The sequence below is a fragment of the Anomalospiza imberbis genome, chromosome 2 (assembly GCF_031753505.1).
Source record: "Anomalospiza imberbis isolate Cuckoo-Finch-1a 21T00152 chromosome 2, ASM3175350v1, whole genome shotgun sequence".
NCBI lineage: Eukaryota > Metazoa > Chordata > Aves > Passeriformes > Viduidae > Anomalospiza > Anomalospiza imberbis.
In genome coordinates, this window is record NC_089682.1 from 63483940 (window position 1) to 63542528 (window position 58589).

General features: G+C 41.3%; 2 protein-coding genes across 2 annotated transcripts; one reads left to right on the plus strand and one right to left on the minus strand.

The window, feature by feature from the left end:
• Positions 1–8946: 8946 nt before the first annotated feature.
• TMEM123 (transmembrane protein 123) lies at positions 8947–25535 on the plus strand. Its single transcript, XM_068181427.1, has 6 exons — positions 8947–9028; positions 13793–13861; positions 15912–15974; positions 20425–20616; positions 22036–22189; positions 23294–25535. The coding sequence occupies exons 1-6, from the start codon at positions 8962–8964 to the stop codon at positions 23316–23318; spliced, it is 570 nt and encodes a 189-aa protein (XP_068037528.1). The 5' UTR covers positions 8947–8961; the 3' UTR covers positions 23319–25535.
• Positions 25536–28477: 2942 nt separating this feature from the next.
• Positions 28478–38361, minus strand: LOC137469067 (inhibitor of apoptosis protein-like). The gene is made up of 9 exons (XM_068181426.1): positions 38173–38361; positions 34759–36813; positions 34545–34644; positions 33238–33316; positions 32629–32677; positions 31439–31681; positions 30041–30295; positions 29844–29885; positions 28478–29247 (listed from the first exon to the last, which is right to left on the minus strand). Exons 2-9 carry the CDS (start codon positions 35630–35632, stop codon positions 29054–29056), a joined length of 1836 nt encoding a protein of 611 aa, XP_068037527.1. The 5' UTR covers positions 35633–36813; positions 38173–38361; the 3' UTR covers positions 28478–29053.
• Positions 38362–58589: the final 20228 nt, after the last annotated feature.

Sequence of the window (58589 nt, forward strand, 5' to 3'; positions counted from 1 at the left end):
AAGTGTGCCTTAACTTTGCAAATAAAACTAAACCACTAAGAATTACCCTCAAGATAATTTTCCAAACCATTTTCCAGGATCATTCAGTCCTGATTCAAAAAGATACAATTTTAATTTGGCAGTGAATAGAATATGATAATAAGAAATATGATCAAGGAAGAAATCACTTCTTTTACTCATGTTTGCTGTGGCTATGAAGCAGAGTGTTTGTATCATATCACTATCAGGCTACTACCATAGTTCCAACAGCTCAGAGATCATACACATTGCAAATCATCATCAAAAGAGAATGGATAATTAATGGTCAGTACTTTCCACTGAGCTACTTGCTCCCACAAGATGATGTCTACAGTGCAGAAATGTGGATGTGGGACGCTCTGTACACATTCCCTTGTAGGTAAAACCAGGAATGAGACCACCTATTTGGAAGCATCTGCCAGCTGTGCAGATCTAAGCTGCTTACCAGGTCAGCTCAATCATTTCTCCATGTTTTCTCATACAACCTTTAGAAAAGCCCACACAAATTCCACCCCCATTACACTGCCCATCTTCATATTTTGGTTTAACACTGGGTTTCAACAAAAATGTGCTCAGGAATCCAGCATACCTATCACTTAAAGCACTAATCCTAACCTTTGCACACTGTCATCCCGAAATTTTTATTACCCTGCTATCTCTTAGCTCTAATTTCTGTTGTAAATCTTTCAGTTGTTACCTGTGCTTTCATCATGCTTATATGGTACCTAAAATGATTTGCCCTCAGCTCTGTTTGTTTGGCCTCCTTGTTATTACAGAAGAGGAAGCAGTAAAAAATCATATGCACCCCTTTCCCACAAATTAATTACATGCTAGAAGTAGTACTTCAGCACTAGTTTATTTACAATGTAAAAAATCACCTAGCAAGAACTTCAGTGTGAATACTCTGGAAGTGCCTGATCAGACCAACCACATTGTTTTAAAAGGATCCTGTAACCAGAGTATTTTTGTCAACCTAACTGACATTCCTCCAGGCACCTGTAGCTTCTGCTCTTCGCATGTAAAATGTTGCCACTGTATGTATTTGAATCAAAAATATATTGCAGTGCAATCTACTCATCCATTCTGAGAATACCACATTTTTTTCACATCTTCGATCCCATTTATCATTCATGAGATCAAAGTTTTATTTTACCAAGCAAACAATGCAAAGAACCAGCATAAAAGTAACCAGAAGTTTTATAAACCAAACCTTAAGTGCCTAAATGCATTTTTTATTCAAGCAGTAATTTAAAGAGTTGAAGAAGAAACATCACCTGGTAATTTGTGCTATCAGAGAGGTACAAACTGTGAAAGTTACTATCCCTGTTGGCACTTCATTTTTAGGTTATATCTATAAAGCACAGGAAAAAGTACCATCTTTGTAATTACTTCAAATTTAATTTCAGGTATCAGATTATATAAACCATGCATTCCCAAGCTGATGTGCATCATCCACAGCCACAGATGCTTTAAAGCATACCTGCTTCAGCATGGGCCGCCATCACTTCCATAATCACAGCCATAGATGCTTTGAGATATGTTCTGCTGGGGACTTGGCCACAGGTGTTTCGGGGTGTCCTGCTCTTGAATGGATTCATCCACAGTTCACAGTCCCTTCAATTCAAGTTCCCACTGGAGTTCCAGCCTGTCCAGCACAGCCATACAGACAGAAGCAATGCCTGGGCCATCTGCCAGCCCAGACACGTTTCCATTGCTGTTATCAAACTGTTCCCAGGCACAGCAGAGTCAGATGATAACCAGCAAAACACTACAGCAAGCAGAAAAAAGTAAAATTCAGCCATTAATGAGCACTGGGCTCTAATATACTGACCGGCAAGCAAGAACAGGGGCCTGTCAATCAATAGCTAAATAGCAAGAAGAGCTGTTAATTCAATCTCGCACATTCCACTGAAATCAGTCGCTACCTCAAACCCTTTGAGCCCCCCATTAGGTGACAAAAAGGACTGTTGTCATTTAACCTCAGAGGATTCCCAGGAATTTGTGTCGGCAGAAGACTTAAATGAAAAAAAGTGAGATTAAGAGAAGATGGATGTACAGGCAACCACAGTGAGAAGTTCAGATATTTGGAAAAGCTGTCTCAAAGTACTAAAATTTACTGACGGAAAACAGTTTTTTGTGATACTGTTTTTTGCCTTCTTGAGTCCTGCAGCACATTTTTTTGATTCAGGACCAAAGTCTGATATTTCACCCTGGCTGGTTGAGGAGAATGTGTTTCCAGCTACTTTGAGTCATTGCTACAGTATTGGCCCATGTGTGCCAATATCATGGTGCTCACAATGAGCACTGTATCAAAACGAGTTTGCAGCTCACAAACTGTCAATTCCCCTAAAGGTGACCCAATCTGCCAAAAAAAAAAAAAATTATGGCCTGACCAGACTAATTCCAGTATAAATATTTTGTCTTACTATTATGGTAGATATGAGCAGAAACAGAAGTAAATCCTCTGGAAACTAAAACATTTACAAAATGAAGACTCACATTGCAGCATAGTGCAGCAGTGACCTAGTTTGCTTGCATTTTCATAGCAACAACAGACATATCTGCATTCTTTGCTTAAAAGACATCAGTCATAATTATTATCTGGAAAAAAGGATCAGTTGAAGTGGATGAAAGCATTTTAAGACCATCAATACTGAAAGCAAAGAACTTGCTTTTAAAAAGGATCCTGTGTCTAGAGTATTTTTGTCAACTTGACTGACATTCCTCCAGGCTCCTGTAGCTTCTGCACTTCACATGTGAAATGTTGCCCCTGTATGTATTTGAATAAAATATATTGCAGTGCAATCTATTCATCCATTCTGAGAATACTATAGTTGCCATTACAAAAGCAAGGAACTCTATGACAGACATAATTTACAGATTTTTCAGCTGCCAGTTCACAAACAGTATTTCTTGCTTTCAGAAAGAGTTTGGTCTGTGCTTTACACACCAGGATTGATTCATTTTTTCGACTGTTTTTCCTCAACAGAAGTAAGAATAAACAAGAATATATATGAAACCTACTAGAAATTCCATCTTATTTCAGGATACTCAATAACATTAAAAATAAAAAATCAGGAAAAAAAGGAAAAACTTGGCAGCCCTGTGGTTGAAGTAGACTGCTCAATGCTGCCTTCCTTGCAATGCACTGTCACAGAGTGCTAGGCTCTGAATTAATACAGTCTAAAATTAAGAATTCTTTGCAGCTGATCTAGAAAGCTTGGCTATTTAAAAATAAAAACAATTACATCTTTTACTAATCAGCAAACACTTTTAAAGGAAGCAAAAGGACTGCAAAGCAAACTTATTAGATAAGACTGTGAACAATGTATTGGTCATACAAAAATTATATAATGATTTTTTTTCAAATAGAAAAAGAGAAGTCTGAATGTTAGAGACTGGGATGGTAGTGAAGATCAGATAGAATAAGCCAGGCTTGGCAGAGAAAACCTCCTCTTGGGAATTTTTGAGTGCTTTAACTGTGGAGTTTTAATGTAGCTGTTTTTTAAAATAAATTTTGTATTTTTCTGGGCCTTCCATCAGCCCTGGCTCCCCCAGTGCTGAGGTGGCTGGGTCGCAGAGGGCAGAACGTTGGTAGTGGCTGTGGCAAGGGCCATGAGCCATGTCTTTGATCAGTGGGATGAGGCAGGAGGCAGAGCTCAACCTGTGGCATGTGGGCTCCATGCAGACCTCAGGACAGGGTCATTTCATTTCAAGTCCACAGCTGGGATGTTTACTTCTCTGTCTCTGCAGGTTTCCACCTAAGGCTGTTAAAGGAAAACATTTCACTGTCTGACATTTTTTCTCCTAGAAAACATCCACCGGGCATGAAATGCCCTATAGATTCATCTGAAGATGCATATGGCTGCTGTTCTGGATTTATTAATTGCAATATATACATACAGTGCATGAAATCCAGGGCAGACTTTATTAAACAGTTAAATCGTTTTCCTCCAATATTTCATTATATCAACTTTAACCCTCTTTGAATTCTCAGAAACTCATAAATCTAAGTCAGTGACAACAAGACAATGCTGGTATTTTATAAAATATATTGACAACTTCCCAAAGTCAACCTAAGTTTTGACATGGCATGTAAGACAATTTTTTATGATTCAGGTGTCTCTGCAGTAGATTATGTCATGAGAGCTGGCACAGCATTCTTTTAATTCCTGCTTAGTTGAATCTTATTTGCCATCTTTCTATGATTATTTTATTTTTTATTTGAATAAAAATAATAGCAGAAATGTTTGAATAAAAGAGACTGCTAATCAGATAATACAATGCAACTAACACAAAGAAAGAGAACACTGTCTAAAGGAGACTCACAGACTTACACTGGGAATGAAACCATCTGTTGTTTTCTTTCCTTGCCCTCTGCTATGATTTTTCAAGGCACACCTCTCCCAGAAATGTCACTGCATAGAAAAAAAAGTGCATAAAAATCATGTTCTTCAAAGTCAAGTGTGACACCCTCATGTCACTCAAAATGTTGAGAAAAGAGATAAAACATAGAAGACTGATGCAAAAAGATCTGCCAGATAAATATTAGTCATGTTTCCAAACCACACTCTGAAATAGCTTTTTACCTTTTTAGTTGCAAGGGCATGCCAGCCTGTGAGATGACACATACTACAGCTCCTAGTAAGCTTAACAATTTCACCAGACTTAATCAGACTGAGTTCAGGATTTTTGTTATCAGGATCAGTGCAAATAGAGGCCACAAGCAGTAGCAGCAAGACTTCATCATATTCCACTAAAAGCATCCATCCCAAAGCAAAGAGTTTACCTGGCCACCCTGTCAGTGCAGTGTACCCATTGGCTTTATCCAGCTCCTCTGGACTCCGACAAGATCAGCAAAAGCTGCTTGCCCCACTGATTTTTAAATTACATAATCATAATTTAATATTACTTTGTTATTAGTTCTTATAATAATAATTAATACATTTTCTTATGGTATCTACTGTTTCCTCAATATGTTTTCTTATTGTATCTACCGTTTCCTCAATCTGTGTGTTTGCTCAAGAAATGAAAAGTAGGAATCCTCCCCAAAATCAACACAATGTTCAGCTGGGGAAAAAAGTATTATTTTCCAGAATATACTAGAAACAGAAATATAAAGGAAGCACAATTTTAATTGAATTGTCTTCTGCAGACTCTTCTAGTCCCTATTTGAAACCACATTATGTCTAATTTTTCATTTTTTTTCTCAGTAAATGGTCTTGATGTCATTAATTTTCTAGTAAGTTTGCAATAAGGTCAGATTAGTGTCTCATTTTTTTTCACAAAAATTAACACAGCAATATGTTCATAACAGGCATGGATGAATGAATAATGGAGAGCACTAGGATCCTCCTCCTTCCCAAACACAAGAGAAGAAACCAAAAATTAAAAAAAAACCTCAGTAAGCACAAGCCAGCCTCAACTTCAGTACAAGAGAGCTAAATACTCCTTGCAACAGCAGCAGTCATGCAGGTCAGTCATGACCTGCAAAGGCCAGAATTAGGGCTCAGGCTCTTTTGAGCTGATGAAATTGTAATAATGCAAAGGCAAACCAACAGATTGGTAAGAAAATCAGGATAGTTTCAGCAATGGACACTGTAAGGTGCTGATGCTTTATGTGGCCACTGCTTCTTAAAAAATATGGCTAATCCTGCTTATGTCAATATAATTTAGAACTTAATTCCTTACTTTAAAAAAAAACATTGCATGAAGAAACCCAGATTTGCTAAAGGTCTGGATTAAGGAGATTGAAACTTTGATAACCTGTGTTCTTATCTCTCCTTCTACAAAGCTCAAGTGTTAACTTTGTGTTGCCAAGAAGCAAGGATTAAAGCTGCCCTTGCTAGTATTTCTGCAAAACCTGTTGCATGTTCCTATCTTTTCCTGATTGAAATACTTTCCTCTAAGCTAGCAGTGTTGCTCTAACTCCAGCATCTAAGAATATAAAAATTACAGAGGACGTGAAGCAAGGTGCCATCTATTATGTTTGGAATAAGGCATTTTGGGGTGGAGAATAAAAACTAATTTAAAAGTGAGAACTGTACAGAGCAGAATCAAGCCAAGTACAGCCTGGGAGTGACTGCTCTGTTGTAACTTAAATTAACATTCCTTAAGAGAGTAAGACAGCTCATCAAGAATGTCAGCTAGGAGAGATGACAGATGACAGTGAACTTCCATGGCACAACAATGGTTTACTAGCTGATGGGATGTACAGAAAACTACAGTGCTCATAAAACTTTTACTGATCAAATACTGAGTCCACAGTTTTGAATACTAACTGGAGTTGGTATTTTGGGTTCCCAGGTTTGTCTTTGTAAGTCTTTTCTGATGACCAGGTTTCACATGTGAATAAAAATAGTTTTCCTTCTTCAAGCTGGGCGTTTCTGGTTTTTCACTGATCATCCTTGTGAGTTAACCCTATGCTGGACCTATTTTGTTTCACCTTCACCATCTCCCCAAAGCCATTTTATCATCTCATGGATAAAACAGACCTGAGATGTTTATGTTTAGGTTGTTGACAATTCTGTTGTGAGGCTTTTATAATTTATAATCCTTGTGTGAATGTCCTAGCAGTTACACACCTACCTCAACAACACAAGAACAACTCTTACCAATCAAGGACATTCCTCTAAGAGGTCAGATTGTAGCTCTGAAAGAACTGCCTTCAGGCAGTTCCTGTCAAGGCTCTGAGTGCTCTGGCAAGCCTAAACTGGTAATAACAAGCCCTGATCAACCTCACCTGTGACCTCCATGTACATGTCTATGCTCATTCACCCAGCAGCTCTATTTCAGCTCTTGCCTGAGGCTTCAGTCCCTGCCTGAGCTGCAGTACAGCTGTGCCTATCCCCAGCTGTCCTGATTTAGAGACCGGTTTTGCTAAAGGGACTCCAGACTGACAAAGATGGTAGCCTTATATCATGTCCCCTGGAGTGACATTAGACTTATGACATAGCCTTGTTTCTAAGCCCTCTCCTGCTGTTCTTTCCCAACTGGACTCCCAGGATCAGGCTCATCACCTTGACTGGGGCTGCTATTGGACCCTGTCACTATCACCATCCTGCCCTGCTCAGCTTCTGTGGAACTGCACCAGGTGAGCTCCTGTGGTTACCCTCAGTCCCCATTTTCACTGCTCCCTGCCACTGGATATCACACAAAATTGGGGGGGGGGGAGGGGAGAAGAGTCCTCTCACCAATCTTTATGTGGGAACCTATCTAGGAAATCATTATTTACACCCCCAGAATGTTTCCTTCTCAGTGTAGGAACAACTTCCAGCTACCACAACACTTTGCCAGAAATACACCTCCCACAGAACAACAAGCACCAAAATGAAACAAGACCACACAATCAACACAAGAGCTTCCAGCACCTCTGCCTTTACACAGCAAAGATCCTGTGCAATTGTGCAACTGTGCCTCAGTGCCTGCTAACTCATCACTTCTAGGTTAGCTACACTCCTATCTCCCACAATCCCATGTCTGCTCTTTGTTCCATCTATCTTAACTACTCTTTTCCTGCAGATACACAAGTTAAGCAATGTTAATTAGGATGTTCCCAAATAAATTGTTTCCACTCCAGTTAAGCCTGATGATCACTGGGGTTGTGCAAGAGCTGAAAGACCTAGATATGTTAAAGATACAGATATATAGATAAATATCCTCTAAATGTATGTTAGTTTAATAAATTACCATCGTTTTTCTCACTATAAGTTTTGCCTCTGTAACCAGAGACTCTTATACTTAGTAACATATGGATTACTAGTATTTCTAAGCTTTTCTGGAATTAGGCTAGCTGGAGATACTAGTCCTACAGCCATCATAAAGAAAAGCTTTGGAGGATGATCTCAGAAAATTCACAGTAAAAAGGCGCATACTGATCCTTGGGTACCTTAGCCATGACAACCACACAGGAAGCTCTGCAGAACAAAGGCATAAGAGAATGCTGGAAGTACAAAGCATGCAGCTATTTTCACTGAATGCAGGCTGAAGGGCCTAATTAGGCTAGAATTAAAAAAGAATAAAATATCTATCCACCATTTTAATTCACCACTTACTTGCTGAGACTTACAGAGTAAATGCATGTCTGCCTGCGGGGAAGTGAGCTACCTGAGTACAGTTTCACAACCTGCCTGTGAGCTCTCAGGTGAGGCACTTCACCTGCTCTGGCTTGGATATGTGGTTTAACATGGGAACATCGTTGTGCTGCAGTGAACATAAATGTAGTAGTACCTGCAAAATATTCTACTGTGGACTTGCTACTGATCCTTAATTATCTACATTAAAAATAGTTTTTTCCTCTGATAAATAGTTTTCAAGTTGTTTTCACTCTTAAGAACATAGTAACAAATCCCCTTTGAAAAATAAATTCCCGACACCACTTTTATGTTAAAAATTCTCAGGAAAAATTTGAAAGAACTGAACACGGTTATTCCCTTTCACTTTTCCCTATCGCCTTTGTAGTAATTTCACAATTTTCCAAGTATATCGGGAAATTTCAGGCACCTCGGGAGGGCGCAGTGAACCCAGGTGTTGGTTACGTGGATATTATTAACAAGGAAGATAAATCCACGCAGTTGAGGCTCTGCTGGCAGATGTTGAATGGTATTTGGAAAACAGCCTGACATCACCAGCCATGAGCGCTGCTCGCAGGCGGCGCGCCTGGAGCTCGGCCCTGTTTCCACAGGTGCTCACAGACCGCCAGAACGCCACTCGGGTGTCCCCTCTGTAGCACCTGGTGCAGCACACACATCTCTCCGCTTGCTAGTCTCCCTTTACAGGCACCGCAGCTCTTCGCCGCCCAGCCCGCCGGAAAACGCTGGGAGAAGGGAGAGAGAGGATCCCACCTCGCCGCGCCCATGCCGCCCCGCAGCCCCGCCCCGGCCCGCCCCTCGCCCGGCAGCGCGCAGACCGCGCCCGGGGAGCTCCGGCGGCCCCTCCGCGGCCATGCGGGTCCTCGGCGGCGCGTCCTGCGCTCTCTGGGCGCTGCTGCTGCTGCTCGCCCGCGGCTCCTGTGAGTAGCGCCCGCGGGGGGACGGGACGGGCTGGGCCGAGCCGAGCCAGGCGGGCGGAGGCGCTGGCCCTGCGCCCCTCGCAGCCGCTCTGCCAGGCGGCTGTCGCCACAGCTCCGCTGGCCCGACCCAGGCCTCGTCCCGGAGCGGGGCCGGGGCTGCGCCCTGGCTGTCCCCGAGCGCCCCGGGGCGCAGCAGCGGGACGGGACGGCGGTCGCTGGCGTTCTGCTCCCGAGCGGGAGCCGAGGTGGCACGGCCGGCGTGTTCGGGAGCTGTGACAAAAAGGGGAGAAGGGGTAAACGTTCGGGATGTTTGTTAGTAGACGCAACAACGACAGAAGAAAGCCCCGAGGAGCGTTTGGGTTGGGGACGCGCGCTGCCGGAGGGATGCGCGGGCGCGGCTCAGCCGCGGCTCCGCCCCCGGGAGCCGGAGCGTCCCGGGAGCCCCCGGCAGGGCCAGACTGGGAAGGGCCAGTCCCTGCCCCCTCTGGGGCTGTACTTGGGGCGAGGGGCTTCGGGCTCATGGTGGCGGTGCGGATGGGACAGTCGCTGTGCTTTGTCGCGCTTTTGGCAGGCGCTCGCAGCAGTGCCCCTTTGTAGTGGCCGGTTCTAGCAAATGCACAGCCTTTTGCTCAGAATACCACGGTCAGGGGATCAGTGTTGACAGGCACTGAAATAAACCGAGAAACATACAGGTCTGAGCTGCCAGGGTTGCCTTTTCGGAAGACTGAAGTCTCCCATAGGGTGCCACACAATTTTCCAAAGTAAAGGAGCTAAAAGATGGTGGGTACTGGAATTAAGCTGCTGTAAATACAGCCGAGGAATGTGAGTCCAGCAGTGTTAATATGCTGTTGTTTAATCTGGTGAAGTTGTAATATAAATTGATTTAAAAAAAATAGAATGAGGAACATAAACCGCTTTATAATTACCCTTCCAAAAAGAAGGGCAAGTTCTTTTAAAAGGAGTTAACAAGTAACCTGTTTATTGCTTTGCTAAGATCTTATGGCCTCTATATAATATCAATAGCCTATCATTTCATGTGATATGAGATTGCACTGATCTGTCTTTTATCATGCTGCTTCCTGAGTGCATATGGTGATCTAACTCAAAATACAGTCACTGCTGTCTCCTGGGGCAGGGGTGATCTCTTGCAACTCCTGAAACTCAATTGTAGTCCTCCCTCTGTATGCGAATTGGTTGTCCGGAGCTCGGTTATGATTTGTTGAAAGAAGTTGTGACCTTTTAAAGCTCATTTTAATGTAGCTATTGAAATAGCTTTTTTATTTTCCCCTCTGTCTACTTAGAAACTTCCTGAAAGTACTGCTGAGATTTGTGTTGATTTCAGCAGACGTTTTTGATTATCTAATCAACACTACAGGAGGAAGTGTGAACCGATATGCAAAAAGTGAAAGTGGCAGTACATGGGTCCTCACTCCAGTTAATATTTTTGTGCAGACTGGTTATTTTAATATAATGCTGCTCTTTTACTCTGCTGGACAGTTTATTTCTATGTGTCAGTCACATCAGTGGAAGAAATGTTATTTAACCAAAATAATACGGTTTAGAAAAAATCCATCTGGCTTCCTGGTACCTGAGTAAGGAGAATCCCCTCTCCCTGTCAGGAAGTGGCCCCCACACCTTTCCTGTTGTGTTGAGAAAAGATTGCTGGTGACATCTTCCAAGAGCTTACTTGTATGCAAAACTTCTCACAGTAAAAAAAGTCGTCATCATCAGCAGCCTCCAGGCCTGAAAACAGGCATGATGTTTTGATTTTAGTGTATCATGTGCTCTTAGAAGAGGTTATATTCATATTGCTCTAAGATCTCTGCTTTAACTGTTTCAACACCTCAACTCTTCCTCATCTGGATTTCTTAGACATTACTTAGCAAGTGGGTGATCTTTCTGTTGGACTGCACATTGTCAGTGCTTCTGTACTTTTGGTGTTTTAAACCAACAACAGCAGAATGACTTGGGTATAAAACTCCCCTCTGTGCCTTCTATGCCTTAAGCTTGAAAAGCATGCTGCTTATGAGAGAATTTTATATGTTACTTTTGCCATGTCCCCAAAATGAATATGTAAAGCTGTGCTTAGTAAAAATGACAGTTTATATATCAACATTTTCAGCAGTATAAAGTTTAGCTACACTAGACATAAAGTGTGTGAGTCCTTAGAAATGAGTTTATCCTTTAAGTGATGGTTGGAGTGAACAAATTGACCTTTGTCACATGCAGGTAGTTGACTGACTATTGCCATTCATGTGTGTAGGTTCCTTCTACCAGGGTTCAGCTGTGGAGAATAGTAATTTGGTATGTGTCTAAGCTGGAGACTACAGATTCCAAATGACTATTTTCCACTGGGCTGATTTTTGCAGGACCTGGCAAAATCAAGTCCATGTAACATCCTGATCTTTTAATTTTTAGCACATATTACTGACTCTGTATGTATTTATTTAACACATAAGCACAAATCTCAATTCCAGCTATGAAACTGGACTGATTTTGCTCTTTTGAAAGTTTGTGTATCAAAGCTATCTCCAGTTCGTGACTTTTGACGCACTAGAGCAACAAAACCACAAGAGGCCCTGAAATCACTCGAAATGCCAAACTCTGATGGGCTTTCACAGGAAGCACGCTTGCCTTCAGATACATCCCAGCCAGTGGTTTTTTAGTGCATCTGTGGTTTTTTAGCTGCATCTGTGCCTGACCTTAAACAGAGCAAAACAGGGTTGGACAGAAATCATATTGATTCTGCCATCTCTGTCTTTTTCCAGTTTGTGCTGCTCTGGTCCAGTTTTAAGTTGGGTACATCCTTGTGTTGGTTCTTTTTAATCATGAAAAATTAAAACAAGAGATCCTTTCTTTCTGTCCGCTCTCTTCTGGGTCACAGGGAGAGTAGACCTCAGCACAGAGTTTCTTAATCTCTGTTTAAGATTCATAGGCCTGATGTTGCAGCTGATGCTGTGGCCCCAAGAGCTCTGCTTCTGCTCGTGCACAGGATGCTGCAGCTGGCTGCTGGCTCTCTCCCCCCTTCCTTCCTGTGCTAGCCCATGTGTGTCTACACCTGGGTCAGTGTGGATTTCTAACCTTTGCACTTCTGCTTCCTGGAGAAGGCCAGAACCCCTCCCTATTTTGCTTTGGGACAGTTGAACTGTGAAGCCTGTGGTCTGGGATGAGAGGTTCTACTTCTCAGAGCGATCACTGCATAAAAGCTGTGGTGCTTTTTGCTTTGCTTAACCCAGGAGTCCTTACTGCCTCTGTTTGAAGTTTCCTGAGTGCCACTGCAGTGATACATGCAGCTTCATATTCAAAGGCACAGTCTCAGGATAGAGAACACTTTGGGAATAGTATCATTTTAAGATGGTTTTTTATCTCCTTTGTCCCATTCACTGCCATGTGTTCCAATGTGGAATATGCTTATGCAAAGCTCCATTTAAGGAGTATTTGTATTCTGGAGCCAATGCATGTTATTCGAACTAAGAAACTTACCAATGTTTGGGTTTATTTAAGAAGGGGAAAAAAAAAAGGCATCTTTTAAGCTGGATACGGTCCTGATCTTTCAAGGTGTGCAGTCCAAGCTGATCTGAACTAAACTAATACAGTCCTGCCTTTACTTCCACCTCTATTTCCTGCCCCTCTCTTTGAGCCAATTACCTACCGAGTCCTTTCTGCTGGTTAAAAATTTTCTCTGCAGAAAAAAACATTATGTGCTGTTGAAAAGGGACATAATGTCAGTTTTGTGGTGGCTTAGCTTTCCCAATCAGATCATTGTTTAATGTGGGGGAACTTGCTGTGATATAGAACAGTTTTTGCAGGATTGGGTCCTCTCTGGGGAAGCTTAGTTTAGCAGTGTCCTATCCTTTGTTTATTTGTTTTCCTTAATCTCCCTAATTAAACAGTGTAATGTACTTTGCAGTGCTGCCCTCAGTCTTGATATTGTAGGGATGAGATACAAGTTATTTTGTCATTTGTATTTGCACACTTTGCCATTTTGAGACTTTGACTAAGGTTTTGTAAGCTTGAAGAAAATACCCTATTTCTGTGATACTCAGTTCAGGTTATTTGGTTGTCTTTTACACGATATTAGGTGATCAGAACTAAACTGTTTGTCAAAGGAAGAATCCACAACTGATCCTCTTGTATGTGTGTGAATGTCAGTCTATTCATTCTCTGTGGTTTGTCTTTAAATTTTATCACTTCTTTGGAGGTATGATCCTTCTCAGTCCCATTCTCCACCTTCCACGTGCTCAGTGGATGCATTAACGTGCCCTTAGTCCTAAACTGAATAATGCAACTTCTTAGTGGAGCTAATTGTGGTATCATGTTGTCCATTTAGGGCCAGAGAAGCACTATCTGCCTGAAAAGGCCTGGCAAACTTCACAGGAAGAGAAAGACGTGAGAAGTTCTTTCTCTTCTGCTGTAGATGATGTAGGTCAGATGTTATTACTGAAGGAAAGTGCCTGATTTTTTGCCACTTTTGGTCTCATTTCATCTCAAGGAAGATGAAAACTTGGGATGGGAATGATGGAAGAGATAAAACAAGGATGGGAGGAGTTTCAGTTCATTTGGTGATTGGGTAGTAGAAGTGATGTCACATTTAATGTGCTCAGAGCAGGCTGTAGTGCTAACATTCTTTTATATCATCATCATGATTGACTTCTGTCCATGGTAAATTAATCATTTATATGCCCAAAGCAAGTGGCAGATTCTATACCTTTTTTTCTTCTTCCACCTAAAACGATCTTATTATTCCTGCGGTTTTTAATGTAGGTAATGAAGTCACGAACGACACTAACAACGTGAACGGCACTACTCCGATTCCAGGCAGTAGGTTGCCAGGTAATACTTTTGACATTTCTGTTACTCTGGTCCTCAGTAGCATCAAGAAAGGCGATATGTATTGTTGTGTGCTTTAAACTGTCTTGTAATAATTTGCCCTTTATTTTATTTTATTGAATTGTGAGCAGCTGTAGGGCAGAAGGGAGGTACTCTGACTGCCACATCTATTCTGAGACAACTAAAGATATTTAAGGGGAACAGTAAAACATGGTTGAATTCTCATATCCTTGGGTACTGCAGAGCATCAGAGAGAGGAGAAATAAAATGGGAAAATACTGTGTATAGAACTAGAAACACCTGGCAATGTCAATTTACAGTTAAAAGGAGAACCAGGAAGTCTGCTAGATTAGAATTCAGTGATCTTCAGATAAAGGCAAGGCATTTTTTCATTTGAGCCATTTTTGCCCTGTACTACTTCAGTCATCTCATTTGCTGTTGGCCAACAATACTCTGTTCATTACCTCACTCTGTCTTTTGTTAATTGCAATACTGACTCACTCCCAAATTCCAGGCAGTAGATGTGGCTCTTTTTTACCTGTATGAACATGCAGTCCACATCCAGAGCTGTCCCAGGGCTGCCGAAGTAAGCACTTAAAACCTGCGGAAAACTCAAAGATGTGTTCTGGTTACAGTATTGGGCCTGTGTGGAAAAGATTTAACCCCAGGCATATCCATGGCTTATACTGGGCTAAAAGCCAACATATGCAAGAAAGAATGTGTTGGTAATTGTACAATCATAGACCCTTTCTCAAAGGCAATTAAATCTGCAACTTAATGTCCCAGTTATGTCAGTCTAAGAGTTGATTGTGCAGTACACAGTGTGGGGGGCTACTTGGCTGTGATTATACTAAACAAAAAGCAAAGTAATGCCCTCTGTAATTTCCACCCCCCCACCATTTTTTGGTATGAAGAGGTAAATTTGGTGCATTTGTTCTTAACCTGACCTTGTTCATAATGTATGCAATTGCAAAAAGTTTTAGACTAGACTTTTCCAGTGATAAGAACAGCAGATCCATTCAGAGGAAGTAAGTGTTGGTCTGCTTCTTGATTGCAGTAGCTCTGTTGCTCTCCTCTTAATCTCTGAGGTTATATGGTTTATTCTTCAGCCACGCTGAAAAGCAGCAGAGGTGCTGCAAGGCACATAACCCTGCCAGTGTGGGAGGGTGCTGTAAAAGATTACTTACTTCAGAGAAAGGAATGATCATAGAATGGGCTTTCACAACAGTGCAGAATGAAGGGAGGAAGACATGGGCAGTGACACTCCCAGGAACAGCCCAGTAGATCTTTGCCAGGAGGAAGGGACATGTAATCTGTGAGAAATACAGAAGAGGCATGCAGCAATGTGGAGAGAAGCGAGTGGGAGCGTGCCTGAGAAGCCTAGAAGGAAGGAGGACCGTAAGGAGGAAGGAGGGACAAGAAAAAGAGAACTGGAAAAGGAGAAGTGAAACAAAGGAGAGAAAGGCAAAGCCACTAAGACTGGGTTACATTTTATGTCTGGAAACAGGTACATTCTTGGGACTTTTTTGTGTAGAGAAATTAAGTATGCAGTAAGATGTTTCTCAGAGTATCTGTCTGCCCCTACTTGACTGCAGTATATCCCCAGTATCATTCCAGTTTGCAACAGAGATGCAACAAAATGAAAGAAGAGATCAAGGGACAGAAAATAGAACTGAAATAGAGGAATAAAAATACAAAGCTGCCTTGCCTCATAGTGCATAAGTAGGTTAAGAAGGTTAGTGACAGCATGGCTATTTTACAGCAAACGGAATAAAACATGACATAGAAGTGGAAGACGACAAACAGAGGATGTGTAAAGAATCAGATGCAAGCTATTTGGGCACTGCTGTGCATACAGTGTTAACTATGTTCTTGCTGCACTGAGATCTAGAAGCATTTTGCACAGGGATAAAAACCATCTGCTTTGGGATGGGCCACTCTTTGCTGTATTCCCAACTGAGGACAGTATTGTGTTGTGGGTAACTTAATTATAGTATGTTAAAATTAAAATGAATAATACTGATTTTCTTGTTGCCTTTTTTTTTCCTTAAAGACAATAGCAGTTCACCCATTGTCACTGCATCATCCACACAATCTACAGCAACATCTACAGGAGGTATGTATCTGTTCATTGCTGTGAACCTAGAAGTTAGTTCCAAACCTATCCCTGATCATAACAAGTTCTAAAGAACAGGCCATCAAAAGTGGGTATGTGAGACAGGTGTTAACCATTTTAAGGCTGGGAAGCAACATGTCAAACAACTCTGAAAAGAAGCTATGTTATTTTTCAAATTTAGGTACCATACTTCATTAGTAATTACATTTGTGATGTCGTTTAAACACAGGAATCAAAATTTAACTTCAAGGAAGAATTGAAAGAAGTTGGGTTTTTTTAATGTTTATTCTTCATCTTTAAGCAAGCTTCTTCCATTTTCATGCAGTAAAGATGAATAGGTTGTTAAGCAAACAGTGCATATCTGTTTATGTTATTTCACAATAAACAGATTTAGGGTATAATGAAATCCTGGGAGCTTGAGTTTCAAGAATAGGACTCCATTCCCTTGTATATACGACTCATAGAATCACAGGACCATCAAGGTTGGAGGAGAACTTCAAGATCATCTGTCCAGGCTTCTCTTGGACTTCCAGAGATGGTGACTCCACCAGTTCCCTGGGCAACTTATTCCAATGCCTAACCACTCTTTCAGTGAAATTTCTTTTTCTATTACCCCCTGGCACAACTTATGGTCATTTCCTGTACCATAGAAAATAATCCTTAGCGAGCTCCTAGCACAAAATAGTGCCATTTAAGCCAGTACAGTCAAGTGGAACAATTTGTCACGAGTGTGTTTTCATTGTTCTTGCACTACTGTATTTCCTTCACAACCTGCCAAAACAACTGTAAGTAGGTTAAAAAAGGGAGTTAAAACATTCATCTTCTGGAAAAACTTCCACAGGCAGATTTCACTGCATTAGTAAGGGCTGGATAAGAGTTAATGTCATGCAGTTGTTCAGGCTGTGATGCACAGACAGAATATTGCATCTGAGAGAAGCTAGAAACTGGGGCTCCTTTGTGCTAAGAGCCATGTGAAAGCAGGGCAGAAATGTTGTGTCTTCTCAAGATGCTTTGTGTATTTGTGGAGTTTTATGCTGATCATAAAGTCCCAGCTATGTAATTTCATTTCTAATGCAACTCTTATATTTTGTCTCTGTAATTTCCAGATAAGCTCTGTGCTAACACACTCAGAAGTTGCTTGTTTTTTTAATTTAAGTATAAAATACTCACTGGAAATAAAAAAAAACCACCTTTGCAAAGACTTTCCTTTTGATAGCAAGCAAGTGGTGCAGTGTCTCATTCCATTTCCTGCAGTGTAGCAGTTCAAGCATGTCTAACTTGGAAAGTCCAGAGATTTCTGTAATCTCCTTGTTGCCTTATGGCCATTCCCTAAGTGTGTGAAGCCAGTGTTTCACTGAGCCTGTGCTCTTTCTGATTTCTGCTCCAGCCCTTGCAGGTTTCATGGAGAGGCCTGAGTTTTACTAGTTTTGGATAATAGCACTAAAAAGAGGCCTGAGCTCTTTACTGCTAGGCATAGGATAAATAACAGACAGCTGTGCCTTGCTTTGCAAGGTTTGGTGATTCCTTCTGCTGTTTATTTTTTTTCCCCATTAGAAATGTCATCTATTTTAATACAGTGTTCATGTATTTTGATTATCTGTCTCAACCTCTTCAGAATAAAGACTAATGGGTAGATGTACTTACTTAATTTTGCTTAAAGTCTTTGCCATTATTTTTTGGGGGGAGGGAAGAGGGACGGGGAAGAAGGAAGCAAGAGTCTGTTTCATTCAATCATCTTCCATGCAAGAGAAAGTATTTACTAGAAAGTATTGTTTTTAGGAAGGGCATTCCATAATAGTCTTGCATGTTAGCACAGTGCTTACACAATTTGAGTTTTGTGCTCATTCTTTTTGAGTTAGCAGTACATGCTACTACTCCTTTAGTGCTCTAGGATTCTTGTCTATATGCTGTATATATTTTTTTTAATTGATGATTATAGCATAGCTATTTAATACTTAAACACAGGTAGCAAACTATGTAAAATACTTGTCTCTTTTAAAAACAAAGCATCATAAACCTGAACTATATTATTGGCATGCATCCTTTTTAAATAATAAAAAGTAACTCAGGCAGTCAGGGTTTATTTAGTGTAGTGTTTGATGAAGCCCATCTGATCTTTGGGGGGAAAATAATTAAGGAAATAAAAGGACAGATGTTGCTAGCAAATATTCTTTCATCTTCACTCTGTTTGTAAAATAGTATGGGTAAGATTTTTTGAAGTTGGAGAAGAACAGATTAATGCCTGATTCATGTCAGTTTCCCAAATTCTCCAGCTGCTTCAAATAGCCTCCCAATGATGTTTTGAAATGCCTGATGCTAAATACATCATGAAAGATAGGTCTAGAGATTAGACAGATTTTAATGACGGTAATCTTGATTAAGTTAAAAAAAAAAAGGATTGCTATTAGAAAAGAGAGGGGGAAAAAGTTAGGTGCAAATGTGCTGGAATTCCTCATAGATTTGGATTTTTTTCATCATGACTCAGGTGTTCCGTAGGGTAATTTAATACCCATGGAATGAATAGCAATGTAACTTTGTGTAACATCATTTTATAGTGTTACACATCTAACAGTTAGCTATTGTATTGCTCAGAAACAGAAGGCTCTTTGACACTCAGAAATCAGCTCAGAAACAATTCATCCACAGAAAACTGCTTGACACTTACATCCAGATTTGTCCTTCTTTGGTATCACCTATGTTAGGAATGTACTTCCCAGGTGTGGTTTCATGTCATGTAACTGTAGATGGTTTCCATGTAGACGTTTCCTTGCTTACTTCCTACAATGAGGAACCATTTGATATTTATGGATCATTGTGCCTTTGGGGAGTTTTACCTGTCAGTATTAAAATGTGCCCTGAATTTTATCTGATGTATTTTACGCATGCTTCATAGAGGAACTGAATTTTCATAATTGCAACAAGGTAAGCAAATGAATATAGTGTTTCAGTTGTTCCACCTCAATGAATGCTCATTTCAAAGGGTTTTCTGGGTTTATGGCACAATACAGTTATAACATGAAAGAACAGGAAAACAAATAACATTTATAAAGGAGTCTGTATTTTGGTATTTCAGTAGTTTTAATGCTAAATGTCTCAGAAGTGCTGTGTAGGCTAGTTCCTTTCTGCATTGTTATATTGTTGAGGTTTTTTAAGATTTTGATGCTCATAACAGCACTGGAAGCTGTAATACTTAAATCTTAGCAAAGATGCAGTTTTGTATGTAGTTCTTCATGTTTTACACAACACAAATTTTATTCTACAGAAGGATTTTAAGTGCTGTATAAAAAAGGGCAGAAATTGAGTATCACGGTTGCTCTAGAATTGAAATGAAACTATCCTTCAATTTTTCTAATTTTAGACAATTTCAAGAAAACATGGGTAAATTAGATATTTTAAATTCCATGTTGAAAAGCTTTTGAGGTGTGTAAAATGAGCCCAGCTTGTGTGAAAATATAGAAACAATACAGAAGTAGACAGCTGCAAAGGAGCTGTTTCCCTCTAGAATTCTTTCATACGTAAAAGCTATTTGCATCCTACTGTCTGCTTAGAGAAATGTTAGTTGCATAACAGACTCATGTTTCTTGTTAGTTCCTTCTTAGAAAAATAAATAATTGTTTTACAGTAATTCTGTCTGGCTGCCTTTCATGAAAGTTCTAAGGATTTTGCTATAAATAGCAATTTCTATTATTCTTGAGTTTTGTATAATGGTATTTTTATTCTGAACAGTTCATTAGTGTTTTCTGAGGAGGGAAGGGGAAGTGTTAAGTAAAAGTAAAGTAAAAGACACTACATCAATGAAACTTGAGAAAAAGCATTCCAGCCTTTGTTTTAACCTTGGCAAGACTAAATAAATTACTTAAGCAGTACATTTACTTTATTTGAAATTTTGTCATGCTTTATCCTTACCATATAAATACAGAATTCTCTGTGGTAAGTTTTAATGTATAGGGAGCCTTAGTAATGCTAGTGTTTCATTCAAAAGCAAATGAAAGATCAAATCATTACTAAAATTGGGGGGTGGTGCTTTCATACAAACCCTGTTCTTATAAGAAAAGCTTTGTTGTCTGAAAATGTAGGCACTTCAAATAGAAAGTAACTCTTGATCCAGAATTTTATTGCACTTTAACATATTGTAAGTTAGGCATCATTCTATGGAACTGAGTTTTTACAAAAAAAAAAAAAAAAAAAGCTGACTCACCTAAAAGTCATCATATATTATCCAGGTTTTCTTTATAGCTTTTCCTTTAAAGAATTCTTGACCTTGAGGCCTAGAAATCAGAAGTTAGGTCTTCCCAAAGGAAAGTCTGTATGCAAGCCTGGATACCATGCAGTGGCATTTTTATTGTTACTCTTTTGTTCTGTTTGCGCATGATAAATGTGGTCTTACTCAGTGAGTGTACAGTTGTTTATTTTGATGAATTTTTCTACATGGTATCACAAAAATTCCCAGGTGTGTCCAGCAGTACCACTCCTCTGACCAGTACCAGTCAGCCCACCACCACCACCATGACTGTGATCCTGACAAGTCAGCCCACCAAAACCAGCCAGACAGTAACGCCCACCACAGCTTCACCAGGCACATCGCCACAAGGCAACATTACAGCGGTGACCACTTCTAGGACTTCCTCCACTTCTGTAACAGGTGAGTTCACAGTTCAGGAAGCTCATAAGGGCTTAGATGCACATTCACCTGGGTTGTAGAACAGTTAGTTTTACAGCAGTGTAAAAAGAAAGAAGTTATTTGCATGCTAAAAAACAAGACTAAAGTGGGAATTCATTACTAAGCTGGATACAATAATGTTGCTCTGAGCACTCCGCTTACTGAGAGACCTGACAGATTTAGGGAAAAGAAAAGAAAGTGCAAGTGGTCTTATCCAGCAGCCACCAGCAAGGAGATTAGCAATGTAAAGGAGAAAGCCTCGATTTTGAATACAACTTCTTTGTTTGTTCAGCTCTCCTTTCTGCAGTTTATTTGAATTCATCTCTAATACTTCCTTTTTCACAGCTGACCTGTATCTTAAAATATGTCTACTGGCTTGGTAAAAAGACTGAGTTCTGTTAGCAATGTAATGAATGTTACCCTAACAGAGAATAGAGCTTGACTGTGCACGGGTCACCCCTTATGTAAAAGTTGTCAAATACAGTTTAACTGTACCTGGTAATACAAAAACAGTGAGTGCAGAATTCAGTATTTCCTTGCACTTGGCTGGCTGTGTTCCCATCACTTCATGCTTGCACTTCATGCTTGCACTTCTGAACACATCGGGAGTGCTCACATACCAGTGAAGCATCATTGGGTAGGTGAAGGTGTCACCAGAAGAACTTGATCATGTAACACTCTGTATGTAGCTAGTACAAATAGAACTGAGCACAGACTGGTCTTTAGGTGGGAGTTTGTAGCAGATGTAACCAGTTCTAGCAGCAAAACAGCTATGGCTTTATCCGAGGTCATGTTGTCTGTGCCAATGTTTGTGTCAGGCTGCAGAGCTGATCTCACTTGGGACTGTGAGGGTACAATTCCATGAGACAAGGTAAAGCAATCCCAACAGCTCATTGCCACCAAGTGTTGTGCTCCCACTACACTGATGGACTTGGAGGCTGTTGGACCCCTCTTGCAGGATGACTCAGTATGCTCATCTGAATGAAAGCAGCTTCCTTTTATGCTTGGGTTCATTTCAGGACACCTTTGTGAGTTAAATTCGTTCATGGAGAGAATGAAAGACACTAGAACTGGCCTAAGAAGGGCAGGAGCTCCATGTATAGAAGGAGGGGAGAGCAGGGGAGAGAAAAGGCAGGGGGGAAAAGGGGGGTGGAGAGAAGGAACAATTGGTCTTGCAGAAACAGCAAGCAGTTGGATCAGCTGTGCCCATGTCACCAGAATATGGCACTTAAAACCAGAGCCCTATGTCTGTGTGCTTGGCTTGTGTCTTGTCAGTTGATCTTGGTTGTCTAAGTGGGTCTTTAGGTGATAAATCAATGGTGAGGGCAGGATGTAGAGTAGTCTCTCAAAACACAATTTTGCAAGCTCTGTAAAATGTGCCTTTTGTTTTCTTCTTTTCAGCCACATCAAAATCAGAGGCTGTCATAGTCAAAACCTCCAGGTTTGATGTGGGCAGTTTTGTAGGTGGCATTGTGCTGACTCTTGGAGTCCTAGTCATTCTCTACATTGGATGCAAAACGTACCACTCTAGAAGAGGCATTCAGTACAGAACCATGTAAGTTCCCAAGGGGTCGTCCCTTGACCATTTATTACTTTCTTGAGGGGGAAAAGGAAAACCAAATGGGTAGAATGAACTCCGATACATTTCTTTAATGTACATTATTTTCATATAATTAAGAGATTTAACTCTGATGTTTTGTCTTTCACCACTTCTGCCATTCCTCATTAGTATTATGCCTCTCTTCTGTGTGTTTTCTTTTCTCTGATCTATTATATAAAATAATTCTATTCTTTTTAAAAGGATCCTTGTCTTTTAGCTTGTCCATGAATAGTTAACATTTCATTAAAAGTTTCTGCAGTTTGCAATATTTCTTCTTTTTCCTCGACTCTGTCTATTCATTCTTTGGTGTTTTCCTCTCCCTTGCCTTTAATGTATAGTGAATTCTAATCAAAGGTTCTTATCCTTACCAATTTCTTATCTTACCATCTCATTTGCTTTTATGCTCAGCTCTACTCCAGGCTTCAGGACCTACCCACATTTAGTTTAGGAACTAGCTTGCTTTTCTTTTCCTCTCAGTGTCATCCATCTCAGTCAAGAAGATTGTTTTAAGTGAGGTGATGTTATTAGACCTGTTGGAATACTGGTGTTCAGGCCTTTTTTTCTCTCTGTCTTGACTCTTCCTTACTGGTCATGGAATGAAGCCAGTCCCTACTCCACCTTTACCTGAAGTGGTGTTTGTGATGCAGTCTAGAACAATGGGTATTGTAAAATTCACATCAACAGCATCTTCAAAGCAAAGGGAACCTGCTGCTGAGCTTGTGGAGTGGCTTTGGTTAATTTACCACTGGTTATAGGTAAGACAGATAGGATAAACAGGCCTGAGCAACAGCTGATGTAAGAATACATGAATGACATGTGAAAGACAAGGTGTTAATGAGACCAGTGAAGCTGGAGGAGTGTTGACAAAACAAAACTGTTCAGCTAACTTCAGACATGGCTCAGAGAGGACTGTAACTCCCAGATCAATGTGTCCTTATTCCTTCCTAGCAAGGCATCCTCTGCTCACAAAATAACCTTCTCAGCAGAATCTGGGTGGTTCTTTCTCATGTTGACTGTTGCTTGTAGTGCAAAACATTAATTCCTGTGTTTCTGTTGCAGTGATGAACACGATGCCATCATTTAAAGGAGACTTCAGAGAAGACAGTGCTGGAAGCCCACCTTGTCACAGCTGTTAAAACTTGTGAAAGAGTTTCTTTCATAAAGATTATCACAGTCTCTACACCTGTCATGGGTGTTATCCTGCAAAATGTTGAGAAGCTTTTAAACACCCTGATTTTTTACATTGGCTCTTGTAAGAAGAACTCAGCACTTTGTAGAGACAGTATTTTCTTTTTCCAGCACTTGTAACCAGATTTAGAGAAAATCACATACTGAGTCATTTTAAGATACACACACAGCTCTCTGAAATAGCTAATTACTAGTACAGGCAATTGCATTGGTGCAATTCTAAGTTCAGGGTTTTTTTTCCTAAAATTGTATTAAATTGTATTTATTTTGAAGTTTGATGTGAACTTCAGTTTAGAAATTTCAGGTTTTGAACAACTCAGTTAATTTTTAATAGGCTTCAAAGGAGTTGTGGTTAGATAACTGTACAGAAGTGAATAGAATGAGTATACTAAATGTCAGTCATTAGCTCACCATGAGCTGCAGATGCTTTCCTTAATAGGCTGTATAAGGAGAGTTACTGCAGGAAACATGGACAGAATGGAAGTATCCATCCATAACCTTTTTCTCTAAAAGCTTCTTTTTTTCTAGCATGTCGTAATGAAGCTTGTGCAATTGAAGATTTAATGAAAATAGAGAAAAGTAATTTTGCCATTACAAATACAAAAAAAAAAATTAATTTGGCTTTTAAGTTGAAGTTAGCAATAATTTGGCTCTTGGTTTTTATTATTACGAACCTGTCTGCAGTGTTTTAGCAGCATTTGATAATCATTCAAGGTTATATAAAGAAGGGAAAAACTATAAGACAGCAACTTAGCAGACTATAAACTGCACTTTTACAGCTATTTTCAGAACTTGATCCTGCTGCACAGATGTACAAAGGCCTGGTCAAAAGCCCAGCTGAAGGCACTGGGGCATCTCTGAGATAACTTTAGCTGAAGGCTCAAATGCTCTGAGGGTCCTGTGCAGGATGGCTGGTCCTGTTGCCATGTCACTTCTGCAGGTCCACTCAGTTAAATTTGCTGACTTCAGTAGATGGGCTCCTGACTTACACTGCTGTGAGGAAAACTAGAACAAGGATCAGGAAACACAGGCCTGCATCTCTTTAAGTCACTGAATGATTGTTCAGTCTTGCTCAGGCTTCACTTGTAGACCCATCCCCATTGAAGAGGGTTGATGTGTGGGGTTTGACTGTCTTGGTTACTGCTGGCACCAGTGCCTCATGCTGTGCACAGGGGAGATGGTGACAGGTAAGGAAAGTCACAGTGGGAACTGCACATTGGTCTGTTGGGGGCTGGGGAACAATTCATCAGGGAAAGTGTTAACTGCTCTGGAACAGATTATTTTCTTAAGCAATAGTTTATTCTGACATGCAATGTAAAAGTGGCTATAAGGTTTTTTTTTTCCTTTTTCACATAGTAAAACTGTTTCCAAGATATAGGCAACTCCAGGAAACCATGGCTAATGAGTCATCTTACTAGCAACTCACCTGAAAAGATGGTAACAGGGCTGTTTCATTTTTTTTACTGTGTTTGAGGGTCAGGGGAGAGTGATTTGAAGTAACATTTGTATTTTTTCCTAATTGTAATGTTTGGTGGAATATTACTGGATTTGACTTGAAGAGTTACGGAAACAATTCTTTCATAGAACTGTAATTACTTACTTTGTAGAAATTAAGGTAGTTAAGTGCAACTGGGATTGTCTCCCCTCTGCTGTACAAACAAATAAATCTTTGGAGTTACTACATTAATTTCAGTTGAATTTTTAATTTATTATCTGGTTTTGTAATTCCCTCAGTCCTTTCCACAGTCATAACCATTTGATAAGAAGCATTCCCTATATATACTTTTAAATGCTAGAATACCAGACCTAGCTCATTTTTGCCTAGTTGAATAATTTCTAATTTATTCTGTAATCTAATTACTACAGTAAAGCAAAAGTATGTGCTTAAGACTTCAGAAGTGTCAGTGCAAACATAAAACCAGACCTCCTTTCAGGTGTTTGGAATCTAGACATAGGGCAGTGCAATTGATAAATTTTACCTTATCTTTGCTTTCTAACTGGAAGTGAAACCCCAGCTTTGTTACTAATTTATAAAGGGAGCTGATGCTATGGTCATTCAGCCTTTCCTTAACTGAGTTTACTAATACTTGTAAAGATGTTTCAATTGTTTCTAGTCCGTCCACTGTGTGTGTGTTTTCTTTCAGTGCTGGTGGCCGAGCAACGCAGTTCCTAATTCCAACTGCCTTAGGAGCCCCTCTGCTGACACATCAAGGAACTGCATTTGCAGGGTCACGTTTTAAGCCCATCACCAGCATTCGATTCATTATTGCAGCTCTTTCACACAGCCCCTATGCAAACATTTTACCCTTCATATTCATGGGTTTGTGCTTCATGTTAAAAGTGTTTTTATTTAATACTACAGGCTGGGGGAGTCAGTCACTGACTACAGAACATGGGCAGCTTAGGTTGGCTTTCATAAATGTTACTTTTGCCCTTCAAACACATCAAGATCAACCTTATATTCAGATCTCAGGGTTGCAGCATTCTGCTGTCATCCCATGGGTCTTTCCTTTTTATGTAGCTCTCCTTTAGCCTGTATTCCAGTACCAAATCATAGCACTTCCAGCTTAATTGGTTTGATGGGGCTCTGCATCAAAGGCTTCAAAGCAGTCTGGAAATGCTGCAGTGCTATACTTGTGTTTTTATTAAAAAAAAAAAAAGTCCATACTGTTAAAGCAAGATCATGTTGATGTGACTTGAACTTTATCCTTTTGTAAGTGTTTCATACCTTTCTTCTTTGTTCAGAGCTCTTATGTACTCATGCCACTCTATTTTTGCCCTGAAACATTACATACATTCTTAACATGCTTTGTTGAAAAAGATGTAAGCAGTACTGTGACATTATTACTAAAAGCTAAGTGGAAGGGCATCAGAGACTGGAAATTGCCTAAAGAACTCAATAGGTTAAGAATTTAGCTGTGATATGGAAACAGAGGGAATGAGATCGGACATGTGGAGAAAGTAAACACATTTTCTAGACAGCACTGAAGACCCAATCAGTGGTTCTCACAGCTGCTGTGTTACTTCCAAAAATGTGTTCCAGACACAGGATGTATGCAATACCCCTTGTTTCTACATCCCACAGCAAGACTGACCACTAAACTCCAATGATCCTGAAGTTCACATCCTCCGCCCCCTCTAAGAGCCTTGCAAACAATCTCGCCATGACAAGCCATGGTGCTGAAACACTAATGTCCAAGAAGTTGAGCTGCTCAGTCAGCAGACTGCACAGGGTGGTGGGGGTAGAGTCCTGTTTATTGTTTAACCCAGTCAGAGCTCTGGAAAATGAAGAGCATCAACAAAGAAGGAAGTTAATGCAGAATGAAGTGTGAGCATGGTCAGCTGGTTCACAAGTGACAGAAGTCACTTGACCCTCTCCCAGTGAAACAGACTGTTACCCATGGTTTAACCTTTTGCTAGGGTTATTTGCAATGTCCTGCAGACAAGCCTTGGAATAGTCATAAGGAGAGCGTAAGTGCTCACACACACAGCATTATTAATCAGGGCACCCAGTTATTATAGTGGGGCGTAGCAGAGAGTCATAACCTACATCAGCCTTCCTGCCAAAACTAGGTCACAGAGTTTCTAGATCAAGTTCTTCCACTTCCCAAAGCAATTCAGGTGCCTAGTGCAGAGAGCCAGTGCTGTTTGAAGCTGCTCTTTGAAGGGATATTCAAAACATTCAGTGATGGGCTGACTGGTATGTTGCAGGACCTGAGGGAGATAACACAGGCAACACAAATGACACTGAACACTTTTTAAAGCCCTGAATATCCTCTCATCTGATTTATATGTAGTTAATTGCAGTGTCTGAAAAACTCTCACCCCACACAGTTCTAAAGAACAATGCATTGCTTAAAAAGTCTGCCTGCTAGTAAGTTTTTTCCTATCCTTTTCTCTGCTCAGAAACAAGGTGTACCTGCTAGCACCTCCACTCTTCAGGTAAGCCTGACCTCCCCAGCTCCCCCTGCAGGTTCATCTTAATCTGTAGAAAGTAGACTTGGTTCTAATACCACTAATTTCACACCTGGAATAAATTAATGAAATTTCAAGTCCTGAGCTTGCTTTCTTAAAAAGTTGTCAAAGGTTGTGAAAACTTCTTAAGTTGTTACACAAGACAAAAGAGCTTTTTAGAGGCATTTCAAAACCAGGAAAGGAAAAGCACATGAATCAAAGGTGTTTAAAAATACATGCTAGGTTTGAAACATTTACATTTTTAGTAGTAAAAATAAATGGATGATACGTACACGTAATAAAGTTGAACAAAAGTCTGCATTTGAAAGAATTACAGCAAGCCAACCTGTAAAGGTAAAGAAGCCTACAGGTAAAGAATCCAGGTCTGGACTGAAGACACTGTTATTCACACTCGGGCTCTAAGTGTGGGCAACTGTGGACTGAAGATGACTGACTTTAAATGAGAGCCAGGCAAACTGACTCCACCACTGCAGGACCTGTTGCCATTAACCTGGCAGTATTCTTCCAGTGACTGACATGAAATCCTTGCAACCTACCTATGAACACCTCTATTTGGAGGTATCTACCATGCAAGTCTAGGGATACAAAGCTGAAAAAGGTAATTAGTCAACCAGTAAGGGAATAGGAGCTCCCAAAATACCTGCTTACAAAACAGAATCCAAGACTTCAGAGGTGCCTGGGAAATCCTATTATTTAACTGCACAATCCCTATAAAGTTCCAACACAGAAAAGTAGCTTTTACATTTAATTCCTAGCACAGACTGTATAGCTACCCTCTGTCTCCTCTTTAGGGTCACAAGGACCAGGATTTCTGTCATTTGAAAAATCAATTCAGAAGGAAGTATCAGATGCTGTTGGGGTTTTGGGGGGCTACTGTTTGTTTTTAAATAAAGAGGAAATCACCAAACAGCAGAGAAGTTCACTTCCCTGTTCAAAAATGAAAGGAAGATAAATGCAATGAAGTTTTATTGTACTTTTGCAGGCAAACAACCCCAAACTTTTGTCAGGAAAAGACAGCATTCTAGTCACTGCAGTCTACAGAGAAAAGCCAACAATGGCAACAAAGTAAACAAGCCCAAGTTTGAGAAGTAGAAATATTTTAATTCAGTCTTCATAAAAACTATTAGCAATATACATTATACAAGTATAAAGACATGAAAAAAGCTTTAGAAGTCCTGCTGTTCCAGCAACAGTTAGCCTCTTTTCTCCTTAAGTCAAGAAGAAAGCTAAACCAGAAGTAGCTGAAGTTAATTAACATTAACTATTAATAACAGCAATTTTAGTACATTTCCTCACATCCACATGGAGGAAACTCATTAGAAGAATTATGCCAAGCTCCATTTTAGGAACTTAACCAAAAACTTCTCTGAATAAAAGTGATACTAGTGAAACTACTTTCCCTACTCCGAAAGGAATGCCACAAAAACCTGACCCTAATATTGAGTTAGTTTTATGAACAGAAAATCTTTGGCACCAAAGGCCTTCTATACATAATCATACACGCATCATAATGAGGATACACTTCACTATCATAGAACTTTGTTAGGTAGATGATTAATCCTCTTCCTGTACCACAGTTTTCCATTATTAAGATACTGCTGTGTTAAGCTTCAGCAGCTGGAGGATGGCAGAACAAAGACATTTTGCAAATCTTCTTTACGAAAGAAATGTCCGGACTGTACCTTTTATTGTCCCCCTACAAATAGGGCATTTCCTAAGGGATGGTGCACATTCTTTGCATACCACTAAGTGACCACATGGAATAAAAACAATAGAAACTTCTTTGTCCATGCAAACTTTACATGTTCTTTCCTCTTGCAATCTTCTTAATTGTTCTTCCATAGGTAAACCTGGAAAAAAATAAAGTAAATTTTTGTCAGCTGATTGGATATCAGAAACACAAACACAGCCTGACTGGTGGAAGTGGGCTATATCCAGGTTTATACACTTTTCTGCAGTCTATTAACAGATTAAACTGCAGGACCAGAGCAAACTCAATCTCATGTCTCATAAGTTTTTATCTACACACCTGTTGGTCAAGCTAGATCTCAGGACACCTATTCCCACTGTGGAAAAGCAGAGATGATACCTGTTCTGAAATGCTAACCAACTATTCATTATCCAGCCTTTACCAAATGCCTGAATGCTTGTACCAGGATCAAGTCCAGCATGTGCTTCTTGAATTGTTGAGCTCCAGAATGCTCTACATCCTGTGGTGTGCAAAAGCATGAGCAAGGTACAGGATACAGCTTAGAGCTGATAGACTTACTTGCAAGTATGCACAAGAACTTAACTTTTGGTTAACTTTTTCAGTTCATATTACTAAAGTAGAATTAGGAAGAGGGTAAAGCACCAAACCTATTTCTTAACCGAAGTAATTTTCTTTTTTATGTTAGTTGTTGGATCTACAACAGTCTTTAAGATAAGAAGGTAGAATTTAAGGTACCTGAAACATCTTCTGTGGGAACATACTTGATGGTCTTCTCCACTAGAATAAAAGAAAAAAAAATCCTTATAATTTAACTAATCTATGTTCAAACAGCATCTGTTTGTTTTTTTTTTCTTTAGACTGTTGTGAGAACACTGGTAAGACTTCTATAAAAGGATATCCTTTACAAACAAAAGGAACCCAGAGAGACATACCAAATAAATCCTTGTAGAGCACAGGGTCACAATCTCGCAGACAGTTCCTGAAGATGCTGGCTGCTTCATTTCCTTTCACTAAAATTGTATCTATCAGTTCCCTTGCCTGCAATGGTACCTGAGTCTTCTGCTTAATAACATCATGCTCAAGTTCTGTTATCACTTTAGCTGACAGTAAACTGCTGAGGATTGGGAGTACACATGTTAAACGTTGAAATAAAGCCATTCGATTCTTCTGGATCAAGTACAAGTCATCTGGAACGTAAGGGGGAATTAGATAAGAGAATTAGGAATACACTACTCTGAGTTGCACTTCTGTTTAGCAATAATTGATACATTCTTTAAACTCTACTTGCAATGTTTGCTTATTACACATCATTAATAAAATAATCAGCAAGTTTTAGTGGTATTCATGCAATGAACAGACTTAAGGAAACCACAAACAAACACCTTCTGAGCCAAAGCCTGTTCAGCAAGGAAACTTCCTGCTCCCATGTCTCGGTTAAATGATCACAGAGGATCTCATGTAACTCTGTATTAGTGAGATTTACACTCTCTGGACAATTGCAAAGAAAAAACTAACACCAACGCTATCTCATCAATGTGCCAGAGATTAACTTTTGTCAGTGCTAGGCTGTAAATAAAAGAAAGCTCTTCTATGAAGTGTCCAACACAATTACATACAAGAAAACCAGAAGTACAGCACAACCAGACTCTGCAGACTATTTTTTCCAGTAGGATTTTAATGCTGAATCCATCTATGGGTTTTTGGGAGAAATACAACTAGGAAAGAATCATCCTTAATTCCATTTAAAATTGAGAAGTTTCATTATGCTTCACAAACACAAAATCAGAAGGATTTCTTCAGAGTTCAAAACTTACATGGCATTGAAGCAACAGGAAATTAATGTTAAAGACACATCAAATTAACAAATTGCTGACATACATGGGCTGAGTCAGACAGAAAAGCAGATCTTTGGCCATCTTACAGAATCTGAATTTGTAGAAATTTGTGGCCTATCCTTAGGAGGTAGATAGATGGTGGCTTACTGATTCAAGCAGCTCAAAGAGCAGGCAAATTTGGATAAAAAATAGTAGTGTACCAAGTGTTTCATTGACAGCAATATAAAGGCACACAAATGAAAAAAAAAAAAAAAACAAAGCTTTGGAAAGAAGAGGTGATTCTGAACCCTTGGCCTCTGCTATGAACCATTTTCCTAAAAGGGAGTGAAACAATTCTCAGGCTGCTGGTTCCATACAGATATCCTGACAATGCTCTTAGAAAAGCTGATCCTAGCAGTAATTAAACTAAATCACTTAGTGCATAAAAACAAATATAAAAACTATACATATTACTAACTGCTTCAGATTTCACTTTTATTTATGACTAATGCCTACCTGATGCCACTTCTTCCAACTGCTTTTCTTTCTCTTCTTCAATCTTCTCATCTTCAGCCGTGAGCAGATCAGACACAAGATCATTAACAGTCTTGTAGTTTTCTCCAGTGGCCAAGATTTTACTTTGCACTGTTTGCTTTATTAGTCTTCTACTGAATCCCATCTCCAAGGCAGCTTTAACCACAGGCGTGTTCATCATGATTGCATCTTCTGAATGGCTCTCTCCAGGTTCAAAATGAATAACTAATGAAAAAGGGAAATCCTCGGGTATAATATAAAGAATAAAATATCCATACAACCTCAGAAAGTCAGACACATCAACATTACCTACACATGTGAACACTGAGCAGTAAAAAGTTTCAACTGTTTAAAGAGAATTTTTTTCTAAGTAGTTTTAAAAATGGAAGCCAGTCAGTCATGGATTGAATCCAAGATAAACATGAATCCATGTCGGGCCTTTGTTAAAACCTATGTTAATCCAGAGAAACCACTGAGAATTCCATTGTGTCCTAGCAGCTTTTTTTATACTTAGTTATTTCTAACTTCAGCCTTGCAAAATGGCCTGGGGGTGTGCCAGGGGTGGAGGAGGGAAGTCAGAGTTTATAGTACAAACAATTGCTCTATTCCAACTCTTGATCAGTAATCTGCATTTAATTTAGTAAACACCACACACATGGGATTCTGTGTCATTGTCCTCAGTCAGCAGGGACTAGGAAGGCATACACTACCAGAAGGTGAGTGGGTTTTTCCACCATAACTAGAGTCCAGCCTAGAAAGACTTCACTGTATCAGCTTGTCCCACCTTCTTCCTTAACTGCTGCTGCTCAGCTCAGAGCATTTACCTAGTTATGTACCTAGAGATGGAATTGCATAACTGCATAGTCATGACACCCTCTAGCAACTGTCCCACCAAGCTCAACACTTGCTTTGCTTAACCCAACCCTGAAACAAAAAAACCAGCAAATGTGCAAACCCAAAAATTTTAATACGAGCCGCTAGTATGAAAATAAGGAACATGAAAAACAAGATCTCTTAAGAGGTGTTTCCTTGGAGCTTGCCAACACAACATCAAAATCATTACACTTTTGGGAAACAAATCTAAGAATTGGCTATCCAAAGCTAACTCATTTAGCAATCATTAAGTTTGCAAAATGCCGAGGGAGTTTAAAAATATGCTTTAATATACATACTTGGTGGATCAAGGTTTTCATCTACAGGTGGATCAGAGGTTGACAAGAGCTGCAGAACACAAGGGAAGTATGTTAGTATTGAAATATTGCTCTTCCTTCTATGTACCTTTCTAATATATTGTTTGTCACCAATCCTGCTAAGCTTCCTACCCATTAAATATTTCACCTGCAGTTACACAAGTCTGAACATTTGTGCAACTGTATAATCAACACAAAGCTAGTGCTGACCACTACCCTGAAGTGAAGTCTGGTTACTCTTGCCGTAAGAATTACAAATAGAAATAATTCACCTTGTCCATGCCTGATTTCTGAAATAATAATTACTGATCTGCACTATTCAGTGTATAATCACAATTTCCCTCTCCCAACACAAAGGAGCTCACTGCCTCATAGGACTCTCCAAAAGCAATCTGTAGAGGTTAAACTCTACTAGTCCAAGACTAGCCATGGTTCAGCACTAGTTTCTTTCATCTGCTCATTAAGAGCATTTATGATGTTAGAATCCCAGGAGAAACATGCACAGAAATGAGACTGAAGAATGAACTCAAAAAAAGAATATAGCACTGTTCAACAAGGGAAAACCAAAGTTACAGGATAGTAAAAGTTTACCTGTTCAAGGAGATGGGGGAATCTGGCCTGAATTTGATCTACAAACTCTCTTCCCTTTACACGAAGCAGATACTCACACCTGAAACATTGACAAAAGTGCATCAAATCATACTCTCTACCTGCCAAAGGAAAAAAAATACCCATAGAAGAATGGACAAGTTTAAACCCAGTGTAAGTTAAATATTTTTTTCTTCCTTCAGAAGGGAAAAAATACTCTTAAGTGGAAGCTTGGTGCAGCCTAGTGTCTGGTGACACTTAGATAAAGTTTTTCCATGACATCCAGCTGTCAGGAGGCTTATGTATATAAATGCAGCAGCTTTACATTCTGCTACCGCTTGTAATCAAAATGGCATGTCATGAGAAACGATACTGTGTCAGAATCACTACAAAGTGCAGCGATAAACTGTTTCTATCTTCCATCTCACCATTCTTATCTCCTACTCAAATCATTCAAAAGAAAGAATTTAACAAAATGTAACACCATTATCATAGTCAGATCTGCTTCACTAACACAGGTTTATCCCTTATGTACATTTACTGACAGGTTTAACACAGTAAGAAACAACAGTGACATTTAGCCCTACATACATCATATAGTCCAGCAGTAGCTGATAAATTGCCCATGAAAGCCTAGCTGGAGATCTACAATGAGAAGAACTATTATTAGCTTTCCTGAAATTAAGTGCAGCTATTTCTGTAATGGAGGTGGTGATTTCCACGGGCATAGATAACAATTAGGTATGAAATTGCCATTATAATTATAGGTGACATTAAAAAGTTATTTCTGTTCTTTTTCCAGTAGAGACATACTAAAGAGCCACTGAAATCTTCACAAGCCCTTCCACACGTAGCAAAGTAAACTGTGCAAGCAGAAAAACTGGTTCAAGAGCATTCAGCACAAGCACAAAACCAGAACCAATGAGATCAACATTCCTTCTACTTAATTTCTCAGCAGCCTTTGCTCCCCTTGATCAGGGAGGAGGGCACTGACTTACTGATTGCTTCTCTTACACAGAAAAGTATGCTCATTAACAATACAGTCTCACTTGCTGTTATTCATCTGGGGATGCAGACAGCTTTTAATAATGAAGGGGAAAGCATTATATGCTATGGTTAATGAAGAAATGTTTTAATTACACCCACCTACAGACTTCAAAGCTTTTAGACATACATGCAATACATCCAAATGAAAGAGTGAATCTGTATATCGAATAAAGTTAAACAAAACTAGTAAGGGCAGTACATATCTGCCAAAATTAAAACATTTAGGAATACGAACAAATTATGATGAAGATTTTGCAAGTTACCTTGGAAACCACTTAGCATGCTCAATCCATGGATCATCTCCAGACTCCCAGCACCTTAACCCACCATCACAGCAAAAACACTTCACATCATCATTGCGACCTTAAAAAAAAACAAGACAAAATATCTAGCAAACCTTGACACAACTTACTTGAAAGTAAATGCTGACATAGCAGTATGAATAAAACTGGTTTTTATTCATACTGGGTTTCTTACCTACATAGTAAAAGCCAGCATCTGCAAGCTGCTCAGGCTGAACTGGAATTCTGGTTGGCCAATTTACAAATGTTTTAACGCGTGCTTCATGGGTTTGCATGCTCACATTTGAAACATTGAAACTCTGCTGGTCTCGGATAAGGTTTTCCACAAAAGGACAGTTGGGATAGTGTCTCCGATGCTCTGACACAGCATTATCTTTTGGTTCCCAATTACACAGCTGACCACCACAGGTAAAACAAGCAACTTTGTCTGCTGTCCCCAGGTAATAAAGTCCAGCCTTTGCCAGATCAGTGGGTGAGAGAAACGTCAGTGGCCATGACTGAAAGGTGCGTAGCCTAGCATCTTCTGTCCTCATAGAATGATTGTGAAGCTTAGGGCTCAAGAATGGAAGGTCTTCAGCTGCCCTAGTAGTTACTGGGTCTTGAGGAAAACTGGAAAATGAGCCACTGAAATATCCAACCTGTTCTAAACTTGGAGAAAGTGCTATGGAATGTAGAGACGGTGGGAGACTGTTTGCAATTGAGGGTGAAAAGGCAGAACGAGATGACAGTCCAACGTTGTTAACTGAAAGCATTCTTTGAACAAAACTGCAGCGAGGATACAGCTGCTTATGTTTTTCCATAGCATTATCTCCTGGCTGCCAGTTATCCAATGTTAAGCCACAACTGAAGCACTTAACTTTATCTTGCACACCCGTGTAATAAAACCCAGCCCGGGCAAGGCTGCGCTCTGACACTGGCGTGTTCATGGGGAAGGCAGAGAACGTTGACATTCTGTAGAGTTCACAGGACAGGTCATACTTCAGTTCCTCAGACAGAGCACTCTGCCTCATGATGCTAGCCAAGAAAGGGCTATCTTCCACTATGTTCATAATGGACTGTTTTGGGAAAAATGGGACAAGTCTTCCTCTGGGAGGTAGTTGTGTGCATTAAAGGCAATTTGGAACAACCCCTGTCTGTACAAAAGCAATAAATACTTTTAAAGTGTAACTTCAAATGTGCATACGAATAGAACTGACCTCATGATTTAATAGCCTATAAACATTTGGCAAGCTCTTGTATCTTAGTTTAGCAACTGCTTTCAGCACAAAAGCTTCCCCATCCCATTTTAACAATTGAAGAAAGCATGTTGAAAAGCAATTTCCATTAAATCACATAAGCATCACATGCTTTACTTGTTCCGTATATCTGGGAGAGCAGTAACAATTTGTCAGGCTAGTGGAGGTCGGATCAAAAGAGGAAAAACCACAAATGGGTTTATCAAAATCCTTTGTCAATAAAGAATCTAAATTGGGGGGCAACTAAAACAATATTGTTCTTATCCAAAACATATGTTAGATGATTTAAGGATAAGATTTCACCCTAGACAGCTGATAAACATGTAGTTTATACACACACAAAGATTTTAGTTTGCAAAACCTCACTAGGAGGCTGAAAAGAAGGGTTTATCAAGTTCAAAGGGCACACAAAAAATAGAGACCCTGAACTGATGGTACTAAACTGATCTTAGTATATTTGCTACTACTGAACTCCAAAAAAACCACCTCTCAAGTTCTGCATATTGTTGTAATAAGTTGTTAAGACTAAAGAAGTTAGTTTACACTCAACTTCACATGTATAGAATAGTCAGCTATTAGAGAAACAAATCCCATACACTGTCTCAGACAAGGATGAACTCTCTTTATTAACAAACCTGGGATAGGTTTGTCTACAAATCAGCACCGAATTAACAGAGCACTTCAGTTTTAACCTGGTGCCTTAGTTACAACTACAGAGTTATCCAATTTAACATAAATTAATTGCCTTGTGTTAAGACATTCTGATGCTTTATACTGTTGAATTAAGTTTTTCCTGTATGCCATGTTTATGGCATACAGAAGCAAACAGAACTCTCAGATTAAAAAAAGTATTTGATGCCTTAGTTTTTTTACTTCTGCACAGAACTACCTCCCAGAGGTAAGACTGAAGTCCCTTCTGAGGTGCCTACGCCTCCATATTGGTACTGACTGTCCTCAAGGAGAAATTGTAAGTATCTTTTGTGGAAGAACAAAACCTGTAAGGAAGAAAAAGAGTGTTTTAAAATACACAAGATGAGGTGCATGCAATGTCTATGCAAACAGCAATTACACTAATAGAAACAGCACTAGCTTTTAGCAATTATAGAATCTTAAGGGTTGGGAGAGACCTTAAAGATCATCTAGTCCCAACCTCCTTGCCATGGGCAGGGACAACTTCTAGTAGACCAGGCTGCTCACAGCCACATCCAACCTGGCCGTGAACATTGCCACTATTGGGATGTTCACAACCTCTCTGGGCAAACTGTTCCAGTGTCTCACCACTCTCGCAGTAAAGAATTCCTTCCTAATAGCTAACATCAACTTCCTCTCTTTCAGTTTGTACCCATTACACTACAGTTCCTGACAAAGAGTCCCTCTCTGACTTCCCGGCAGACCTCCTTCAGACACTGGCAGGTTGCTAGGAGGTCTCCATGCAACCTTCTCTTCTCCAGGCTGAACAGCCCCAAGTTCCTCTGCCTGTCCAATGTCAGCTAGAAAGTTTCAAGGAGTCAACTTCACACACTATAATATGGAGTGATTTCACACACTTCATTTCCCTGTTATTGACACATATGCAAAACTGTTTAACCCACAAGCAGAATTTTTTGGCAGACGGATAATTTGGCAGGCTACTTAATTACAAGCTCTATAACTAAAGGTAAGATCCTGTACTATAGAAGCTGCATCCATTTAAATTGGTTTAGGCTTGCAGATTCCCAAACAATGAAGACAGTTTTAGAACACTGACGTAAAGAGTACTGGATTTTCTTATTTAGGTAAATCCAATTATATTTAAAGCAAGGACATCGGCAAAACTGAACTTCCCCAAAAATTCAATTAAGGGCAAACACAAAGTTCAAAGGGTTTTTATACATGTAGCTATGAATAAATATAAAATTAGATAATCAGGAGTCTGGCCGATCGGTTTTCAAACAGTTTTTCCAGGAAAGACTCGGTCATGATGACACAGCACTGCAGAAACAGCCCCCTGCGCTAAGGCACCAGATCCTGAGCGCGGCCCCAACCCCGGCAGTGACAGCCGCACGTTCCACGTCCCCCCGCGGTTCCCCCGGGCCTCGCTCTCCGCTCCCTCCCCTCCCGCGGGCCCCAGCCCCGCTCCCCGAGCGGGTTCCAGCGGGGCAGCCGCGCTCCCATCCAGCGCCGGGGACCACAGCCCGGGGACCCCACAGCTCCTTCAGCCCCCGCCGGCGACGCCAGATCGGGCACAGGCCCAGGGCACAGGCCCAGGGCACAGGCCCCCCCCAAATCGCCCACAGCCGCGCCCTACCGGCAGGGCCGCGGCCCAGTCCTCCCCGCAGCACCTCTCCCCCGCCCCCTCCGCGCCCCGTACTCACGGCCCCCAAGCGGACCCCCGCAGCGGGCCCCAACAAGGCCCAGCCTATATGCGGTGCCTGGCAGGGGGCGGGGAAGAGGAGCCGGCCCCGCCGGCTCCGCCCCGCCTGGGAAACTCTGGCTAGGCCCGCCCGGCAGCTTCGGGCGAGTGCCGGGCGCGGGCGATGCCTGACGGGGCGGGCACAGCGGCGCCTTTCCCCGGGCCCGCCAGCGCCCTCGTGCGGCGATGGGCCGAGCCTTCCCCCAAGCGCGGCGGCGGAGGGCCGCGCTGCCGTCAGCGGGGACTTTCCTCCGCCCTCTTCCTCGGGCGGGGGAAACCCGAGTGTGCGGGGATTTCCAGGCTGCTGGCGAGCAGCCGGGAAGGGGAGCGGCCGGAGGGGCAGCGCCGCTGGCGGCGGCCCCGGCCCGCGGAGCCCGTTCTGGCCCGTGCTGGGACAGCGGGCCCGTCGGTGCCGGCACGGGCCGCACACGCAGCACCGCTCCCCGGGCCTGCGGCGAGGGCCGGGCTCGCCGCAAACCCCGCGGTTTCACCCTTGCTCCCTGACACCAGCCTACATCACAGTCAGCTCGGCCGCATTTCCTAATATAGGCAGCTCTGCTGCCTGCAAGAGAAGAAACAACACGACCGGTGAAAGACTTTGGTCACTTGAAAGCACTGGGGAGGATAATGAGGAAGACAAAATAAGACCGTAAATTTCCACTGGAGGGGTTTAAGAGGGTATCGCTGCATATCGAAATGTGAAAAACTTCCACAGAACCTGCCAGAACGCTGACCAAAAGCTCAAAATGTCCCAGCACAGTCATGGTGTGGGATTTCCTATGAACAAACAGCAGATAAGAGAATTTAAAAAGCCCCGTTTTGTGATGACAGATTGGTAGTAGGGTGTTTACACAACTGAGAACTGAAGAGTTAAAACAAGGAAGTGTAACAGCATTATGACACTGTTGGGTAATTCTCTGTATCAGAGTTCCAGTAAGATGAGTTCGCAAGAAACTCATTCATATATTTTCTAAAACTCTTTCAAAATTCCTGCTATATGTGATGACATTTATCATATATAACAGTACTGTCAAATTTGAACAGTGGCAGCGACATCTAGTACAGCACGGCTTCTACTGTAACACTACTTATCATCATATAATGATAGAAAAACGTTTGCTTTGCAGCAGTTGCAGAAAAAAAGAAAGTTAAAAACTTCCTTTCTAAGTTTAAAATGCTTGTCAGATCCCTGATATATTGTTTTAAGGAAGCTGCTGACACCGGGAAGAGAAGGTTCAAAAATGGAGCCAGCTCTTCAAACACCTAATGTGAAGAATATTGAGGTGTGGTTTTGTTTGATGTCGGGAACTGTTCAGTGTCACACAAGGAGCTGTGAGCTCTGTATTTCTGTGTGGCTTTAACTGCAAGTGCTTAAAGATTTACTTTGACTGGTTATCCCCAGTTTCGGAACTTCAAGCAGGACTCCCCAGATGAAGATATACTGATCTATTATAACAGATTCTTGACGTTTTACTGTACATCCTCCCAAAACAAGTTAACCCAGTGCTCCTCCTTAACTCTCCTCCCTCCCTCCCTCCCTCCTTCCCTTATGCCACTCCACACCCAGCCACTGTTTTCCCTTGCCCCTCCGAACCCTTGGCCTCCTGCTAATCTGGCAATAGAAACTGCTGTTTCCTCCCCTCCCAGGCCTCGAGGCGAGCAGTTTCAGGTTCTCCCTTTGTGCTTGGCAGCCTCATGTCGCAATGGAGGAAGGGAGGGGGATACAATAAAAAGCAGGCTAAAATGCTTATGATAGGAGAAAAAAGAGGTGCAGCTGCCCTGAGCTGTCAGGCACTTTCTGCTTGCTTTGCCTCATTCAGTATAGTAGCAGCCCCCCATTCCCAGTAATTCCTTCACTTTCCAGAGAAAGAAGTTAAGAAGGAACTTCCCCCACTTAGCTGCAATGATGGACTGTCCTTTACCCAAAGGACGCGAAGTAAGAATGTAACTAAAGCGTTCTTCTTAGGACTGAAATTCCTGAGGAACAGTGCATTATCATTAGCGCCTGGGGCCAGGGTAACTCTCCAGAAGCAGAGTAAGAGGTCAGCAATGGTGCTTAAGCCCTACCCAAGCTAAATTCGGGCTTTGGCTTTGGTTCTCAGGCTGTGGCCTATCACTAGGACTGTTCCTTATTCCAGCCCTTTCACCAACTGCAGCAACCTTCCAAGATCACTGTCTTGACCTGAAAACCAGTGAGTGGATGGGTGAAACAAGACCCTTGGCTTTGCAAACTCTTAGCTCTGGAGAGGAGGGAAGAAGGCAGCATTCAGATAAAGCTGTCCTCAACCAAAGGAAACAGCAGAGGTCAAAGTGCTAATAAAAGTGCTGCTGCTACATTACCAGGCTTTATGAAAATAAACCTCATGGCAGTGTTGACTGAAGTAGCAAAGGTGAGAGAGCAAATTTCTGGAGGTGGAAGGCAGTGACCTGGCAGTATGAGTGCATTATCACACCAAGTAGCACAGCCAGCCCTTGAAGTACCTGATGCAACTGCAAGTCCAGAAGTCTTCTCTCAAAGTCCTGCTGAATGTCAGTCTCCCCATGCTGTCATCTTTCTCTGATGCGTTCTCCAGTTTACCATCTTCCACAACATTAAACCTCTGGCTTTAATGGTGTCTCTGTAACACATCTCTCAACATATATGAAGAGGAGAGATGGAGAAAACACACATTGTTATTTGCCTTTCCATTGCTACTGACTCCTATATCCACTCTCCCAAAAATCTAAAACCCCCTGTAAAACCTGTATTAAAAAATAAAACCAGTTATCACTGGGTAGTGCCCACATTTTTCAGCTTTCCAAAGGTATCAAATGCTGCCATGGGATATGATCTGCTTATTCTGAACTCTGCAGTGTTGGCTTTACTGCAAGCATGAACCTCCTTTCCAGCAGTATGGAGTAGGTTTCCTCTTATAAACTGACCTAACATGGTGATTAGGTTTCCACAAAAAACTTCCGAAGGAATTCTTCAACTCTTTCAGGACATAAGGGGAAGATAATGATGAGAGAAATAAGAAAAAAATATATATATTAAGGAAAACTTTGGAAAAGATGACTTGAGGCAAAAAATACCAACTGTAGATAAAGTTGCATTATCTGTTCAATTTACAAATGAAGCCAAGTAGCTCTAACATCCTGTGAACATGAGATCAGATAAACTATGTAATGATAATCTGTGTAGGTGCAAATGCCCACTTCGTTTTGACTAAACACAGCATTTTTTTTTTTTTTTTTTTTTTTTACTTTAGTTACAGGTTTGTTCGCCTTTGCCCAGGGGGAGGGGAATTGAAGTTTCTCTTCAAAAGCTCTCTTCACCGGGAGAGGCCTGATGAGCTTAACGTCCACAGTCTGTGAGTAGCCAGAAGATGCACAGGAGATAAGAGAACTTTAAGAAACATTACCCGCTGGTATAGCCGGAGATAGATACCTGGTCTGGGAACAGATCGATAAAAGAACCAAAGAATGAGAACCAGATTAGCATCAAAGGCAAAGGATCAATAACCAGGAGATCAAATACTAAGAGTTGTGTCATTTAAGACCAATGAATATTAATTTCTTTGCGGTTTTTATATATAAATATGTGAGAAGTCTGGTAAATAACCATGTGAGTGATTTTCACTGCACAACCTGGGCATGTGTCAATGAAATAATTTCTGTTGCACATCGTGGCCAGAATAAAGTTATGCCTTGATTCTCTAACACCAAAAAGATGTTGTTGTAGAGTTTCTATTTTTCCCATAGTTTCAGTGACAAGGGCACCTACATCTACACCAGCAATAATAATTACTTTTTTTCTTTTTTAAGTCAAAAATTTTAAATTGCATTTGGGCATATAGCAGAAAAAAAAAGGTCACAAGGGACAAATATAATATCTAGATATTTAGGGCATCCATGACTCATTGTGATAACTAAATGTTCAAGGAAAAAAAAACCATCTTGCTGCTCTCTTTCTGAAGGTCAGTACATTCAGAGTCTGAAAAGTTTCCATTCCCTTTGCACACAGACAAGAGTTTTCTTTTTCACATCCACCTACAAAAAGGATCACGAGTACAAAAGTTTAGGTTTGCCTAAATCACTTGTGGGCTTTCCCACATTTAGTGCACAGATAAATTCTCCAGTAAGCCATAAGTAGTCTCAAGAACATAGCAAAGCCACACTGAATAAATTGAGGCTTTTAAATCAGTCAGAAACTCTCATTAATATTTACTTGGAAGATTAAAAATAATCAGAATTAGTTGTAAGAAGATCTTGGTAAATGTTGTGTTCAATTCTCTTTTTAGGTTGGAGAATCTGCTCACTTTTCGAGTTTTATTGTCTGCTTCTAGGAAGACCATTTTGTTCTCCTGGTGGTAAAACAAACATACATTCAGCAGCAGATAGAAATGTGAAGAATGCCTAAGCAAAGATGACTTGACTAAAATAAACCACAATCAGGTGGAAAGAGGACCAGTTATATATCAGGGAAATAAAAAGACTTCAAATTGTGTCAATTCAGAGTCCCACATTCCTGGGTTTTTCCAAAGAAGTTGTTTTTCTAAACAGCATGTTGTCTGCTTTGACCCCAAGTTACTTCCTGCTGTCAGAGTAAGAAAGTTTCTCTAGATCTCTATTTCCCTCATTTATTCATCATTATCTCTCTGCAGATTTTAAAACCTTCCCAAGGTGTTTAATTTGCTTTAGTTGAACCAGCTGTTTCTATTCATGTTCTTGGGGATTTTTTTAATGTCAATATTCCTTCAACTGAAAGAGAATCAAATGTGGCACTGTTTAATTTCCTGAGGATTATACTGGAGGATTTCTACCAGGACTGCTGCTAGATTCAGGAAGATACAAGTGATTTGTAAATCATGCTAAATATGATTCCATCACACTTTACCTAGACAATGGGTGATTGCCTTGACAAAGAGTTCAAAGAGGCCAAAGATCTCAGAAGTCAAATCATCAATTCAGAGGCTACAGATACAAGATGAAGTTTCCCAAAGTAACTAAGTCACCTTTTCAAATGGCATACAAGCACATGGGAATACACTAACTTCTACAAACCCACATACAAAGAGGAGTTTAAGCCTTCCATTGCAACATGCAAATTAAAGCCCTAATTCTGTAAGCAAAACCAGAAATCTGATCTCTCTGCCTGCCTGAGTTCCCAGTGCAGCTTATGGGGAACTGATTTGTGATGTACAGCAAAACCAAAAAACCCCAAGTCCCTGTGTGCAAACTGAAGAAGCCATGAATCAGCTCTCTGTGAACAGCAATGGCACAAGCAGTTGTAGCAGACACAGGGTTAAATGACAGGAGTGGGGGCTGCTTAGGTTAATCCTGCTGCCAAATTGTACTAAAACTGCAGCCTGAGAGAAGCTGAGCTTTCCATTTTTGTATTCTACTGCACAGTAGTATGGTTTTTAAGAAGAAAAGAGAAATAAGAGGAATCATAGTTGTACTGAAAATGCTTTCACTTTCACTTCTTAGGACTTGCAGGAATAAATAAATTAAAAGTAATGTAGTATGCACTACTGAAAAAAAGAGCTTCTTTTAGACATTAAATTGTAATATTTTCATGAGAATATATTAGAGTAAAACATAGTGAAAACAAAAAGTGATGCATCTTTGATAAGGGGTTAAGCTAGCATTTTTTGGCTAGTAGCTACAAATTGATTAACTTACATATTATTTTACATGGATACATGTAACAGGGAGGGGATTCAGGTGAGGAACGAGTGCCAATTGAGTGAATATAAATGGCTATTTATGACAAGGTTAGAAGACTGGGTTTCTAGAAGCTGAAATGTGCTGTCAGATTTTGACAGATTTGCTGTTAAATTGTTCAAAGAATTGAAAAATTATTGGGGTGGAGTGGACATACATACTTTCTTATACAAAAAAAAAAATTGCATAAGTAAGATGCCAAAATCAGGCTAAAATGGCACGAGATGTCATGCTGAATACTCACTTGGTGTTTTTTAGTGGACTAGCTAGAAAAACTGCTCTGTTCCTGATGTATTTATTCAGAAGGACCACCTCAGACTCAGAAAACAAAGAGTATACTGACAGGACTTAATTTAGCATCAACCAGTGTCTGCACTGACCTAAAATCCATCTATCCCAGTACCAGCTAGTACCAGACATCCCTGGTATCAGTTAATCTCTTTCTGTAATGAAAACCATCTCAGCCTTTAGTACAATAATCTGGACCTATTATCTGAAGGTCAATGTTACTAATTGTGATAATCCACAAGGTCACTCCAGTCCTTATGAACAAAGATTTTTGTTTGGGGAAAAAGAAGATTGCATGCAAATTGAAACATTTTTGGGTCAGGAATTCAGAGTGGCAGTGAGCATAACTGGCTTGGGAAACAGGAGTTAGATGCTGTGTTCATTACCCCACAGTGCTGCTGAGACAGAGGGTATGGTAGCCTTGGGGAAGCAAAGAGTCCTTTGTTTCTCTGCTGAGTTATTTCAGCAGAGAAAAGAGCACTGTCCTAAAGATCACTGAGATCAAAGAATGTACAAAGGGCAGAGGTAAGATTCTCCCATCCTTCTGTTGTGCAAGACTCAAGAAACAAAGCACCCCATTCCTAAAACACCAGACAATAAGAACATTTTCTAAACAAAAAGAAAAAAAAACTGATAAAATGTGCTTGTACAGCATCTGGAAAATTAAGCCCTAGCCCTTGAGGCTTTAAGTCTCTACTTTAAAAAACATTAATGTCTTAAGTTGACATGACATGGATTTTATCCTTTTCTGAGAATAAAGTACATATTTAAAACAGACTAGACCACCATTTCTGAGACACAAGGTGCTGTGCTCCCTTCAGGCTCTGGAATAGTGGAGATTAAATTGCCAACTAAGGGCTGGCAAGGAAGAAGTCTCAATATCAAATGTGTTGAAGCCTTAGGCACACGGCATGATTTCTAGCACCACCTGCACATTGGGAAGTACAAATGCAAGGGTCTGAATAAAGTGCCAGTGTCTTGAGGCTTGATACTGGCCTCTTGCCACTTCCTTATTACTTCCTTAGTTTGATTTTAAAGAAAACTACCTTTTATCCTGTCTCAGAGCTCTTCCTAATGGAGTTTTGAATGTATATCTAACTAGGAACATGGTTTGTGTCTGAACTTTGTCAAACACATACTGTAGGTCTCCAGAACACTGTCTCTTTCACTTGGCCACACAGTTATAAGCACAAAACAAGCTACTGTGAGAACATATCCAAAATTAAGCAGGTTATCTTCCTTTGAAAGTATATACAAAAGTTTGGCATTGGCCCAGGACTGTAGGAGTTTCTGGTTTTTGTGATTCTGTTTTTCTTACTTGGAAACAATAGTGGTATTCATGCCTGGGCAGTTCATGGGGTTACAGCTTCTGAGGCTGCGTTTCTCAATACGCAACAATCGCTATAAAAAGATGCAGCATACTTCAGTGTTACCACAGTGATTTCCCTTCTGCTGGCTCCCGTGGAGTAATTTAAAAATGTATGTGGTTTAAAGTGAAACAGTGCTTATACATACTAAGCTACTCAATCCTGCATCCAGACATGAAGACCTGTGGGCCAAGACTTGGTAGACTGGAATACATGTACTTTGTTATTGTGAGTGCTATTCTTTTGTTCTGTCCTTTCAAATCTCTTTCCCCCTCCAGCCCACTGCTCTCTACTCAATGCTAATCTCCTGCACACAGAAAATGAACGCATTTATACAATATCCTGTTTGTCAAACGTTGTTTTGTCCCTTTAGTTATTACACACAAGCATTCTTCAGCTGACAAGTTGTCAGCTGCATTGTTTGCAGGTTGTCAGGCCTCCCACATTACAGTGTACTTGCCCAGCCTGAGAGGGAAAGACTACGGCTTTTTCATAGACAAAAATAAGGAAAAAAATTCATTGTAAACCATTTTCTTCTGTTCAATAAATAGTTGAACAAAAGGCAAGTGTCTGCAAAGTGATGTGTATTTGTCTTCTGTAACATAACACTATGGCAGGCACTGCAGTGAGCTAGAGAAGGCAGGCATGCCACAGCAGCTCCAGAAACAAAAAGAGCTGCTGACCAACAAAACTCTCGTGAAACACCAAAAAGGGTGCAGAATCTGAATGTCAGGAAAGAGAGGGACAAAGGTTACAATGATGCAATTGCCAAGAGAGAATCATCTAGTAAAATCTATAAGGGCTATAGAATAGATATTTATATCTGAGCTGGTCAGTCTTTATAGTTGAATGAAAAGAAGAACATGCCTTTAGGATGTGCTTTTGTATTAAATCCTAAAATAGACATTTCAAATGGATTACATGCATTACCCCAAAGTGTATTTTTCTTTGTGAGAGTGTTAAGGCACTAGGGAGGTTTTTCCAAGGTCTTGCATTTTTGTAACACCATTAGGAGGCAAACAAAACTAAAATCAGAGGACAAGGGAAAATGATAAACAAATGAATGGTTGTTCCAGATATAAATGTTTTTTAGTGCATGGTTTATGTAGCAAAGGCAGGAACCCAACAGTTATTCTCATGAACCAGACCTGTGGTCTGCTGCCATTTCTAGGAATAACAGAAAATACAAGAAATTCTATAGCAGGAAATTATGAGTAAACACAGCAGCTCTTCAGATACTTTTTTCTTTTTGTTTCTGTTCATTTTTCAATTTTGTTCCATCAGGGACAGAATTTGATTTAAAACTGCAGAAAAACGAAACTAAAATTCTTCCTTTTGGGGCATGAGATCAGAACAAAAGTGGTTTTTTTTGTTTGTTTGTTTGTTTTTAAAAGCACTGTTTTGGAGTGGTTTTTTTTTTTTTTTTTTTTTTTTTTTTTTTTTTTTTTTTTAGAAGCTAATCAGGAAAGGGTCATTGTTTTACTGGTGCAATTACACATAATGAGGTATGGCAATAACATATTCCTAGGAGGATGCTATCTGTAGGTGTCCTTTGGCAGACCTCAGCTCATATAACACCAGCCCTGGAGGCCTAGGCTGGGTAGCCACGTGCACTGGTCTCAAAAAGCCTTTTCTGAGCAGCAAGCACCTTCTCATGGGTTGGCCTGCAGTAAGGGCACTGTCCCCACTGCCACATCTGAACATGAAGATCCACATACTCACCAGCCATGGCAGCTGCATTTTACATTGCAGCAGTTCAGCCATCTCATCCTCATCCTGTATGTTCAGCAGGTAAAATGAAATGCAGGAGGTGACTGCTGTTGGGGCAGCCAGAGGGAAGAGAGGGGCATAGGAATGAACAGCTCATCAGGAGGGTGGTCCTGCAAAAGAGTGCAGCAGTGCATTTCACACATCAGATTTTGGAAAGCTGAGCAGTCCACAGGTGGGTTTGGGCACATAAAAACTTTTGACATACTCACAAAGTGTGGCATGGGGCCAAATTTCACAAACAAGTAATTAAGATAGTAAAAATTTTCTGGCTGTTCCCACCAAGGGCTGTGTTTTCCAGAGTATGATCTATCATGCGGCATGTCAGTGGTATTTTATTGCCAAAGAGGCTTCAGTGGAATCCTCAGTGAGATTTCAGATTGGTTTCTGGGAAATTAACTTTCCAGAGGGCAGGATATTTGACAGCATTAGCCTCAAAATTTGTGGGAATTGTCTTTGAGTCTGAAGGGATGTGAGAGTTCATGGGCTGAATTCAGAATTCTCCAGTCCATGGAGCCAAGGACTCAGAGGAGCGATGCATATCACTGCTGCAGGGCTGGAGTGTTTCCATGGTGAACATCTGCTGTTCCAGCAGAAGTGTATGCAGCAGGCAAAGTCCATCCTTGAGGTTCCTTGGGCTAGCTACAGTCATCCTAAGTGCTGCAGACCACACACCTCAATGGAAGACTGTTGTGAAGAGAGGGAAGTAACACAGCCAGACTATCTCACCTACCCCTTGACATTCCCCATCATCTCCTGCACCCAGCCACTGCTGAGCCCACAAGACCATGCTTCCCCCATCTCTGCCCCAAAAGGGAGCTGCAAACAGCTGTCTCTGTCCCTCAAAGAGAATTTACAGGACCTTGTTGACTTGCAGCACAGGAGAAGCCAGGATTCAGGTAAAATATGTGTTTCCTGGGCAGCCTGTGAACTGGAAAAGATCCAGTGTGGGCAGAGCACAGACACTGACACAGTGTTACCCACATGTATCAGTGTGGTATCCAGTTCAAAGGACAACCAGGGCAGACCATGTCCTGCCACGTGGCCACATTCCTGGAGCAGGAGGTGGTTCTTGGGCTCTTCACACAGAGTTTGGTTAATGCAAATCAGCAGGTCATAGGCTATGATTTAGGCAATGAACCTCCAAGGCTGCTTCTGGTCACAGGAAGTTAATGTGGTAAAAATTCATATAAAGAGGAAGAACAAAGTACAGCATTGTCTGCAAGGATTTAACCACCTGTGTGCTAAGTGCTGAGGATGCATGGCCTTTTTTCATCATACCAGAGTTTAGAGGTACTATTGCACTTTTCTATACAGTTCTTTTACATGAATTCATAGAATTATAGAAAGGCTTAGGCTGGAAGAGATCTTAAAGATTATTTAGTTTCAGCCCTGCTGCCATGGAGAAGGACACCTTTCACTGGACCAGGTTGCTCAAACAACCACTAACCCAGCTTTGAACACTTCCAGGGATGGATCATACACAACTTTTCTGGGTAACCTGTTTCAGTGTCTCACCACACTCGCAGGAAAGAATTTCTTCCTAATATCCAATCTAAGCCCACCTTCTACAGTCACATCACATGCTATAAGGGTTTTTCCTCAATGACTTTAACTTCAGAGAATCCTCTCCTTCAGTCATACTCAGCCACTTGCCATTTTCTGAGAGCTGACTCTGAAAATTAGGGCTAGGAAACATTGCTGGCAGTTCAAATGTTAATCCTTCTCATAGTGTGCCACACTACACAGTGGGCTCTTTGCTGAATGCTGATTCAGCTCAACTATACGTTAGTTTAAAATAAATTGAACCTGAAGAGAACTGGGTATCAAAGACTAAACTTTGGAGGTTTTCAATTTATTTTTTTTATCAGCTGGTTAACAGAAAAAGAAAAAAAAATCCCCTCTAATTTTGCCTAGCAGAGTCAATTCTTCATCAACTCTTTCTGAAAGCTAAAGTAGTAACCATGCTTTATTCACTTTCTCTAAAATTAACACAGAATCCAAAATTAATTAAATTATGATCATCAAGAGAAAAAACAATAATGGATTTGCTAATCCCATCCTGTGTAATTAGGCATGACAAGTCTTATCTCTGCTCCATTGGAAATGTAGCAACGAGTACAAAGCAGAGACCCAGGGAGCTAATTTGGTTTCCTGACCCTCGGATTTGCAGAGATATCTTTTTAAAGCAGTGACTTGAACATCGCACAGACACTCTGCCTGACACAGACCGGTGAGGAAATGCCAAAAGGGGGCTGGTGGTGTTTTAGCACCACCGGGTGGACAAATAAGGGAAAAAAAAGTTCATTTTTGAGACTGTATGCATGGGTGTCCTGGCAGGCAGTAGTCTTACCTCGGAGCAGGAGCCCTGAGCAGTGTCCCAACATTGCCCGTGCTGTTATTCTTATTGACAAATTTCTCAGGAAGTTCTCACACATCCCTTCACCAAACTTCTGTTGCACTGCATGTGATCCCAGGGTCTGGAAAGTCTTCCCAGAAAACATTAGATTTGCAAATACAAACATAATATCTGTAATAAATATGACCACAATAGAAAATAAACACGATCTATAATTTTTAATTCAGAATTTCAATTGCCTCAGAAATAGCTCAGATATTGCTCAGACACTTCTCAGTGTTTTCTGCCAGTTTTGTTTCTCCTTGAAATCAGTGCCCTGGTAGGTAAATGAGTGGGTTCCTTAAATCACAGGAAAAAACCCTGCTTAATGTAGTGTTTCGAAGTGTTTCTTACGCCTTGACTGTTCTGTGGGCTTTTGGACAGTAATTGTTGTGGGTGGCTGGCCTTGGACAGCTTTTAATGCTGTTCACAGCAGATATATGAAGACATGTAGCAGCTGTAGCTACGTAAGAACTGCTTTCCCCTGGCACCAGATAAGATAGTTTGTTGAATTAAGTAAAAGTGCTCTCACCCTCCCACCTATATTCTATGTGCTTTACTGGCACACTTCTGCTGAAAGCTTTGGCCAGCTCTGTGCCCTGTGACTCATCTGTTATGGATCTGTTCTTTGGATTACACTACAGCCCGGAGAGCCCTTTGTGCTACTCCACGAAAGCACAGGCTGTCTCTTATGGGGCACTTACCTTTGCCTGACATAAGCCAGGGAGAAGGTGAAAGCATGGGGCATTCTGGCAGCAGGACCCCCATGCTGGCCCGTGTCCCCTCTCACCAAGTTGGTGGAAAGTAGACAGAGGTAGCTCCTTTCCAAGAGGGGATCTTCAAGTTGATGCGGGAGACAAGGAGTAGCAAGGTTCCCAAAATACATCCTATAAAAGGGTAACACTTGGGTGACTGGTGAGTATCCTTTGGGATACCTGACCTCACCGCTGTAGCCAGGAGATCTCTCCTGGCAGCAGCTCCAGGGCATACTACAGGCACCCTTTCTGCAAATTCCACATTTAACAGCACATTTGCTCCTTGCTTATCACACACAGACTGCCTGCTTAAAATAGAAGCATTTGAGCTGACGCCTCAGGTCCTCTCAGCTTTGAATGAAGGAGGAAAAAAATCCTCTTCAGAGATTCCAAGTGTACAAATTGTAGTTCTTGCTAATCTGTGTCATGTACTTCTCCTTTGTCCTGCTCACACAGCTCTGAGGGTCAAGTGAACTGCTCAGCCAGGTCAGGTAGATTTCTCAGCTCTTTATAAAACATCAGAGTACTTGAATCCAAAATAATGCAGCCACAGACGACTAGTCATGTGCCTAAAGAAAATGAGAAGGACTCTGACTAGTATTTTGCTATGTTAAGGTAGTTTGGTGGAAGAAAATCCACCTCCTACCTACCTGCCGCTGTACCATACCAGACATGGCATTTATGTCTCCAGCCTGAGCACTCTATAACCCTTGCTGCTTGATAGTTGAAGCATCTATAGGAAGACTGGCAAATTGTGGCATTATTGCAAGTTATCTATAACCCAGACATGTTGGTTGTACTCATTTAACACTTTAGAGTAAGGAGGGAATTCACAGCAGGTCCTTTGCATCCTGGGTACCTGAGCAGGCTACTAGACCAGGGGCCTCAGCCTGGTGGCCCAGGTGCCAGAGCAGGTTCGCCCTTTCAGCTGATGGCACACAAGTGCAACCACAAGAGCACGACTCCTCACTTGCTCCTGGGCACTGCACAACTCACGGGGCTGGAGATCTGAACACACTGGGACACTGAAATCACCCAAAATCAGCAGGGATGGGCAGTATGTGTATTAGATCCTGTGCAGGATCCCCTATCACAACATCAACCACTTTCTCTCTTCTAAAACAAATAAATTGCAAAGACAGCTGGGCTGCAAGGAAGCCCTCTGAGCTATGGACTTAAGTAAAACAAAGCAATGAAAACCCTGAAAGGCAGTATTTTACAAATGTGTGTCCCTAGAACTTCTTGCTGGTTCATTCCAAGAAGCTGCCCAAATCTTGCTTTACCTGTTGGCATTTTGGATCATTTGAGTGCTCCTAAATGTTGCATACAGGGAAGGTGGGTGTCTAACGCCAGGTCCAACCTCCATTTGGAATAGGAAGATCCTTAAACATCTGTTTCTCAACATCTGGGAAATCTATTATAGAGCTTGTTCTGAAAGCACACTTGATCTTGGTTCTGGCTGGAGCAGAGGGCCTGCATTTTGTCTCTCCTCACCGTGCACTGCCCAGTTGTTTGTGTACCAGCTTTCTGTGTAAACAGAGCTGCTGCTGCCAGGTTCATTCAGCAGTTTCACAGGCCAGCATCTGTGACCTTGCAGTTCCCAGGCCTCCCTTGGAACAAGGCTGATTAAAGGAGAGATCGTGCTCTCTCACAGCTGTCCTGGTACCTCGCAGAAATAGGAAAAGATACAAATGGACCACAAATGCTTTTGAATACAATGAAGTTATTGTTCCTGCTCACCCAGCTGTGGCAATGACTTAAGGAAAGCAAAGAGTTTATGCTGTGATTTTCATACTAGGAGTACAAGGGCTTTAAAAAGCACAGATGGAGTATGTGATTCAGGTCTCTTTTACCCCTCTTGCCACGTGGCTGGCTCAAACCCTCAGACTCTCTCATCTACTACAATTCTGTTCAGAGCTATAGCAATACATTTTATTTCCCAACTGAACATCCATGGAAATGCAGCCCAGAGACCTGAACCTCTCTGCCTTAACAGTGCTCACCATTTCCCTGCCTGGGGACCAATCAGCTTCTCACCCTGTCCCCCACCCTGACTATCTGATCCTCCCCGGGAGACACCAATAAGCAATTAACATTCTCATTTCTGAGCTTGTTTCTCACAAACACCATTCCATAACTGGGTGACAGAAAACAAACATGGAAAGGAAACAGACCAAGACCCAGCCAGCAGGTCCCCGCATACCATGCCACACTGTGTCACATCCCTCTAGTTCATGGTGCCACCTACCAAACCACCTGATTACATGCCCCTTTTCCAGAAGACAGTGAAGGAAGAAACCAGAAAGGCAAAGCATGTAAATGGAGGTTAAAGTCATAGAACTCATAAATAAAGAAAATTGTGGATTCCCTGCAGTTCTGATTTTCTGTCTTGGTCTCCTTTCTGACAATATCTGCCAACATCTGCCAACATCTTCATAGCCTTGCAGCAGCTGTGCAAAGCAGTTGCTTCCTCAATGCAGTGTGCTCCCTTTGCTCCAAGTGAGTGGCAAAAGAGGTTTGCACTCACAGAAAACCCAGGTACTTGCATTGGTTAGTGTAGACTGTAGAGTAGTTTAACAGCAAATAATGTAAAGGAATGTACTACTGAAATGTAATGGGCTATTTTTGAAAGAAACGTTCTCCCACTGCAGCTGGTGGAATGTTTTTCATCCCAAATAATATGTCTATTTGCATGACCACAATTAAATTGCTGGTGTTACCCAGCAGCTGGGTAACTCCACACCACAGGGATTCATCACCATTAAGCAGGTGCCAACGAATTAGGTAACTCTCAAATTACACCCACAGTTCACCTGAGAGCATTATAGGTGCAAAACCTGGGGGCTCATATCTGGGGGCTCAGTGTGAGAAGTATGCAGAGGTACCATAAAATAGTACCTGGGTATTGCTTTTTCATGAACATGATGGTCTAATTGAGTAAACATCAATCCAGGGAAGTGTTATGCTAGATATCAGATTAGATAATGATGAAAATGTCTCCTTGATTTACAGCTGTGAAATGGCTGAATCCTTTCTACAAATGACTGGGCAGATTTAACCCTCTGTGAATCCAAAGCAGAGCTGGCTAACCAAGTTGTCCTGTAGATAGTTTATCCTGTTTCATTGGTGAGCAACAAATCTCCTAAATATGCCACTTGTATCTACTATCTTATTTTTGAGCTTGTATCTGAAGGTGATATAAAAGAGATTCAAACAGTGTCTGTAGATGGGTGTTATAGACTATCAAGTTTTTTAGTTGCCTTTAGCTGAAGCTCGTTCATGTGCAAAATTGTAAGTCAATATTTCTTCCTTGCTTCTCACATGCAGATTTTTCTCATCATCAGGAATTTAAAAAAATCATTGCAAAATAGGCTGGCACTGAAATGAAGCATCTATTAATATTTCTGATACTGGGAAGAAACCAGATTTAACTAAAATCTCATTAAAATGGAGCTAGTCTAATGTAAAATGTCCATGGCTTCCTTACTGATTTTTTGCCTTCTTCCTTTAAATAATGGTTCATGATCTGGAAGCAGCTTTACATAAATTGCCCAATGAAACTCAGTATCATAATTGTTAATGTAGTCAGAATGAATTGTATATTTTTCTCCTTTTCATAACACTTTTTTAAAATCAACCCCAAATATTCTCAGCTGAGTTGAGCAAACCTTTTCATCTTTTCAGAGATGAATATTAGCAGAATGAGGGGAAAAGAGCAAAAGACAAGAGATCTCAGATACAAATGCCAAAGCTGACGTTCAAGAGCTGTTAGGAGAATACAAGGAGCTGCAAAGGAGGAAGAGCACGGCTGCGAGAAGCGATGAAGGGAAGCTAACGATAGATGAAGGAGGATACAAACCAGACACTCCGAGGCATGCATCCAATTCTTCAGGTTACGTAAAATGATTTTTACCATTTATGCACTTCCCTCCTTTTCTGGGTGCTGCACATTGCAGATAGAGTTGGTAGCAGTGCTTGCAATCAGCCCCACCTGACAGTTCTTGTTACAAGCTCCTGCTTTCAGTTGCTGCTAAGTTTGTTTGATATTACTCATCCATGCTGAAATGTCTTTTGCCAAGGCTTGGCCTCGGGCTGATTCTTTCCCCTTCCATTTTCGTTTGGGAGGAGGAAAGGGGAAGGCAGTTTCAGGAAAAAATGGTTCTGTGGTTTCCAGGGCAAGATTAGGCAACTGTTTATTTGAGCAAGAGCTTGAAATTTGGCAAAACGGGGGTAGGTCACGCCAATGCCAGAAGATGTAGCCAAGTTATAAATGTGTTTTCAAAAAGTCTCAGCTCATGTAGTTTAGCAGAGACTTGTCAGCTTGGCAGATGAATTTTCAGAGGGTTATGTCAGCACAGGGCACAGTGTGTCCCCTGCCAATTTCCAGGCCCGCACAGGACTGTCCCCAGCAGAGCTGGATGATGCCTGCCTCCAGTGCTGCCACAGGCCCTGAGCAGGGCAGGAGCTGCCTCTGGGTGCCCAGGCTGCCACTGCCTTGGGGGGCTCAAGGCTGGAGGTGGGTGTGAGCAGGGAAGTGAGGCTGAGGTACCAAGGTAAAAAGGCACTTGGATAACAAACCGTGCAGAATCACACTGTGATGACACAAGGAACTGGAAAGGTAACTACTAATGACATATCCTAGCAAAGAGCCCAGGACCTGAAACAGGGTGACCGGTGGGACAAGAGGTGCAGGGTGGGCAGGAGGATGAGGACGGAAGGAGAGACATCTTGGTGATAGCTTACCCTGTCCTTTCCAGAGCAGAGCTGAGGTCACCTCCAACAGAAATCTGGAAGTCAACTGGCATGTGTGATTTTTCCTGCTCACAGCGTCTTCTGCACTGGCTGAAAACCTGTAACTACTTTTCCTTGATTAGGTCTAAGGCTTCAATTCTCCAGCAGAGAGATGGATTAGCACTTCTCATTGGAGCACCTCAGCTTTGAATCAGGGCAAACATCTCTGCCATCTCTCATGCATGCTCTCCCCTAATGCTGCAGGGGAGATGAGGAGTGAGAGGTGGTGCAGAGCCAGACTACTGTCTGTGCTCCCTTCTTTGCTGCTTGGTGAGGAAAGAAGAGCAGCTGTTCCTAGGCTAGGCTGCACAGAGGTGACAAAAGGTCCTGATGCCAGGCCAGGTGTTTATTCCAGCCCTGAAGCACAGCACAGAGCAGTTATGGAGGAAGAACTGAAGAAAGGCCAGAAGCAGTGGCCATTAACCCTTTCCTTACTCCTGGGTCCTAATGATCTCTTTCTTCCTCAGCCAAGTCAACAGTCATTGTTCTCTCACAACCCCACCAGCTCATCACCCCAATATTTTCAATCCAGATAAAGCTGTCCCTGTCATGCCAGCATGTCTTTGTTCTGCACTTCAGCATCTTCCCAATACCACTCCTCCAGTGACCATTATCTCTCAGGCCTCAGCTCCAGTATTATCTGAATATCCCAGCACCCTCCTGATAACTCAAATCCAGTGACAGCCCTCTAGAGCCCTTCTGGCTCTTGCATTAAACCCTGTTACTCTGTAGCCTCCACACACTCACACTCCAGCCATCCCCACATCACCACTGACCCTGCTCCAGCAATCCCCCCATCCCTGGTGCTGCCCAAGACTCCAAGCTCTAGTTCCCAGTGTCACCCTGAACACCTTCTCCAGCCACCTCCTCCTCTTCATGCAGGGAGAGGTGCACACAGAGATGTCACCAGCAAAGCAGCACAACACTTGTCTGACTTTTCCAGATACAGCCCACTGTCCCCAGGGTTGGGGTTCCTGCCAGTTGACCTTGGACACCTGGATTCAGTCCAGTGGTTATCTGTTTCCTTCACAGTGGTGAATGGAGATAACTGGATACATTTAGGGTACCATTGACCTACCTCACATTCGGTATTTACTTGGACTGCCCCAAAAGCATCATTGCCTCTCTAATCACTCTAGATGAAGAGAAGAATTATCTCACTTTAGATGTGTCCTTTGCTCATAACACAGTCATGCACAGAAATGCCAGGGTGGTAAGTTATTGAAAAGCAGAGATAAGGGAAAGTTCCAGGAATGATTTCTCTACCAATTCCCCCTTGTTCCTAGAACACACCATTCTCACCAGGGTCTGTTTTAGAACACATTTAAGTGCTATCTTTTGTTAAGGTCAGTGTCTTGCAGTTTGATCAGCTTGACCAGAAAAGTTGGTTGAATGTTATAGAGACTGGAGAATGGAGGAGACAACAACATATGCACTGGATATCTTCTGTTTGGGCTCATGTCTGTAATTCTCTTATCAGTTTTCTCTGTTGAAAATGATAGTGTAGGAATGGAAAGGCTTCAAGAAGGGATGCAAGGGCTTGGAGGTTCGGGAACAATTTCACACAAGAAGTGCTTGAATGAGCAACAGTTTTTCTGCTCAAGAATAGGGAGAACTAAGGAAAAAATATAAATAGGAATAAAGTGAACAGGAAATTACTCCTCACCCTTTCTCATGTTACAAAAAAAATCAAACAACATCAAATGAAATTTGGAGAGAACAAGTTCAAGACAAGTAAGATGCAATGGCTATTTTCACCAGAGTTAATCAGGCAAAGAGGTGTGTGACTCCTTGCCACATGATGTAGTGAGTACTGAAATGCTCACCATTTGTCAGGAGAGCATTCAGGGCTCCTACACCACGCTCACAGTGTGCAGTGTGTGACAGTGCTCCTGGACTCTTCAAAACAGATGTGTGTGCCTGCGTGGCTCCCAGTGCTTCCAGTGCCTCTGCTCTTGACCACAGCTGGCAAGGGGGTACCTGCCTCTGCAGGGCTTTGCCCTAGGTGTTTCTAGGAGAAAAAGATAGAATTTAAACATGAAAATTCAAAAAATGAAAGCACAGTGCACTAATATGTAGATAAATATATCTATGATTTTTTTTTCTGTTGATCTCCAACAGTTGTTTTCAAAGTTTTACAATAGGAAATCTATTTTTTTTTTTTGTGTGTGTGTATTGAAACAAGAAAATCTGAAGTAACATTGTCTTTCAAAAATTAGTCTCAGCTCCAAGATTCTTTTGCATGGCATAGGCTGGTTGCTCATTCACTGAATATTTTCATTATGCGCTTCTATAGGGAAGTTAATTTGTAGCCATATTTACCTGAAGACTATATTACAATGAATAAGCATAAATAATGTATGTTTGAAGGCAAGATAGAATTGCCTGGCAGCCTTCAATCTGTCATTCCTTTGACTGCTAACTTGGCAATTTGTGTGGGACAAGTTATAAACCAAATAATCATGAGGTAAGGCTTTCATTGCCTATACAGTGCTGCATTTATTTATTTTTTAATTCCATTCAGGTCCCAGGTGTTGTCAGAATGCCAGAGTTTCAGTCAACATGATTCTTTATACTCCAAAATCTTTTTTGTTTAGTTTTAAATGGAGCTGTTAAATCTCCTGTGATGACTGGGGCAATGTTATTTTACAAAGATATCAAAAAACTGTTGAAACTTTTCACGGTCTCCTGAAAGTTTCTGGTCAAGATAAAGTTGTTGAGGAGCGCTGAGTCACATCCAGTCACAGTCTGGAGGCTGACAGAGAACCTTATAATCTCTTGAGGTTTTTCTCTCTCTTTAGTAGGGTGACATGGTGCCCAGCAAGAGGAGCATGTTCCTTTTGAAAACTTTTACTCATGGTGATTCTACCACTTCCCTGAGCAGCCTGTTCCAATGCCTGACCACCCTTTCAATTTTTCCCTAATGTCCAATCTAACCCCTCCCGAGGCCATTTTCTCTTGTCACTAGGTCCCTGTGAAGAAGCATCGCTTGAAACAAAAGGCTCTGCAGGTTCTCCTCAAAGTGCCTCTGCAGCAACACCAAATAGGGAAACTCTTAATGGCATCTCAGCAATAACCCACTGCCATGGAGGAATAGTATCCTTAATACACATCACCCACTTTCCAAGGGACTTGCAAAGGCTTCTTCTCCCTTTGTAAAGGGGCAGGCAGTGGTTTGCTTGAGTTGGCAGAGAAGCAAATGTCCTAATGCTCTCCAGCTCATTCCCTCCTTCTTCTTCACATACAAGTGAAAGGGGGAAGGAGGAAACTGAGCCTACTTCTGGGGATGAAGCAGCCAAAGATCCAG

What these genes read in the sequence shown, in the direction of transcription:
- TMEM123 (XM_068181427.1), top strand. Translation starts at nt 8,962, where the DNA reads ATGCGGGTCCTCGGCGGCGCGTCCTGCGCTCTCTGGGCGCTGCTGCTG. An exon ending in TCCAGGCAGTAGGTTGCCAG is followed by an intron (nt 13,862 to 15,911) that starts GTAATACTTTTG and finishes TTTTCCTTAAAG; the next exon opens with ACAATAGCAGTTCACCCATT. An exon ending in GGCATTCAGTACAGAACCAT is followed by an intron (nt 22,190 to 23,293) that starts GTAAGTTCCCAA and finishes TTTCTGTTGCAG; the next exon opens with TGATGAACACGATGCCATCA.
- LOC137469067 (XM_068181426.1), bottom strand. Translation starts at nt 35,632, where the DNA reads ATGAACATAGTGGAAGATAGCCCTTTCTTGGCTAGCATCATGAGGCAG. An exon ending in TGCTGGCTTTTACTATGTAG is followed by an intron (nt 34,645 to 34,758) that starts GTAAGAAACCCA and finishes TTTTTTTTTAAG; the next exon opens with GTCGCAATGATGATGTGAAG. An exon ending in GTTGGAAGAAGTGGCATCAG is followed by an intron (nt 30,296 to 31,438) that starts GTAGGCATTAGT and finishes CTTACGTTCCAG; the next exon opens with ATGACTTGTACTTGATCCAG.